Source organism: Thalassophryne amazonica, chromosome 18, assembly GCF_902500255.1.
Source record: "Thalassophryne amazonica chromosome 18, fThaAma1.1, whole genome shotgun sequence".
In the NCBI taxonomy this organism is placed as follows: domain Eukaryota; kingdom Metazoa; phylum Chordata; class Actinopteri; order Batrachoidiformes; family Batrachoididae; genus Thalassophryne; species Thalassophryne amazonica.
The window spans coordinates 13,274,256-13,346,344 of record NC_047120.1 but is presented as its reverse complement, the minus strand read 5'-3'; the positions used below and the strand labels follow the sequence as shown (position 1 = coordinate 13,346,344).

General features: G+C 42.7%; 1 protein-coding gene across 1 annotated transcript; it reads right to left on the bottom strand.

Annotated features, from left to right (window-relative positions):
- Window positions 1-18,577: 18,577 nt before the first annotated feature.
- On the bottom strand, window positions 18,578-37,203 carry LOC117531566 (zinc finger BED domain-containing protein 4-like). Its single transcript, XM_034194688.1, is given in 9 exon segments — window positions 18,578-18,651; window positions 18,785-18,998; window positions 24,336-24,533; window positions 25,160-25,281; window positions 29,604-29,776; window positions 32,542-32,755; window positions 32,758-32,919; window positions 32,985-34,377; window positions 37,033-37,203. Coding segments are annotated over 9 exon segments (2,721 nt in total).
- Between the last annotated feature and the right edge of the window lie 34,886 nt (window positions 37,204-72,089).

Here is a 72,089-nt window from a genome sequence, read left to right as displayed (position 1 = left end):
TGTTATTTATTTTATTATAACTTAGACAGAAACATCCAAAAAAGAACTTTGATATTATAACATAAGTGTAATTTTTTTTGTCTATTATTCTTGCTTTCAATGCATCTAAAACCAGTCAAAATGACTCGCAACGCGCGCCGCCTCGGGTGATAATTGCCAACAGCACCGCTATACTAAAAATTTCTGGAGAAAACCCTGCAACTGATCTGCTGTACAGTATTGTGCGACCAGTGAAATGTCACACAATCTCCTTGCATATTGTTGGTACGAATGGAAAGGAAATCTAATTTGTTGTTAAACTATTTAAGATAAATTTTATTTTAGAGTCATCTTGACATCATTCTCACAATTACAATTTTTCTGCAAAGATTACAATTAAATTATGATTACAATTATCTACTTTGGTTAAAATTACAGATTACATTAGATTACATGAAAAAAAATGTAATGATTATAATTGAGTACGATTACAGATTGTGATTACCCCATGTGTGATCAGATCTGCTGTGGCGATCCTGACCAAAAAAAAAAGAAGCTGAAAGAACTTAGGATGGTTATTTTTCTTATCCAGTCTCCTGCTCTTCATGTCGACTTGTATCTGTTTATCTGTGCAGGTAGAACTTCAGCAGTTTCCTTCAGGATAAATTAAGTCTTCTGATTCTAACTGGTTATCAGGATGCTGCGTTTTGAAGCTCAGTGTTTCTACAACAAACTGAACAAAGTTTGATAGAGGATTATTTTTATGTTCAGAGGTTTGCATCACTACAAACAGTTCCAGATCACTGCTGTAGTTTTTGCGCAAATAAGATAATACTTGGTACCAATGGAAAGACTGATATTTTGTCTACAAACGACCACAAGCTCGACCGGATCCAGCTATCCTTGTGATCAGCAGACAAAACAAAACATCCCGGTGTCTGCGGTGTGCGCGCTTTTTCTCACTCACTCATTCCTGCAAGTTTAAAAGTAATGATCTCTAAGACGGAGCAAAAGTGAGTTAGCTATTCAGTGTCATTGGTTCTAGAGTTGGAAAATACTTACTTAATTGGGTAGAAAATGTCAGTGTGTTATGTCTTGCTGTTTTTAATGTATTCTTATATAATTTTATTGCCGAATAAAATAATAAAATTCTGGGAGCAATGGATTTCTGGTAGCGGCGGATCTCTCTCAGCGCCACGGTGCCGTGAGGCTTCTTCACACCGACGTTGAAGCTTCTGCAATTGTTCGCCAAATGCACGAAGCGTATCACAGCGGCCACCGCGTCGTAAGCCAGAATGGCCGCGGGACAAAAAAATGACGTGACATATACGTCACATGAAAACACTATAATAAGAACTCCAACACAAAGTAACAGCTATCATTTGGATGTGGTGGAGTTGGTCTGAAATAAAGTTTAGTGGACAAACCTGCTCTGGATCAGCGAACTTCAGGCTTGAAAACAGCTTCTAGCACGTTGACTAATTTCTTCTCTTCTTTAAATCCACTAGTTTCTTTTTGCTGCTCCGTGATTTTTTTGTTTCTACCATATCTCAGCATTAGCAGCAGTTAGCCGCTGTTTCAACAACCTTGTCAGCTGTTCCACCTTTTCGTGCTAACTTCGCCTTTTCTTCTTCTTACAGTTTACTGTCGACTTTTGTGCTTCTGGACCATATTCGAAAACATATTCGAGGATCACAGAGTGAAGTCTGATCTGTTCGAAGAAGAGTTTCCAGCGTCTCTAGCTAACTAGCTTTAGCCTCGGACGACAACAGGAAACAGTTCTTCGTTGGATTCTAATAACGGTGACGAATTATCGTTGCATTACCGCCACCTACTGGACTGGAATATGGATAAGATTTTCAGAGACGAGAAAAAGAAAAAAGCTATATTTTCTCCATCAATCCTGTAATTTAAAGGTGTTGAACTCTTGGATACTTGAATGTGCTCTTCACACTTTCTGTCATTGTCAGAGTGCAGCAGATAATCAATAAATGACTGTGACTTTGCTCCTGTGAGCAGTTTTCATGCCAAACAAACTGAAAGTTGTGTGTGAGTTTATTCCTGTGTTATGTTAAGACACAGTATTCCAGTCCTTTTATGACGAGTTTGGAAGCTGCTGGAGCTGATTATGTCTCGATTGAGATGAGAAAAACTATGAATTATGGGAAACTAGGTTTCTCACACACTTGCGTCTGCTCGGTCTAAAGATGACCAAACTGCAAGAGCCAGATGAAGGTGATGAGGCTGCAGATGAAGATGCTGAAAGAAATGAAGAGGTGTTTGTTGAAGTGATTCAAGTGTTGGATGATAAAAGTCTGTCACTTGTGATGAGAGATGCAGCGGACGATGGCAGGAAGGTGCTTCAGATTCTCAGAGACCATGATGCTGGTCAGGTGAAGCCACGTGTGATCAGCCTGTATATGGAGCTGACATCCCTTCAAAAAGCTGTTTATGAGAGCGTCACAGATTATATTATTCATGCAGAGACTGTTTTTCACTGATCTCTATTCAGGAGCTACTTCTGTGTATTTTTTGAAAGCTAAGAGTGACACGTTCATTGCTGATGGAGCATCTGATGGAAAAATCAAGTGCATCAGATCAGATAACAGCACAGAGTTTACATCTCCAGTTTCAGTCACTGCTTTGTCAAAACACTGTTCAGCATGAGACCTCAGCTCCTTATTGTCCCTATCAAAATGGGACAGAGAAGAAGTCTGATCTTTCAAGGATGAAAACATTTGGGTCGGTGTGTTGTGTCCACAAACATAACAAAAAAAGCTGAACTCACAATATGAAAAATGGGGTTTTGTGAGTTATGACAAAAACAGCTCTTCATATCTTGTCTTTTATCCAGACACAGGAAGAGAACTCAAAAACAGGTTGGTGAAGTTCATCACCAAATGTGTAAATGAGGGTCCGAGTCAGACAGATCTGGACATGAGAGAAAAGATTCTGTACAAGGAGACGACTGAAAGCCACCAACCAAAAACTGACATCGTCAAACCAATCAGACAGGAGCCTAAAGCAGAGATTAGTGACATGGATACAACTACAGGGGAGGGTGAGAGTCCACACAATCCACGTTATCCAAGAAGAGAGAGCAGAAGTTATATCTGATATACACCGAACTCTGAAGGAGGCCATGAAGTCATCAAATTCAGATTTGTGGGTCAGAACTATGAAGGAGGAAGCTGATTCTCTTGAGGAAAATGACACCTTCACCCTGACCTCACTGCCAAAGGTGTCAGACTGACTCTGTCGGCCCTTCTGCCCCCCAATTCAGTGGTGGGGCAGATGGGTCGACACAAAGAAAATCCAGATGAGACAAAAACATACAAAGCAGGTATGTGGCCAAAGGTTATACTCAAGTTGCTGGGATTGATTACAGAGACTTTGTCTCCAACTGCAAATGTGACGTCTATACACTGTTAGATAATATCTGTGCTAACTCCTTATTCTATTTTAGTTAAAGTGTTTGTGTTATTTGTTTGGAAGTTTGAGAAATATAAGCGTTACTTTTCTAAACTTTTGGAAACCGATAAACCACAAATTTTTTTTTGCAGAAGTTACAGCTAACCGCTAGCCACCAACTTTTAGTACTGTAGGCTACTGATAAGCCAATTTCGAGTTTAAGCACCGTCAAGGCTTCTGACTAAAATCAAAAGCAATCACAAACCCAAAAACGCACAAGTCAGACGTCTGTCATCCGCTTCGCTCTCTTCTGCTGGGGGAGGACTGAGCTAGGGTTGCCAACTCTCTGAAAAATAAATAAGGGACACCTCACTGCCAGGGCCGACTGGCCGACTGACCATTGCCTTCACCCTTCCCAGCATCTGTGTGAAACGATTTTTAACCATTTGACTGACTTGACGAGCAGAGGTGGTGGACAAGTGGTTAATGCGCTTGGTTTCAGTTCAGAAGGTTCCGGGTTCAAATCCCATCCCTGCCACATTTCTCCATGTAATGTGGAGTTGCGTCAGGAAGGGCATCCGGCGTAAAACTTGTGTAAACCTTGTGCCAATTCACCATGCAGATCCACCTTGGGTTTGCTGTGGCGACCCCAAGTGCAAACAAGGGAGCAGCCAAAGGGACTTACCTACTGTTGACTTGACCCTGAATTTAAGTAGATGCATACATGCATTTGTTCTGATATGAACACGTGGAAAACAAATTATTATTTAGCAATTTATTTTTAGTGCAAAATAAATTTTCAATCACAATTTCAATATGAGCATTCTGTCTTCTTTAAAATAAATCTCTGTAGTGTTATTGCTTAACTTAAATTGTATAAGTAAGTCCCTTCGGCTGCTCCCTTGTTTGCACTCGGGGTCGCCACAGCAAATCCAAGGTGGATCTGCATGTTGATTTGGCACAGGTTTTACGCCAGATGCCCTTCCTGACGCAACTCCACATTACATGGAGAAATGTGGCAGGGGTGGGATTTGAACCCTGAACCTTCCGAACTAAAACCAAGCGCATTAACCACTTGGCCACCACCCCTGCTCTTAACTTAAATTGTATAAATTAAAAAAAAAAAAAAATTAACAAAAAAAAAACAATAGAAAATTTGCATCATCCAAAACAATGTAACAGTGCAAAACAATGTAACAGTGCACATTTACACATTTAGTGTAATAAAAAGTGCAAAAAATAAAGTCTGAAAAGTAAACAATACTGTTGTCGCGCACCTTTTCCACCCAGCCATTTTCCTTTTCTCATTCGCCCCTGTATTTTTTCATTCTTTTTTGTTTGTTGTTTTTTTTTAGGAGGAGTAGTAACGACGTTACAGACATTGCTGCCCGTAGTGTCGGTGTCCGTATAGATATCAGCCATGCTGCTTTGTTATTGTCGTCGAGCGACCGTCGTCGGCTCATGACGTCGGTATCTTCTTGCGAGCAGATGTCCCTCGACCAATGAGATAAGAGTGATTCTGTATTGTCAACTCGTGTCTGTCAGCTCATTGGTGAAAAGCAGGAGAGAGGCTGGGCTCAAATTTACCATAAGTTTCCATATAAAGCGCCAGTCAATTCCATTGACATTTTACAGACTTTTTGATTCTCACAGAAATACGGGACAAACTGCGTCCCGTTTCAGGTCAATACGGAACGCACACTTTTATTTCCAAATAAGGGACGATTCCGTTTTTCAAGGGACGGTTGGCAACCCTAGACTGAGCTCACAGCTGTCTGACTATTGCAAAACACACAACAGTTAGATATTAACATGTATAATTTTGACCGTTAGGTTTCATTCACTATGGCAGCAAAAAAAAAAAAAGTTAGTGGACTGAAAGTTAGCGGAAGCTAAATGTTCCGCTGATGATTTTCAAAATTATCTGAAATGCTAATCCGTTAACAAAAAAGTTAGCTTTGCTAATTAGTGGAACTGTGCCCACCACTGTCTCCCTTAGAGGTAAGATGAGAAGCTCGGTCACTTGTGGGGAGCTCGGAGTAGAGCAGCTACTCCTTAACATTGAAAAGAACCAGCTGAGATGGTTCAGCCAGCCAGCCCGCTCTGCTCTCTTCTGCTGGGGGACGACTGAGCTCACAGCCGTCTGACTACTTAAGACAGAAGCTTCAGCTCGTTCGTTTTTGGATTTGATCACTTTTGATTTTAGTCAGAACCCTCGGCAATGCTTAAACTCGAAAATGGCTTGTCAGTAGCTGACAGAACTAAAAGTGAGCGCTTAGTAAGAACTGTAGAACTGTTCTGCTAATCCGCTAATTATCAAAGATAGCGTTTTCATTAGCTTATTAGCTTTTTTTTTTTAGATAACTTTGAAAACCATCAGCGGATCAATTAGCTTCCGATAAACTTAGTTCGGACTTTTAGACCACTAACATATTTTTGTGGGCATAGGGAATAAACTTTAATAGTTAACATTTGTAAAGTCTGGAATCATAGATTTTAGTGCTTGTCTATTCCATGTTTTGTAGTAGATAGACAGCTATGAGTGGTAGACCTCTATCCTCTGCAGACAGAGGAGAGCTGACTACCAGAGATAAAGGAAGGGAAAGGGGAAAAAAATTTCACACCATATGAAGTTGCAGGCGTATCACAAGTTGTGCACAGGAAAACAGTTTTGACTTATGGTTAAAAAAATTTTAAACAAAGTAATTCCAGAAAAATTGAACGTCACCTCTGTCATTTTACAAAGTGAAAATATCAGCTATATGTTTTAGTTTTAAAGTAATCCACTAATTCTGAAGGTTTTAGCATTTACAGACACACATGCCTCAATGCATTATGGGAAAATTAGTTTCCTGACATCAGTGGTTGGTGGGTATAACAAGTTATTGAAATGTGTGGTGGGTTTTACAAATAAATCTGTATTTGCAAATATGGCATTTTTTTCATTTGTAAAAAAAAAGGCAATTTGAAAACTGAAAATTGTTAAGTGATTCAGCACTTGTAGCAAATGTGTGGCAATTGCTATTCACACTGCCATCTAATGGATGGCCAGTAGATGGCAATTCTCCAATAATGCACTGCGGCATGTGTGTCCGTAAATGCTAAAACGTTCAAAATTAGTGTATTACTTTAAAACTAAAACATATAGCTGATATTTTCTCTTTTCTTCACCTCACCAGGGCCCTTATACATGAAGCAGCTCAACGTCCTCTCAAAGAGCTCCTAATTTAGCCTAAAATTTCCTGGCAAGGAATCTTAGCCTATAAGTGAGCCAGCAGGTGTCTGAGAGTGAGTCTGAATAAGAAGGACACAAACTGAGGAGGCGGGGTTGACCCCGTTGCTAGTTATGCCGTTGTAAGAGATGTGATTGGTTGTCACGGAAAGGGAATGTCAAGGGGTGGTGACCAAGAGCTAAACAGATTCAGGACCCCATAAGCAAGCAGGCTGACTCAGCAGGATGTTTGTCGAAAATCTAGATGATTTATTACAGCTCAAAGTGAAAACTAACAAAACAATGCTAACCACTTGGTGAGGGACACAGGATGCCAAATATTAAAAAATGCAATTCTCAACCAAAGAAACAAACAGAACACAGTACTCACAAACCAGACTGGAAAGAAATGGCAGCACTCTCTAACCCTCAAACAGTAGACAATAGACCCACAAAGAAAAAACAAACAAGGCGTGGTTTAAATAAGCAGACTCAAGAAAAGCAGGTGCAAATAATCAAAGGCAATCAAGACATGTGAAGAACTTAAAATGAACACATGAGGGCAGTAAACCAGGAGATCCTCAAGACTAAATAACATAAGAGCATAACCCACAACCAACTAAGCATTTAAGAGAAAAAAATTTTAACATAGAATAACTAAACACACTAGAAAGAAACCATAATGCATAAGCATAGATCAAAGAAAACAAGAGGCATAAATCAGGACCCAAACATCATATGCAAGAACAAACTCTACCAAACAATAAAAAAACACAAAAGACAAGTGACAGTCAACCTATAATAATCAAAGGAGCCAGAGACACAAGATGCATAATAAAGCAACCAGACATGCAACTCTGATATACCAGAATCTAAGAACCATGAGTATTGCTTCAGAACAGACATGATGGAAGTGCTGCTGAAAGTATAACTCCACAAAATGCAAATGTTATACAACAGCCATGAGAACTTAGCCATACTATTATAAACTGTTCCATCAGTACAACAAAGCAAAACAAAATCCAAACAGACACTAGTGGTACAGAGACCACCCCTTTAAGAGGCACACACACACACACACCTAACCGGGGCACTGCATCATACACACGGGGCCAGGGAGGAAGAAGCATACTCACCTACACATGACAATTGACAAAGACGGGACATACAGACCAAACTCAAACATACCCTAAACTTAGGAGGGCAAACATGAGCAAACCTCGCAACTAGACGACAGCATGACAGAACCCCCCCTCCAAGAGCTGTCCCCTGACAGCTCAAAAAAAGAAAACAGGAGGCAAACAGAAAAATAACGGATGGGAAATGAAAACAGGGACACCAAACAAAAAACCCAGAAACAACCCCGCCCCCCAGAAAACCCACCATGGGGGGGAGGAGGGTGGAGGACAGGCAGGACCTCCCACAAACCAGGGCACACGAGTCCAGAGACCAGGATATATGAACGAACATCAAACCCTGAGCTCATAGGCAGGCCCCTGCAGAAAGCAGAGGCTGGCTGCTGGCTGAAGACCCCTGATGCCGCAGGAGGCTGGCCGAAGATCCCCGACGCTGCAGGGGGCTGGCTGAAGATCCTGGACGCCGCAGGAGGCTGGCTCTTCGGTCGGCAGGAGTCCATCACCACAAACGGAGACCGGCCTGTTGGCTGGGTGAAGCCAGCATTTGGGCCAGATCGGAGTCTGTGCATCCCTCCAGGAACCCCAGTGGAGACCAAGTTGGGGTCATGTGATCTTCCAGGGCCCATGACAGAGGCAGAACTGGAACTGTGCAACCCTCCAGGGTCCACCGTAGGGGCAGAGTTGAGGTTGACTAACCCTTCAGGGTCCACAGTGTCATCAAAAGTCCCAGCAGGTGGGTCTCTGTTTAGGACTAACCTGTTTAATGGCAAATAACAGTGAGCACAAACACCTTGTTCACTAATGTCATCTCCCCCAATTAAACTGACCGACACTGGAACAAGAACACATAGGATCAGAGGACATTATCCCTTTGAGTCCCTCTACTGAGGGTATGCATTAATTCTTCAGAAATTGACCCATAATACAAGAAATAGTTTGATCAGTACAATTAACCGTATCAAAGCGTTGCTCATTATGACTTGGATCAGTTCCTTTACCATCTAGAGTCAAAGGGGTTATATTAGACGTCAGTGCTGAATTTGACAAGTCTGTTTCAGGAAGGGCAGTTAAACTTGGGTGCGAAATACTTTGCTCCAGACCAGATTCAAGGTGAGTAGAATCACTTAAATCCTTGTTATGTGAATCAAAATATTGTATAAAATTCGGGTTGGCAAGAGCTGGATCTAAAGATGTGTCTGTTCTATCTACGTGAGCCTGAAAATTTAAACATGGCTCCGGGTCTATATTCTGCCTAGAACAGAGGTCTGAAGGATTACCATTATTTCCCTCACTGTCATTAGAACTGTTTTGATTTCTGTCACAACTCACATCAGTACCACAGTTATATTGTTGTAAAGATACAAAGTCTGTCCTCTCTGAGGTGCCTCTCTCAGATGTGAAAACTTGATGCTCTAAAGTGATGTTTTCAAGCATGGGTTGAAGTGGCCCCACCTCCACTGTGATGGCGTCAGAGGCAAGATCAGGATTCCCTTTTGTGACGTCAATTGAGCCAGCATAGGTGTTCCCTGCCTCATCGTCTGGGCTGCTGGACTCGCTGACAGACCTGAAAAATAAATCACAGCCGTTACAAGTGTTCCCCACCCCCAAGCCGGATCTGCCCCACAGCTGCCACTGAGGGAGAAAGGACCAGCTCCGCAGCCTGCTGATGAGTTTCATCATAAGCGGAACGGCATTTGCTCCTCTTTTTCCGGGTTCTGCCAGTGCCACTGGTGGTCTCCGGCAGGGGTGGTGATTGAGGAAGACTCGCTGGTTCCATGGGCTGTGACAAATGTTTAATATTCCCGGAGCCTGGTTCAGGAACAAGAGTTCTGGGCTGAGAGCTGGCAGGAGGAAGAGCAATATCCATGCGCAGACTATTGAGGGAGTGCGAGAGAGCTGAAAGAACAATCTGTCTGGAGACCTGATTTTCCAAAATGACTGGTGATTGCAGTTTAGTTAACAGTTTCTTTATCATGGCTGTGTGGGAATGCAAAACAGAGTTAGAGTCAGACTCACTCGGGGCAGAAGACAGGAAATTCCAGCTAATTCCATGTCTGTGAGTGCATCCGTGGGATGATCTTGGCTATGGGGGTTAGCTGTAGAAGGTGTAACAGGGAGACAAGTAGATGACTGAGTGTGTGAGCCTGATAAGGCTGATTCCTGACTTGACAAAAAAGTCCTCAGGGCTCCTCACCCAATCAGGAAGCTTCCCCATTTTAAACAAAGCAATGAACAAAAAATCCGGAAACAAGTCCACTATCCACCTATTGCCCACCACCAAGTCCAGTGCTTGACACACAAATTCTGATTGCTTGCCAGGAATGCTGCAGCAATGATAGCAATCAAATAAAAACTTCAGTTGAGAAAAAAACAGCCTTAAGCTTTGGAATGTCCAGAGTACTGCTTGCGGGGTCCTGATTTGGTGGGTCCATTCTGTCAAGGGGTGGGGACCAAGAGCTAAACAGATTTAGGAACCCAGAAGCAAGCAGACTGACTCAGCAGGATGTCAAAAATCCAGATGATGTATTACAGCTCAAAGAAAAAACAAACAAGGTGTGGTTTAAATAAGCAGACTCAAGAAAAACAGGTGCAAATAATCAAAGGCAATCAAGACGTGAAGAACTTGAAATGAACACATGAGGGCAGTAAACCACGAGATCCTCAAGACTAAATAACATAAGAGCATAACCCATAACCAACTAAGCATTTAAGAGAAAAACATTTAACATAGAATAACCAAAGACACTAGAAAGAAACTATAATGCATAAACATAGATCAAAGAAAACAAGAGGCATAAATCAGGACCCAAACATCATATGCAAGAACAAACTCTACCAAACAATAAAAAAAACACAAAAGACAAGTGACAGTCAACCTATAATAATCAAAGGAGCCAGAGACAAGATGCATAATAAAGCAACCAGACACGCAACTCTGATATACCAGAATCTAAGAACCATGAGTATTGCTTCAGAACAGATGTGATGGAACTGCTGCTGAAAGTGTAACTCCACAAAATGCAAATGTTATACAACAGCCATGAGAACTTAGCCACAGTATTATAAACTGTTACATCAGTACAACAAAGCAAAACAAAATCCAAAGAGACACTAGCGGTACAGAGACCGCCCCTTTAAGAGGCAAACACACACACACCTAACCGGGGCACTGCATCATACACACGGGGCCAGGGAGGAAGAAGCATACTCACCTACACATGACAATTGACAAAGACGGGACATACAGACCAAACTCAAACATACCCTAAACTTAGGAGGGCAAACATGACCAAACCCCGCAACTAGACGACAGCATGACAGGGAAGGGGAAATTTAAAAAAGAATGCGCTCTGCACTGCGACGTATGAATGAACAGTAAAATCAACCAATCATATAACTGCATTGAGAAATGCATAATTGGTTTAGTGAGTTAAGCGGCACCATGTTGTCACCATAAGTGAAAAGTGTATTGTGTCCCTGTGTTGTTTTATCTGAAAAATAAGAGCGCCTCCTAGTGGCAAGTGCCAAAAAGACAAAGGCTCTCGCTTGTCTTTCATTATTTCGTGCAGTTCACCACAAAATGAATTGTTGCACAGCTTGAAGATGTTTGAACATGTCTCATTCACATGCCAATTATCTACATATTAAAAGTGTGCGTGGGTGCATGAGTATTAATAAGTTCAATGTAGTACATAATATAATTGTAAATCAAATGACAAAACGTAAGTAAAAATAAAATAAAATATCAATACTGATAATAGAAATAATGATAATGTGTGAATATGATAACCTAAACAATTTATAAATACATGAAGGCAGTAAATTAACATAAAATAATTACGTAGATCAAGCTGGTAGAGTGTAACTGACTCACTGTCATCCTACAGACAGAGAATATCTCTGCTTCCTCTCTGTGTTGTCCACGAGCTTGTCTGCTTAAGAAGAATCAGAATCAGAAGAATCAGAAGAAGTTTATTGCCATTGCCAGTGAACAGGATTCACAGACTAGGAATTTGCTTCAGTACAATGGTGCAATATTAAGAAGAGATAAAATGCTAAGATAAAATATAACATATGTGTCAAAATACGATAAAATATAAGATAAAAAAAATGAAATATGAAAGGCTGTGTGCAACAGAAAAACAGAAAAAAACAGTGCAGTGGGAGGAGTGCAATTAAAAACCAAAGTACACTGTCTAAAGTGACCCGTGATAAAATGATAAAGTGACAGAGTTAAGCTTAAGGTGACTGAGTTATGAGGAGTACATGAGTCTAACGGCAGAGGGGAAGAAACTGTTCTTATGGCGGGAGGTTCTGGTCCGGATGGACTGTAGCCTCCTGCCCGAGGGGAGTGGTTTGAACAGACCGTGTGCAGGGTGAGAAGGGTCAGCTGTGATCCGACCTGCTCGGCCCAGAGTCCTGGAGACGTGCAGGTCATGGAGAGATGGAAGGCTACAGCCGATCACCTTCTCAGCAGAGGCCACAATGCGCTGCAGTCTGTGTCTGTCCCTGGCTGTGGCCCCGGCGTACCACACTGTGATGGAGGAGCAGAGGATGGACTCAATGATGGCCGTGTAGAACTGCACCATCAGCTGGACAGGCAGCTTGGCCTTCTTCAGCTGCCGCAGGAAGTACATCCTCTGCTGGGCCTTCTTGATGAGGGAGCTGATGGTTGACTCCCACTTGAGGTCCTGGGTGATGGTGGTGCCGAGGAAGCGGTGACAGACCACAGTGGTGATGGGGCTGTTGGTGAGGGCGAGGGGGCTGTGGCTTGCCTGAAGTCCACGATCATTTCTACTGTTTTCTGGGCGTTGAGCTCCAAGTTGTTGCTGCTGCACCAGGTCACCAGCCGGTCCAACTCCCTCCTGTAGGCAGACTCATCCCCATCCGAAATGAGTCCAATGAGGGTGGTGTCGTCCGCAAACTTGATGAGCTTTACAGAGTCGTGGCTGGAGGTGCAGCAGTTAGTGTACAGGGAGAAGAGCAGAGGGGAAAGCCTTGTGGAGATCCTGTGCTGAGAACCCGAGTGTTCGAGACATTTTTTCCCAGCCTCACACGCTGACTCCGGTCCGTCAGGAAGTCTGTGATCCACCTGCAGGTGGAGTTGGGCACGTGGAGCAGAGAAAGCTTGTCCTGGAGCAAAGCTGGAAGGATGGTGTTGAATGCAGAGCTGAAGTCCACAAACAGGATCCTAGCGTAGGTTCCTGGGGAGTCCAGGTGCTGCAGGATGGAGTGCAGGGCCAGGTTTATGGCATCATCTACAGACCTGTTGGCTCTGTAGGCAAACTGCAGGGGGTCCAGGAGGGAGTCGGTGACTTCAGGTGGGATAAAACCAGGCGTTCGAAGGTCTTCATGACTACAGACGTGAGAGCCACAGGCCTATAGTCATTAAGTCCAGTGATGCGTGGTTTCTTGGGGACTGGAACTATGATTGAGGACTTGAAACAGACTGGGACATGGCATGACTCCAGGGAGGTATTGAAGATCCCCGTGAAGACTGGGGCCAGCTCAACAGCGCAGTGTCTCAGGGTGGCAGGAGAGACACAGTCTGGGCCCGGGGCCTTACGTGGATTATGTGGAGACACTCTTAGGCTTCTTAAAAGTCCTCCTCACTACTCTTACCACTTTGGCACCTTAAGAGTTCTCTTAAGGCCTAAGGTGCTTTGTGGACAACTTTCATCTTACCAAGGGAAAATTCTAAGAAATGTGTAAGAATTCGAGAAATTCTAAGATTTTTCTTGCAATAATGTCACTAGGAGCTATTTTTTGTTTGAGGCTGCTTTGTGCATACGAGCCCAGGTCTCTTTTGCTGAGAGAAGGCTGATCTGAGCCTGAAGCACTGGCTCGTTGTTTCAGTAGCTACCAGTGTACTGTAGTCAATACTAAAAGTTATCGGTTTAGCTTTTAGTTGTAACTTCTGCATTATAAAAGTTAACTTTTCAGTTAGCGGATTAGCGGTTATCGAAGTTAACTTTTTGGTTAGCTGTGCCCACCACTGAAGGGAGACACCAACCACCCTCCTAAGGAAGCCCATTTCAGCTGCTTGTACCTGTGATCTAGTTCTTTTGGTCATGACCCAACCCTCATGATCATACGTGAGAGTAGGAACGAAGACTGACCAGTAGACTGAGAGCTTCAGCTTTTATCTCAGCTCCCTTTTCGTCACAACAGTACAGTAGAGCGAATGCAATACCACCCCTGTTGCACCGATTCTCCGGCCAATCTCATGCTCCATCGTCCCCTCACTGGTGAACAAGAGCCCAAGGTACTTGAAATCCTTCACTTGGGGCAAGACTGCATTCCCTACCCAGAATAGGCAATCTATCGGTTTCCTGCTGTCACCTGTAAAACCAGGGACAATAGAATACTGGACCTTTTTTACGCTAATGTGTAGGACACTTACACCTCCGCCCCCCTCCCCTCGCTCGGACGCTCAGATCACAACCTCGTCTACCTGCTCCCCCAATACACACCCAGGGTGAGAGTGAGTGCAGAAAAGGTCGGTGAAACTCTGGACTGAAGAGGCCACTGAGAGGCTGAGGGACTGTTTCAGAACCACAGACTGGAGCATGTTTCAAAACTCTCATGGAGAAGACATCAACGGCCTGACCCCGTGTGTCACTGACTACGTTAACTGCTGTGTGGAGAGCACTGTGCCCACCCGGAGGGTACGGTGCTTTCCCAACAACCACCCCTGGGTGACCCCCGAGCTGAAGGTCCTGATGAACCAGAAGAAGAGGGCTTCCAACTCACGAGACAGAGAGGAGCAGCGTAGAGTCCAACAGGAACTCCAGTGGAGGATCTGGGCCAAGAAGTACGGAAAGAAGATGGAGGAGCAACTGGCCCAGAACAACGTCAGGGACGTGTGGAGAGGCCTCAAGACCACCTCCAGATTTGGGCAGGGTGCCAGCAGGACTACAGATGGAGATTCTCGGTTTGCAGAGGAGCTAAACAGTTACTTTAGCCATTTTGGCTACTCCACACTTACCCCTTGCCTGCTCTCGGCTCTCCACACGTCTCCAGCAGCCAGCCCTCCATTCCCTTGGACCCCCACCTTCTTCCCCCTGGCCACCTCCACTGCATCCCGGACTTTGTTCCTCCTCACTCCGGACTGTATTCAGCACCAGCCCACCTCAGCTCACACCTCACTGTGACTCCGACTGAGGTGAGAGGCCAGCTCCTGCTGCTGAAGCAGAGGAAAGTGGCAGGACCTGATGGGATCTCCCCGAGGCTGCTGAGGACCTGTGCAGATGAGGTCTGTGAGGTCCTCAGCCACATCTTTAACACGAGCCTCAGCCTGGGGGTGGTCCCTACCCTGTGGAAGACCTGTGTGGTCCCGGTTCCCAAAACACAGCACACCAAGGAACCGGCCCACTACAGACCAGTTGCCCTGACCTCCCACCTCATAAAGACCATGAAGCGTCTCGATCTGTCTCACCTCCGCACCATGGTGAGCGATATCCTGGACCCGCTGCAGTTCGCCTACAGGCCCAACATCGGGGTAGATGACATCGTCATCTACCTGCTGCAGTGGGCGCTCACTCACCTGGAGGCCGGCGGGAGCGCTGCAAGAGTCATGTTCTTTGATTTCTCCAGCGCTTTCAACAGCATCAGACCTGCGCTGCTGCAGGGGAAGATGGAGGATGCAGGAGTGGAGTCTGAGGTGGTAAGGTGCAGCACCGGGGCCCCCCAGGGCACCATCCTCTTGCCTTTCCTCTTCACCCTTTACACCTTGGACTTCACCTACAACATGGGCAGCTGCCATCTCCAGAAATTCTCTGATGACTCCACCATTGTGGGTCGTGTGTCTGAGGGGAACGAGCTGGAGTACCGGTCGGTCATCACAGACTTTGTGGACTGGTGTGAGAGCAACCACTTGTGCAACCAGTAAGACGAAGGAGATGGTGATCAACTTCAGGAGGAAACCACCACCTCACTCGCCGGTGAACATCCAGGGGCAGGACATAGAGGCTGTGGACAGTTTCATATACCTGGGTGTTCACCTCAACAACAAATTGGACCAGACTCACAACACTGACGCCCTGTACAAGAAAGGCTAGAGTTGCCTCCACCTCCTGAGGAGACTGAGATCCTTTGGCGTGAGCAGGCCTCTGCTTAAGACTTACTCTGTTGTAGCCTCAGCTCTCCTCCATGTAGTCGTCTGTTGGGCCCCGGGAAGGAGACAGAATAAGCTGGTCAGGAAGTCCAGCTCTGTCCTGGGCTGTCCTCTGGACTCCTTGTGTCATGCTTCTGTCCTATTTGGGTTCCTGTCTTCATTCCCTTTTCTTTCCTTTCAGTTTAGCCATTCTTGACTCCTCCCGCCCTGGTGGTGGGTGGTCTTCCGGCCTGGACCGTCCATCGGATCCTGGATGTGCGTCGCCAGGGTCGGGGTTTCCAGTATCTGGTGGACTGGGAGGGTTATGGCCCTGAGGGGGCACTCCTGGGTATTGCGGGACCTCATTCTGGACCCCTCCCTCATCTGTGCCTTCTATCAGGCCCACCCGGATTGGTCGCCGAGGGGCTCCCATTGAGGGCGAGGTACTGTTGTGCTGCTGCTTCACAGAGCTGATTGGACTCACCTGACTGCAATCAACCACACCTGTATTTATACCTCTACTCTTCACTCAGACGCCGGAAATTCAGTTGCCTTTGGGGTATTCTGGCCTCAGCTCGGTTTAAGCTTCTGCTGTTCCCTGGTTTTTGCCTTCTGACCCTGTTTTCCTGTGCTTTCAGATTTTGGACTCAATCAGCCTGGTCAGCCACCTGGTCCTGCTCTGGCTCAGCTCCATTTACCTCAGTTGGAAGTGTACCCTCACTGCAGTACCCTGGCTCGTCTCTCCCTCCTCCAGTGCTTGGTTCATCTGTGCATTCAGTTCAGTTCTATATTCACTTACTAATAAATTGTTATATTTTTGCTACTCCCGGTCTGTTTTCCTGCATATGAGTTCTAACCTCTGCCTTGGGTGTTTTCACCATAACAAAAGAACTAAGTGACTGAAAAATTAACAGAGAAAAATGAGACGTGCTAAAGGCAGACCATAATAAACGTGAGCAAAACAAAAGGGGAAAACCAGGAGATCAATAATAATAATAAAACAAAACTGGAACAGAACTGACACTGAATAAAATATAGGAATAAATGCAATGACAATACAAATACTAATAAGAAATAAATCACACAGAACATAATCAGATACTAAACACTGAAGGTGAACAACAAGCAAAAACCTGTACCGTAAAAGCTAAACTAATACATACACGACTAATAAAATAAAAGATAAGAATGAAACTAGTGACAAAGAAAAGCAATGAATGACTAAACCAAAAATGCAATAGTAGAGAAGCTTGAATCTTCGACTGCACTGGGTTGCTTGTCGAAGATCGAAGTCGAAGATTCAAGCTTGTCTATTATGGAAACCACCTGGACAACTAACAGACTACACAGAAACAAAAATGCAATACATAAGAACCAAGACCAGGAACACAGAATAATACATAAACATGAATAATCAGAAACAGACAAGAAAGAAAATAATCAAGCAGCCAAACATAAAAATACTGGAAACCCCGACCCCGGCGATGCACATCCAGGATCCGATGGATGGTCCAGGCCGGAAGACCACCCACCACCCGGGCAGAAGGAAGGGGATCGGCCGGAGGACACAAGGCACAGACCCGCACGGGCTTGAGCCGAGACACATGAAACACAGGATGGATCCGGAGGGACCGTGGCAACTTGTCTGACAGACACAGGATTTACAATCTTTTCCACTGTGAAAGGACCCAGGAACCGGGGCGCCAACTTCCGGGTTTCACCCCTGAGAGACACGTCCTTCACTGAGAGCCAGACCTCTTGTCCAGGTTGGTAGTGGGGTGCCGGGGTTCGATGATGATCCGCATGGCGTATAGTCCTGTCTCTCATCCAGAGCAGAGCAGAACGGGCAGTCCTCCACACCGGCAGCCCTGGAGGTGGGCCTGAACAGATGGCACAGCGAGATCCAACTCCTGGTCAGGAAACAATGGGGGCTGGTAGCCCAGAGAACACTCAAAAGGAGACAGTCCAGTGGTGGAGCTCACTTGGGAGGTATGAGCATACTCAATCCAGGGTAGGTGGGTGCTCCAGGAGGATGGATGGGAGGAAGTAACGCACCGGAGGGCGGCCTCGAGCTCCTGGTTGGCCCGTTCTGCTTGGCCATTGGTCTGGGGATGGAACCCGGATGAGAGGCTGACCGTGGCCCCTAACATTGAACAAAAGGTCTTCCACACCTGTGATGTGAACTGGGGACCTCGGTCCGATACGATATCTTGTGGGATGCTATGCAGCCGGAATACATGGTGGACCAGGAGGTCAGCGGCCTCCTGGGCAGAGGGAAACTTAGGCAGGGCCACAAAATGAGCAGACTTTGAAAACCGGTCGAGGATGGTGAGGATGGCAGTGTGTCCGTGGGAGGCGGGCAGGCCGGTTACAAAGTCCAGGCAGATGTGCGACCAAGGACGTCCAGGGACTGGGAGCGGACAAAGGAGACCTGAGATGGGCAAATGGAGAGCCTTGCTCTTGGCACAGGTGGGACAGGCATTCACATACGCTCGCACATCCGCCTGGATGGAGGGCCACCAGTAGTACTGCTGAAGGAGATGGAGAGTACGCTGGATGCCAGGGTGGCAAGCAAATTTGGCAGTGTGAATGAACTGGAGAACAGCTGAATGTGCAGATGGTGGAACAAAAAGACATCCAGGGGGACCTCCCCCAGCATCCGGATGGTGAACCTGTGCCTCCCTGACAACCCTTTCAATGTCCCATGTCAGAGCCCCAACTACCACCTGGTCAGGGAGAATGTGGTCAGAGGTGGTTTTGCTGTTGAGGGGGTGTATTGCCGAGAGAGCGCATCAGGTTTGGTGTTCTTAGGGCTGGGTCTGTAGGTGAGAGAAAAATTAAATTTTCCAAAAAACAAAGACCACCTGGCCTGCCTGGAATTTAACCTTTTGGCAGTTTGAATGTAAGCTAGGTTCTTGTGATCTGTCCATACAATGAAGGGAATGCACGTACCTTCTAACCAGTGTTTCCACTCCTCCAGTGCTTCCTTCACTGCCAGGAGTTCCCGGTTACCCACGTCATAATTGCACTCATCGGGAGACAGACACAGAGAAAAGAAGGCACAAGGGTGGAGCTGCCCATCGCCCTCAGCCCACTGGGAGAGGACGGCCCCGATCCCAATGTCGGAGGCATTGACCTCCACAATGAACTGACGATTCAGATCGGGCTGGACCAGGACGGGGCGGTGGTAAAACGATGTTTGAGAGTGTTAAAGGCCTGATTGGCTTCAGGGGACCAGAGAAAATGAGTTTTAGAGGATGTGAGCTGATGGAGAGGGGCAGCTATCTGACTGAAATTACGAATAAACCTACGGTAGAAGTTGGCAAATCCAAGGAATTGCTGAAGTTGTTTAACATTGGAGGGAGTGGGCCATTCAGAAACTGCGGTAATCTTAGGTGAGTCAGGCTTGATTTGATTATGCTCGAAAACAAAACCTAAGAAGGAGACGGCGGGCTGGTGGAAAGTGCACTTCTCCGCCTTAACAAACAAACGGTTCTCAAGAAGTCTATTAAGGACCAAACAGACATGTTGGGTGTGTTCTTGGAAGTTTCTGGGAAATATTAGGATATCATCTAGGTACACAAATACAAACCGACTGAGAAAATCACGTAGTACATCATTAATGAGATTTTGAAAGACGGTGGGAGCATTAGTGAGACCAAACAGCATCACAAGATATTCAAAATGGCCCAGGGGGGTATTGAACGCAGTCTTCCACTCGTCCCCCTCCTTAATGCAGATGAGGTGGTAAGCGTTTCTAAGGTCTACTTTGGTGAAAACGGACGCCCCCTGCAGCGAATCAAATGCCGAATCAAGCAGTGGAAGAGGATACCTGTTATGGACAGTAATGGCATTCAATCCGTGGTAATCAATGCAGGGGCGTAAAGACCCATCCTTCTTCCCCACAAAAAAAAAAAAAAAACCTGCCCCTAAGGGCGATGAGGAAGGACGAATGAGGCCGGCTGCCAAGGAGTCTTGAATATACTGCTCCATTGATTCCCTCTCTGGGCACAACAGATTATATAGCTGGCTGAAGGGAAAAGAAGCGCCCGGAAGCAAATCGATGGAGCAGTCGTACGGTCGATGAGGTGGTACGGAAAGTGCGCGATGTTTGCTAAATACGTCTTTGAGATCGTGATATTGCTCCGGAACGTTGGAGAGATCTATCGTTAACGGAAGTGGTGTCCTTAGACCCCTTGGCGAGGGGACTGGAGGAACGAAGACAACGGAGGTAGCAAGCCTCACCCCACCGGGAGATCGTTCCGGTCGGCCAGTCTATCGTGGGATTGTGAAGATTAAGCCAAGGATGTCCTTGACTATCCAGGGTTGGGTCCAGGAAGCAGAGTTGTAGTCTTACACACCTCTCTGCAGCTTCTCTCCCCCTGCCATCCCCTCATTACCCCATCCCCGTAGAGACGGTGCCTGCTCCCAGACCACCAATAACCAGCAAAAATCTATTTAAGCATAAAAATTCAAAAAGAAAAAATAATATAGCACCTTCAACTGCACCACAGACTAAAACAGTTAAATGTGGTCTATTAAACATTAGGTCTCTCTCTTCTAAGTCCCTGTTGGTAAATGATATAATAATTGATCAACATATTGATTTATTCTGCCTAACAGAAACCTGGTTACAGCAGGATGAATATGTTAGTTTAAATGAGTCAACACCCCAGAGTCACACTAACTGTCAGAATGCTCGTAGCACGGGCCGGGGCGGAGGATTAGCAGCAATCTTCCATTCCAGCTTATTAATTAATCAAAAACCCAGACAGAGCTTTAATTCATTTGAAAGCTTGTCTCTTAGTCTTGTCCATCCAAATTGGAAGTCCCAAAAACCAGTTTTATTTGTTATTATCTATCGTCCACCTGGTCGTTACTGTGAGTTTCTCTGTGAATTTTCAGACCTTTTGTCTGACTTAGTGCTTAGCTCAGATAAGATAATTATAGTGGGCGATTTTAACATCCACACAGATGCTGAGAATGACAGCCTCAACACTGCATTTAATCTATTATTAGACTCTATTGGCTTTGCTCAAAAAGTAAATGAGTCCACCCACCACTTTAATCATATCTTAGATCTTGTTCTGACTTATGGTATGGAAATAGAAGACTTAACAGTATTCCCTGAAAACTCCCTTCTGTCTGATCATTTCTTAATAACATTTACATTTACTCTGATGGACTACCCAGCAGTGGGGAATAAGTTTCATTACACTAGAAGTCTTTCAGAAAACGCTGTAACTAGGTTTAAGGATATGATTCCTTCTTTATGTTCTCTAATGCCATATACCAATACAGTGCAGAGTAGCTACCTAAACTCTGTAAGGGAGATAGAGTATCTCGTCAATAGTTTTACATCCTCATTGAAGACAACTTTGGATGCTGTAGCTCCTCTGAAAAAGAGAGCTTTAAATCAGAAGTGTCTGACTCCGTGGTATAACTCACAAACTCGTAGCTTAAAGCAGATAACCCGTAAGTTGGAGAGGAAATGGCGTCTCACTAATTTAGAAGATCTTCACTTAGCCTGGAAAAAGAGTCTGTTGCTCTATAAAAAAGCCCTCCGTAAAGCTAGGACATCTTGCTACTCATCACTAATTGAAGAAAATAAGAACCCCAGGTTTCTTTTCAGCACTGTAGCCAGGCTGACAAAGAGTCAGAGCTCTATTGAGCTGAATATTCCATTAACTTTAACTAGTAATGACTTCATGACTTTCTTTGCTAACAAAATTTTAACTATTAGAGAAAAAATTACTCATAACCATCCCAAAGACGTATCGTTATCTTTGGCTGCTTTCAGTGATGCCGGTATTTGGTTAGACTCTTTCTCTCCGATTGTTCTGTCTGAGTTATTTTCATTAGTTACTTCATCCAAACCATCAACATGTTTATTAGACCCCATTCCTACCAGGCTGCTCAAGGAAGCCCTACCATTATTTAATGCTTCGATCTTAAATATGATCAATCTATCTTTGTTAGTTGGCTATGTACCACAGGCTTTTAAGGTGGCAGTAATAAAACCATTACTTAAAAAGCCATCACTTGACCCAGCTATCTTAGCTAATTATAGGCCAATCTCCAACCTTCCTTTTCTCTCAAAAATTCTTGAAAGGGTAGTTGTAAAACAGCTAACTGATGATCTGCAGAGGAATGGTCTATTTGAAGAGTTTCAGTCAGGTTTTAGAATTCATCATAGTACAGAAACAGCATTAGTGAAGGTTACAAATGATCTTCTTATGGCCTCGGACAGTGGACTCATCTCTGTGCTTGTTCTGTTAGACCTCAGTGCTGCTTTTGATACTGTTGACCATAAAATTTTATTACAGAGATTAGAGCATGCCATAGGTATTAAAGGCACTGCGCTGCGGTGGTTTGAATCATATTTGTCTAATAGATTACAATTTGTTGATGTAAATGGGGAATCTTCTTCACAGACTAAAGTTAATTATGGAGTTCCACAAGGTTCTGTGCTAGGACCAATTTTATTCACTTTATACATGCTTCCCTTAGGCAGTATTATTAGACGGTATTGCTTAAATTTTCATTGTTACGCAGATGATACCCAGCTTTATCTATCCATGAAGCCAGAGGACACACACCAATTAGCTAAACTGCAGGATTGTCTTACAGACATAAAGACATGGATGACCTCTAATTTCCTGCTTTTAAACTCAGATAAATCTGAAGTTATTGTACTTGGCCCCACAAATCTTAGAAACATGGTGTCTAACCAGATCCTTACTCTGGATGGCATTACCCTGACCTCTAGTAATACTGTGAGAAATCTTGGAGTCATTTTTGATCAGGATATGTCATTCAAAGCGCATATTAAACAAATATGTAGGACTGCTTTTTTGCATTTACGCAATATCTCTAAAATCAGAAAGGTCTTGTCTCAGAGTGATGCTGAAAAACTAATTCATGCATTTATTTCCTCTAGGCTGGACTATTGTAATTCATTATTATCAGGTTGTCCTAAAAGTTCCCTAAAAAGCCTTCAGTTAATTCAAAATGCTGCAGCTAGAGTACTGATGGGGACTAGAAGGAGAGAGCATATCTCACCCATATTGGCCTCTCTTCATTGGCTTCCTGTTAATTCTAGAATAGAATTTAAAATTCTTCTTCTTACCTATAAGGTTTGAATAATCAGGTCCCATCTTATCTTAGGGACCTCGTAGTACCATATCACCCCAATAGAGCGCTTCGCTCTCAGACTGCAGGCTTACTTGTAGTTCCTAGGGTTTGTAAGAGTAGAATGGGAGGCAGAGCCTTCAGCTTTCAGGCTCCTCTCCTGTGGAACCAGCTCCCAATTCAGATCAGGGAGACAGACACCCTCTCTACTTTTGAGATTAGGCTTAAAACTTTCCTTTTTGCTAAAGCTTATAGTTAGGGCTGGATCAGGTGACCCTAAACCATCCCTTAGTTATGCTGCTATAGACGTAGACTGCTGGGGGGTTCCCATGATGCACTGTTTCTTTCTCTTTTTGCTCTGTATGCACCACTCTGCATTTAATCATTAGTGATCGATCTCTGCTCCCCTCCACAGCATGTCTTTTTCCTGGTTCTCTCCCTCAGCCCCAACCAGTCCCAGCAGAAGACTGCCCCTCCCTGAGCCTGGTTCTGCTGGAGGTTTCTTCCTGTTAAAAGGGAGTTTTTCCTTCCCACTGTAGCCAAGTGCTTGCTCACAGGGGGTCGTTTTGACCGTTGGGGTTTTACGTAATTATTGTATGGCCTTGCCTTACAATATAAAGCGCCTTGGGGCAACTGTTTGTTGTGATTTGGCGCTATATAAAAAAAATTGATTGATTGATTGATTGATGCCCAACACCACTGAAGGAGAGGAACGAGAAACAAAAAAACTGAAGAGTCTCCCGGTGATTCCCAGAAATTAAGAGCGTGACAGGTACTGTTTGGTGAGTGATCGAAGGAAGAGAAGTGCCGTCTAGCACCGAAACCTGGATGGGAGTGTGAAGTTCTACCACCGGAATGTGAGCCTGGGCTATAATACTAGGATCTAAAAAATTAGCATCTGCGTCGGAATCAACAAGAGCCTGGAGTTGAAGAGACATATTATCAGAAAAGAGAGTGGCCGGGACTTGAGTGTGTGAGGAACGTTCACCCATGAATTGAGTATGGCTCACTAATAGCCTGTGTTCTATTGGCGAGCGTTGTCTTTTGGCCAAACCCGACATTCACGAATTATGTGCCCCCAAGTAACGCAGTATAAACACTCCCCAGTCATCAGCCGCCGAGCACGCTCCTCTGGAGTTAATCGAGCCCTGCCGAGCTGCATTGGCTCCTCTGCAGGGGGCGCTGCAGGCACGGGGAGTGTGCTCCCAGTGGGGCGTGAAGAAGAAGGAATGGGGTCCGCGCCCGGAAAGAAACGAGGTGAAGACGCGCGCTCGACTCTTCAGGTTTTCTCTCACCGTCTTTCCCTCAGCCTATTGTCTATCTTAATTGCCAGAGAAATGAGTTGATCCAGGGAAGTAGGTGGATCACGGACCGCCAGTTCATCCTTAAGCGTCTCAGACAGGCCATTTACAAACGCGTTCCGAAGCGCAGCTGCATTCCAGCCAGACTCCACAGCAAGAATACGGAATTCGATGGAATAAGCCGCCACGCTACGGGCATCCTGCCTGATGGATAAGCGCTGGGAGTTCGCTTGCTCCCGCATCGGGTGATCGAACACCGTCCGGAATTCCTGTTTAAATGTTTGATAAGACGCAAGAACCGGAGACTGGTGCTCCCATAAGGCTGCGGCCAAATCCAGGGCTTCGCCCCTAAGCAGATTTACAAGGTAAGCTATTTTATCGGCATCAGATGAATACATTGACGGGCGCTGGGAAAATACTAAAGAACATTGGAGGAAAAAGGAGGCACATTTGTCTACTGCTCCAGCATACGGTTCAGGGTGGTAGATAAATGGTTCTAGAGATGGAGAAGCTAAAGCTGCTGGGGGTACAGAGGCTAATGGTGAAGCTAACAGAGCTGCTGTAACTAAAGAGGATGTGGGAATAGTTGACAATCTATCATTAAATGCAGTGAGCTGAGTGCAGAGTTTAGAAACCTGAGAGGCTAAAGCCTGTGGTTGGTCAGAGAGAGCAGCTAGCTGTTGTTGTTGGCTAAGGAGTGCTCCCTGCGAGCCAAGAGCCTTGCAGATCTGGGCTTCTCCTGCCGAGTCCATGTTGTGGCCGGAAACTCTTGTTATGGTGAAAACACCCAAGGCAGAGGTTAGAACTCATATGGAGGAAAAGAGACCGGGAGTAGCAAAAATATAACAATTTATTAGTAAGTGAATATAGAACCGAATTGAATGCACAGATGAACCAAGCACTGGAGGAGGTAGAGACGAGCCAGGGTACTGCAGTGAGGGTACACTTCCAACTGAGGTAAATGGAGCTGAGCCAGAGCAGGACCAGGTGGCTGACCAGGCTGATTGAGTCCAAAATCTGAAAGCACAGGAAAACAGGGTCAGAAGGCAAAAACCAGAGAACAGCAGAAGCTTAAGAAACTGAGCTGAGGCCAGAATACCCCAAAGGCAACTGAGTTTCTGGCATCTGAGTGAATGAAGAGTAGAGGTATAAATACAGGTGTGGTTGGTTGATTGCAGTCAGGTGAGTCCAGTCAGCTCCATGAGTCAGCCAGAAAAAAAGACAGGAAGGGAGGGGGAGTGAAGCAGCAGCACAACATATTTTGGTTTGTCTGCATTGCGTTTTCCTCCCTCACTCTCTTGCACCTGTTCCTCATCTGCCAGCCACACCCTCCTTTCCAGATCCTTCGTTCTCACATGCACGTTGTTTTCCTGTCACCGCCTTCGTTATTTAAACTGCGTCTGTTCACTCCCTCACTGCTCGTTTGTTGATGATGTTCATCACTTACCAGCGCTTTGTCTTGTTCTGTTTTTGCTCTAGCCGTGTTTTGATTGTGCTCTGTTTACCAGACCCTGTTTCTGCCTCAGCTCTGAAAACCCAGTGTCTAGTCTTTAACCACGTCCTCTGTCTCATCCTTTTCTGGTATTTCTGCTCCGCGGAGTGTCTACCTGTTACTGAACTCCTGCCTGTAATAAAGACCATCCTTTTACTCATACATCCTGTTTGAGAGCCTGCATTTGTGTCCAGCCTCCGTCTGTGCCTCGCCTCCGCTCAGCCCTGTCACCTTGGAGGAGGTGGCTGAGAGGAGGGTGTTAGCCAAGTTCACATCCATCATGGACAACTCCTCTCACCCTCTGCACTGGACTGTAGTGAAGCTGAGTAGCTCCTTCAGTGACAGACTGAGGCACCCTCAGTGCAAGAAGGAACGAATCCGCAGGTCATTCATCCCTGCTGCTGTCAGACTGTACAATAACAATGTGAAATAACCATATGCAATAATATGTCCACAGTATGTGCAATATTAATCTGTCTACAAATCATGTGCAGTAACAACTTGTTTATAAATTCCAGCACTAGTGTCACCTTATCACATCTAAACTTTACTTCACATACTGTAAATAAGATGCTCCTATTTTTATTTCCAATCATATATATATATATATATATATATATATACAAGGTCTGTTAGAAAAGTATCGGACCTTTTCATTTTTTGCAAAAACCTGATGGATTTGAATCACGTGTGCTTGCATGAGCAAACCTTGAACCTTGAACTTTTTCACGCCTGTCGATTGCATCATTTTCTGGTAAGTAGCCTTTGTGTGAGGACATGTGTTGTGCTGTCGGCGGATTTTCATTTCAAGGAAAAAGACGGAACGACTGGAGCAGCGCCGCATCAAATTTTGCCAGAAACTGGGCGACAGCCAGGTGGAAACCATTCGGATGATTCAGGCGGCTTTTGGTGACTTTTCAGTCGTGTGACTATCCGAGAAATTGTGGAAGAGGTGGGCATGTCACAGCATGTCCTGTGAGACTTCAACACGGAGGCACTTTTGCTCCGCCGTTAGCAGCAGCATGAATTTCACCGCCACACTTTTCATGGCCAAATCTTCTGTCACAGTGGAATGTACCGAAAAAGTGCTGATGTCCACCTCTTCCGCAATTTCCCGGATAGTCACACGACGGTCCCGCATCACCACAGCGTTCACTTTGGAATGATCCAGTCATTTCAGCATGTTGATGGCCAACCGGAGCGTGGCTCGCTCTCCACCGTTGTGTGGACGTCTTTAAACCGGTTGTACCTCTCCTTAATCTGTGTGATGCCCAAAGCATCGTCACCGAAAGCCGTCTGGATCTTCCGAATGGTTTCCACCTGGCTGTCGCCCAGTTTCTGGCAAAATTTGATGCGGCGCTGCTCCAGTCGTTCCGTCTTTTTCCTTGAAATGAAAATCTGCCGCGTGCACTACACATATAAAATTTCTACTTCATTTTCTTATTTTATTGTATTGTTACAGGTATTATTATTGCTTTATCTTTGCACATTTTCTTCTACGCACACTCATCTTGTGTGTTTATTAAGAGCTGACATAACATGAATTTCTCCATTGTGAGATCATTATATATATATATATATATATATATATATATATATATATATATAAATGGCTGAGTGGATCCTTTTCATTTGATTGGTGGGTTGTATGTCATGTGACATGGATTATTCATACCTTTTGCCATTGTTTCATTGACTGTGCAATAATTCTTTTTTAGTGTTTAATTTTGGTGCTATATGAAATTTGCTGTTGCACGTCCCGACCACTGCTTGTACTCACGCTACCAGGGGCAGCATTTAGCTAAAAATCGCAGTTTGTTTTTTGTTGACAGACGATGATTTGAAGGAGCTAACTGGCGGTGCTAATTCTTCTAACAGTAAAAAAAAAACAAAAAAACAAATCCACTCCGCTGTAAGCCTTCTGGAGCCATGAAGAGCTGTTAGGATGAAAAGCTGGACAAATTTATGATGTGATTTTTTGCTGGACTGTGGAACTACAAGTCTTTGCGGGGGGTACACGAAGTCAGTGCACGGCATCACAGACGACACTGTTACAATTCTGAACTCCAGTTTAAAGTTTGTGTTGGACTTTTAAGCACCAGTGGAACATGAAAATGTACTGTAAATACCTTTTCTGTTGTTTATAAGTTAATAAAATATAAAATGACAAGGATCTATTTTAACCGTTATATGAGACAAATAATGAATGTTTTTCATTCTTATAATGGAATGAGTATTTAATTAGGTGAAAGCTGGAATGTACCATACAACTCAGTTTTGCCTATTGAATGGTACATTCCACCGTTCACCTCATGAAATAAACGTACCAATGAACTCGTAAACATTCATTCTGGGTTACTCAAACAGGTAACTCAGCTAGTTCTTTCTATGACATCATAAACAATGAAAACTCTCATAATTCAATTCGTAATTTATTTTATTGTGTAAAAAAGATGTATACAAAAATGTATATAAAGACACATCATAACAATAAATACTGCATCTTCAGTTCACCCTGGACTTTTGTACTTCAAAGCTTAATTCATGGCCTCTCAGAAATCTGCGAAATTTCCATTTTCAAAACCATGCATACTTTTATAAATCTCGATTAGGTACATCTAGTATGTCTCTACAGTTAAACCTAATTCTAAAAGTCTCTCTTCATAAGACGTGCTGCAATTCTGGAACCAACTTTGTGGCCCTTCTCTGCACTTTTTCTAAAATATTTGTATCTTTCTCAAGGTATGGTGTCCAAACTTGAACACAATATTCAAGATGGGGACGAACAAAGATCTTATCCAAAAGAAGAAATGACTCTGTCGGTACATGAAAATGCTCTTTTTATCATGCCTGTCATCCATGGTTCTAAAAACAACATCAGGGTTAAACATGGTCTAAAGACCCACATTTAATCAACGTCTACAAATAGACAGTGAAAAATAAAAAACACTTTGGGGTATTTTCTTCTTTCCAACAGAAAAATGTTGACCGTGTTTGACTCCTCCAAGAAGCGACTATCTGATTGGCTGATGTGTCTGAGCCAATCACTGTGCTGCTTGGACGGAGGTGACAGTCTGCTCGCTGACCTTCTCTGTTCTTCTCCAACATTTCAAATTCATCTTTTATTCTCCTCATTTGTCCGAGTCCGTGGACCGGAGCATTTCAACAGGTAACACACTTTATTTGCACATAAGCCAAATGGCGCTAATGGATGCTTTGGACTCATTAACAGACTAGTTTAGCAGGAAGTTAGCAGCGGAGCTAGTTTGGAGCTGGTTACTATAGCAGCTAAACAGATCAAAGTTAACTTTATTTCTGTTTTCTAAACTTATAAACTGTTTCTAATGTGTTCACTGTAGTGGCTCATGGCTGTAAAGTCAGCAGCAAAACGCGCTTTAAAGAAAACGGTCATTTATAAGCCACTTCAGCATTTCGGGCGCGCGGGGGCTGATGGGAAGGCATCGGGACAAACAAATGTACGTTCTTGACGGCGGACGCGTATTTAACGTAATATCGCTCACTACTGCGTGCGGTAAATGGCATTTCTCATCAAAAGTAAGCATAATAAATGTTTCCCAGTACATTGAACTGTGTTGTTACGGAAGCGTATTGCATTCACTGGATTAAACAAAATTGACCGCCGATCTCATAATTACGACATCAGGATCTCGTGTCTAAATTGTTTTATGTATATTCTTCCGTACTTCCAGTCCCTCAGTAAAGACGCGGGCTGAGCTCAGCCGTTGATAACACACTGTAATCAAACACAAAGTGTAGATTTTCCCCTGAAGTGCTCCCGGATGAATGTCCAGGGAGGAGCACGGGGCGTCTTTCAGCTTTCACTCACACAGCCCCACCAACCACTGAGGGACAGAGCTGGGCACATGCCAGTCTGTGGGCCCCGTGCCCCGCCTCGCTGGCTGAGATTCATTCATCCAGGAACAGTTTAGGGGGAAATCCACACTTTGAGTGCGCCGTGGTGTGCGATCTGGAATTCTCACGCTTGTCTTTACCGATGGACTGGAAGTATGGAAGCACATTGTACGGAAGTGATTACACACACGCACACAATAAATAGCTTGATCTCGTAATTACTAGATCCTGATGTCGTAATTATGAAATCAGCGGTCAGTTTTTTTTTAATACGGTGAATGCAATACGCTTCCGTAACTGACAGCTGCGCACTAGAGCCCGACCATATGGATTTTTTTGAGGCGGATGCCGATAATGAAATTTGGATGAAAAAAATGCCGATTTTTTTTAATGAATAAAATGTTCTTTTTTGGACCCTTAACAAAAAAGGTATGAGCTAAAAGCTGAAGCTTTGTCCTCATATTGATTAACTTTATAACAGAGAAGAATTTTCAAGTTCAAAAAATGCAATCAAGAATTAAACCTTTGTGAAATTAGCAAATACATATCCTTAAAAAGAGTTGTGAAATACATCTGATCTTGTACCTCTTGTTGCTGCAACTTAGATATAGGTTATATTACAGGTAGCAAAACTTTTTCAGTTGCAGACAAGTAATTGTGAGAGGAAAGAAACACTAACACTAAGGAAACATTATTTTCACAAGACTCCTTTATTTTTCTATTCTGAAACTTTCAAGAACAAAAAACTTTCAAACAACCTTAGTGCAAGCAGAGGTTGGTTTTAGTGCTGGTAGAACATTTTAACAAGAAAACACCCGGATATAACATGTGAGGAAACTATCATATAACAGTACAATAAGATTCTTTTCACAAGACCCTGTAGTATGTTTGTGCACTTTTCAAGAACAGTAACAAAGAACTGTCTAGTACAAAAAAAAATCTGCAAAGTTGCATTAATCTCTAAGGAAAAGATAAATAACATTACAAAAAAAACCCTCAACTCTACAAAAGTTATTAAACAAATCTTGAAACATTTGCCCTTCATTCTTGGTCCCTTTGGGTGGAAATCAGACGATAGGACTGGCAGGATATTTTTCATTATGTACGAGGTCTATTAGAAAAGTATCCGACCTTATTATTTTTTTCAAAAACCATATGGATTTGAATCACATGTGATTGCGTCAGACAAGCTTGAACCCTCGTGCGCATGCGTGAGTTTTTCCACGCCTATCGGTTGCGTCATTCGCCTGTGAGCAGGCTTTGAGTGAGGAGTGGTCCAGCCCCCTCTGCGGATTTTCATTGTCAGGAAATGGCGGAATGATTTGGGCTTTTTTTCCATCAGAATTTTTTCAGAAACTGTTAGAAACTGGCAGCTGGAAACCATTCGAAACATTTATCTGGCTTTCGGTGAAAATTTTATGGGCTTCACAGAGAATAAGGACTGTTACTACAGCTTTAAGGATGGCTTTAAGGACGCTCGGCGCGCCGCGCTCCGTGCCGCCATCGAGAGCCACAAACCACCGGATCATTTCTAAACAGATGGCTCTGTGGATCCGAGGCCGTCGTGTGCACTTTCTCTGGTTATCACAAGAGCTGGACAGCAGCCATTTTCCGGCAGATTTCACTTTTAACAAGAGATTTTCTGATGGAAAGCCGAGCGGAGGCTTCGCGCGTCATGACCGATTTGCTGATGGAGCGAGACAAAGGAACACCTCCTTTTTGGTCTCACAGGACGGCTTTGAGATGCCGTTCAGACAGCTGTTGGTGGTTTTTCCATCGAGTGATTATCCGAGAAATTGTGGCTGTGCCTGGACGTGCCAGAACATGTCCCGTGAGGCTTCATCACGGCGTTGCTTTGCGCCATGCAGCACCGCCGCGATGCGCGGAATTCCTCCGCACGTCTGTCTCAATGTGCCGAAAAAGTGCTGATATCCACGTCTTTTCACAATTCCTGTGCTAGTCAGACGACGTCCCGGATAAAACACAGCGTCCAGTTTGGAAATGAACGGCGCATTCCACTGTTAAGGAGTTTTTGTTATGGAAAGAAGAGCGGAGGCTTGGCTCGTCGCGGCGGTGCCGCATGGCGCACAGCAACGCCGTGATGAAGCCTCACGGGACATGTTCTGGCATGTCCAGGCACATCCACAATTTCTCGGATAATCACTTGATGGAAAAACCACCAACAGCTGTCTGAACGCCATCTCAAAGCCGTCCTGTGAGACCAAAACGGTGTTCCTTTGTCTCGCTCCATCAGCAAATCGGTCATGACGCGCAAAGCCTCCGCTCGGCTTTCCATGAGAAAATCTCTTGTTAAAAGTGAAATCTGCCGGAAAATGGCTGCTGTCCAGCTCTTGTGATAACCAGAGAAAGTCCACACGACGGTCTCGGATCCACAGAGCCATCCGTTTAGAAATGATCCGGTGGTTTGTGGCTCTTGATGGCGGCACGGAGCTCGGCGCGCCGAGCGGCCTTAAAGCCATCCTTAAAGCTGTAGTAACAGTCCTTATTCTCTGTGAAACCTGTAAAATTTTCACTGAAAGCCAGATAAATTTTTCAAATGGTTTCCAGCTGCCAGTCTCTCACAGTTTCTAAAAAAATTCTGATTGGGAAAAAAGCCTAAATCATTCGGCCATTTCCTGACAATGAAAATCCGCAGAGGGGGTGGACCACTCCTCACTCAAAGCCTGCTCACAGGCGAATGACGCAACCGACAGGTGTGGAAAAACTCACGCATGCGCACGAGGGTTCAAGCTTGTCTGACGCAATCACACGTGATTCAAATCCATATGGTTTTTGAAAAAAATAATAAGGTCGGATACTTTTCTAATAGACCTCGTAAACATTATGTTAACATAATAACATTAACTTTTTCACAAGCTCCCTTTAGTTTCAGGTACTCTTAATATTGCTACTTTAACAGAGGTAGGTTGTAGTATAGGAAGCACAGTTTCTCTGCATTTTCTCCTTTGAGGGAGCTGCGTCTCTCCTCATAAATGTTGCCAATGACTCCAAACACCCTCTCACTTGGCACAGAAGAAGGTGGACAGCAGAGATACTTCCTGGCCAAGGCTGACATTCTAGTGAAGCGGTAACTGTTACTGTTCCACCACTCCAGGGGGTTCCCTTTTTTCTTTCTATCATTGGCTCCCTCAAGTACCGCTCCAGCTCTTCAAGGATCCCCTCAGGTTCTTGTTCTTCATTTGTTGAAGCAAGCATGGTGTCATAAAGGCTGTCCAGTACACTGGGATTTTGACCCTCTTCCAGCCTTTTTTTTTTTTTTTTGGTTCTCCCTTGCCATCATCATCACTACCAGTTTCTGCTGGGATTGTGACTGCTTGCGTTTCTGCAGGTATACTTTCGACCTCTTCCTTGAGCCAGGCTTTAGCTTTGGCCAGTGTCTCTGGTGAGAAGGGCCACTCCTTGTAACGTGGATCCAAGAGACACGCCAGCACCACCTCTTTTGTGTCTTGCAGATGAGAGAATCTTTTCTCCAAACTCTCTTGCATGGTCTTCCTAAGTGTTTTGATTCCTCTGCTGCTAGGTTCTTCTGACTCAAGCAGACGGCGGAGCACTGCTACACATGGTATGATGCAGGAGGCCGAGGAATCTTCTTTACTCATTTCACACGTTATTTCTTCTAGTGGTGTCAATGTGTCAACCAGGTTGGCTGCCACGTCCCACTGTTCAGCAGTTGGACATAGAAAATGGCCATGGTCACAAGAGTAGGTTGTGACAGCTCTCTTTTGCTCCAACATCCTGGCAAGCATGTGGAGGGTTGAATTCCACCTGGTAGGAACTCCCTGGAGAATTGAATGTTTATGAACACCAACCTCCTCCTGAATGACCGACAGTCGCTGCTGTGCTACAACAGAGTGGTTAAAGTGTGTGGCTATTCTCTTCAATTTGGCCAGTATGTCCCCCACCATCCTCTGGGAAGCGAGGTCATCATTGATAACCACTTGAAGGGTATGCGCAGTACAACTCAGGCCAGGCATCTCTGCAAGTTTTAATCCTTTGACCATGTTTGCACCACTGTCCCTCAGCACCAGATGAACACGCTGTGCATCAATGTCCCATTCTTTTAGTAAAGTCAAGAAAGTCTCGCTGATGCATTGCCCTGTGTGGGACCCAAACATGGCTTTTACATTCAACACAATTTGGACTCTCTCCCAGTGTTTGTCAATGAAGTGGGCAGTTAAGCTCATGAGAGACTCAGTTGATCCAGACCAATAGTCTGTGGTAAAGGCAATGCTATTTCCAGCATTTTCCACAGAGAGAAGTTCCTTTACCCTTCTCGCAACTTTTGAGTGTATTTCCTGCATCAGCTGTATACAGAAATACTTTTCACTTTTTGGAGTATATCGGGGTTCTGCCTTGGCCAGTAGTCTTTTAAACCCTTCACCCTCCACAACCGCATAGGGCATGACATCAGAAGCAATCATCTCCATTATAACTTTGTCCATTTCTTTTGATCGTGGATCATTTGTGGACCACTTTGTTGTTTTATCCAACACTTGTGAGAGTGTAGGCTGAGTGCTCCTTGGCACGTGTTGTGCTGCTTTTTCTTGTGCTTTCTCATAAGCATTTTTATGTTTACTTTTAAGGTGGCACCAAAGATTTGTGGTGTTTTTTAATTTTAGCTTACTTGATCCTTGGCTTACTTCAGCTGTGCAAATATTACACACAACATTACCGCAAGTGTCCTCAGTGTAGTAGTCCCACTCCTTGCTTTTTCTGCTTTGTGCCATCTAAAAAAATAAAGAGAAGATACATAGTGTGCATCAGTGAAAAAAGTTTTGAACAAATATTGCAATTAGGGGTATCTTATTTAAAAATTCCTGTGGAGCATGCATGAATATAGATACCAATGGTACTGATGAAATCATCATCAGATGAGGGCCATGGATGTATGCAGCACGATGAGTTACCAGAAAATTTATGTAGCCCTCTGGTGTCTTGTACACCTGATTTTCTTTACCTTGTTATTTAATAATGTGCTTTGCCACGAATTAACGACTCATATGAGTCAACAGGGTTCTAGCTACAATAAAATTTTAGAGTAGTGGTAATGTCGAGGGAGAAGTGATGGGGGGCAGGGGTAGGGGAGGCAGCTTTTGAAAATTTAAGATAAAAATTAGCCAATCTAGGGATACCCAAAGGGCAAAAGCCAGGTACGACAGCCCAAGTCCCTTCATCATGTCCAGAAGGTTGGGGAAGTTTGTTGAGCGGGCAATCTCATTCTGGATTTGCCAGTACATGGCCCTCAGTGAGGCAGTCGGAGTCCATGGACATTTTTAAGTCAAGGCTTAAAACATATTTATTCACTTTTCTTATGAGTAGTTTAATGGGCCGTAACGGCTGTTTCAACCTCTTAGCAGTAAACAAATGTTTTTCATGCTAGAAATAAGGTCTACACAACGTGGGCTTAATAAAAAGTGTGACCGATGCAATGAAGCACATTTGACGCATTACTACATAAACTGAGGTAATCAAACTGAGTTGAACTGAAATGGGAGAAATGTGGGGTGAATGTAATCGCAAAGTTATTACAGACAACATCCTTATAAACTTACTTTTGTGAAGCCGATCAGTGCAGTGTGACGGCGAACTACGGGGGCGGTGATGAACACATTTAAGCAGGGGTGTAAGCAGCTCTCAGTTGAATGGAGTCAGAGCTTCATCTACTGGACAAACGGTTCAAGGACATCTTACATTGCCGACACAAACATTATTTCAGTAACTGTTCTGTTTATGAGAAATTATCGGCGTTTTATCGGCAAAATTTCGGCCGATGGTGAGTACTTTGAAAAGGGCTTATATCGGCCGATAATATCGGTCGGGCTCTACTGCACACATGGCTTTGTTTGTCCCGATAGCCGCCGACCACCGTGCATGCGTACTTGTAATGCTGAAGTGGCTTATTCAGTAAAAATATTTTTCAAAGGGACAAAAGGAAGCGTGTTCACAGAAACATGCGCCCCCGACAGACTGTGCGCGTATGGCGCGTGAAGAAGCCTCGGATATTTAGAAGACCCGGGAAAAAAATACAGACTTAAGTGGGGGGAAAAGGCTGCAGGGGTGGTGTCCAAGTGGTTTCAGTGCGGAAGGGTCCCGGTTTGATACCCGCCGCTGGCACATTTCTCCATCGTAATGTGGAGTTGGGTCAGGACGGACATCCGGTGAAAAAAACTTATGCCAAATCAACATGCAGATTCACCTCTGATTTGCTGTGGTGACCCCGAGTGCAAACTAGGGAACAGCCGAAGGGTCTTACTTACTTTTTACTGTACTTCAGGAGAAAAAAATCAAAGTGAGCAAGTATAAATCTATGAACAAAGTTAGGGCTGAAACAATTAGTCGAGTAACTCGAATAATTTTATTACAAAAAATGTTCAAGGAAAATTCTGTGCCTTGAAGCCTCGTTTAACGTTGTAGTACATATGCCAGGCCTGTGTGTGGTGCTGCAGCGTCCGCAGAAAAAAACCCCAGAAGAAGACTGGAGCATAACAGCTAATCAAATTAGCAACGATAGCTACAGCTTTTCAGCGTGACACATAGAGTAACATAAAGCCTTTTAAGAGAAAGATGGTCCACACTGATAATCCGAAATAGACTTACTGTGCATTTAAAGCAAAACAGTGTGTTTGTCTATTTTAAAAAAAACACACGGTCTGCTCTACGTGGGGAGGGACTATTGACCCGGTGGCCGGCTGCTGTCTCTCTCTGCCCAGTGTGAGGGGCTCTCAGACCGTGCGAGTCACGGCTCTGTCACCGGCCACTCTTTCGTCTGTGTTTCCCTCAGACTCACACTGAGTGTTTGACTTTTAAATTTTTGCTTTTTTGGGCAACACACAACACTTCACAAACACGGTAACTTAAATAAAATAATAATATTAAAACTAACTGCGAGGTTTGCATGTTCAACCTCCAGCTGAAATGCATCTGCTGAATTGCAGAGAAAGAGGGATAAAAAATCACGCAGGGACCCAGTCCATCAACCTTTATATATAAAAAAAAAAAAAAAAAACTTAAAAATGGTTAGATTTTACAAGTTGGAGAAAATGAGACAGAAAGCCACATCTCATTGCAATTTCAGCAAAATGCCAACACTTTGGCACAGGGACATTGTGCCATTGCTTAGGGAGAGCCCTGGACTATTGATGTTGTTTAAAAACGCAAAATTACTTTTTATCCAGTTACTCGATTAATCGCCAGAATAATCGATAGAATACTCGATTACGAAAATAATTGATAGCTGCAGCCCTAGTTAACATTTATTTGTAAAACACTTGCACAACTGTTTCTTTGGCTTAAAGAATCCATGTGGAAGAAAATGAAAATTCTGTGTAAATGAAATTGCTCAGAAATTGCTCTTTCCCCCACAACAAGGTGACATTCCACACCCCCAGAGCTAGCCTCTGCCGCCTGGGTGGTCCACCAAGGCCCTCGACTTTCACTGCCACCTGTGGGACAGCACATCCGACACCAGTGGTTCCCCCTGTGGGTGGGGAGCCAACAGGGTGGAGATGGAAGGTCCACATTGCCTTTTTGGGCTGTGCTTGACCGGGCTCCATGGCAAACCCAGCCACCAGAAGCTCGCTGACGTGCCCTCCATCCAGGCCTGGCTTCAGGGCTTTTTCCGGGCCGGGTCACGTTTCCTCTGCCTCGTTCTCTCATGGTGTCTTGCCAACCATTCTTGGTCTGGCCTCTTGCTTGAGACCAATTTGCCATGGGAGACTCTACCAGGAGCACAAAGGCTCCAGACAACATAGCTCTCAGGTTCATAGCGGCACACAAACCTCCCCACCACAATGGTGATGGTTCCCGGAGAGGTTGTTGATGATGCATTTAAAAATTTATGGCTTGCTTTTTTTTTTTTTTTTTTTGCAGTTGAAAGGCTTTGTGTTTCCAAAAAGTTCCAAGTTTGCTCAGCAGGAAAACAGAGAGCGAAAGAGAAAACAAGAAAGAGAGAGTGAGTGAACGAGAGGGAGAAAGAGGACTTGATTTTTAATTTTCACTCTTAACACCTGCTTTGACAATGTAAACATATGTCTCCCATGTCAATAAAACTCCATTTTAGAGAGAGTGAGAGAGTGAGTGAGTGTGTGTGAGTTCTTTCACCAAAACATCAAATCTAGGCTTGCATCTTTGATACACCTGCTGGAAAATTGTAGCTGAACTTTCAGGTTTTCTTTTTAAGAAAATCTTCATATAAAATCAACAGTAATGATCGTAATCGTATTAAAGCAAACAGAGCACTGGTATCGGAATAGTATCAGCATCGACAGATATCCAAATTCAGGTATCTGGAAGTGAAAAAGTGTAGTTCGTGCATCCCTACGTACACCAAAACGTGACATACAGCAAGTGAGTGAGATTTGTTGGAACTGTTAGCTACTGCTTGAACTGTTCAAGATGTATTGTGAGTACCAAACAACAGTGCACTCTAACTCATGGCATAGTTTCAGATTGGTTCTGTAACAACTGGAATGCTATAGAGCGTGACGTACACAAATCTTGACATACCACGTCTGTGTATCATGAATGGCCCTAGTGTCAAATACATTCAAAGAAATAGCTGACAAAATAGTAACTAAATCTTTACCTTAACATTCCATAAAAGGCTTCCCTGCATCATTGGTATGTCATCTCTGGGGTGCAAGTTTTGTGATGTACAGAAATGTGATGCACTTTGTAACAGTAACAATAAATGAGTGTACATGTTCCTATGCAAGAAGCTTGGACTGGCTTGACGCAGTCCACCAAAATGTGTTTGGCTTTACCGCCTTTGTCGACCACAAAATTTTTTTTACCATCTCCATCCTACTTTCATTGTAAAACAATGCCTTATTCATTCTACAAATTTTTAGTGTTCGTACCTTTGATTACTACAGAGAAAGTAAATTCCAAATTCCGCAGTGAACAGCACACCGTGCAGGAAGCTGATGCATTGGATGTCTTGAACCACAAGTATCTCTCCAGCCACTTCATCAGAGCTGAGTCGCTTCGATTTCCATCCAATCACGGCTCGTGTAACAGGTTTGTCTGCTTTGGTTTGAGTCAGGAAATTGCACTCGTATTGAGAAAAATCGCCACATGGAATTCTTTGGTTTTGACCCATTTGACCCCACAGTCCTCCCCCCACCCCCCGCTTGGCAGAGCGGACTATAACCTGGTGTAATTAGAGCCACTCTACATTCCTGCAGTTCTGCAGCAACCTGTAATCACCAGATGGTACGGAGGTGGTCACAGGAGGCTGAAGACGGTCTCCATGGATGTTTTGAGGTGACTGACTGGGGTGTGCTTTGTGATGTGCAGGGGGAGGACATCGAAAGCATTAAAGACTGCATAACAGATTATATCAACTTCAGACAAGATCATCCCAACCAGGGTTCTTGTCACGTGGGCGGCGCCATGCTGCCCTGCCCAGTACTGCAAATTTCTGCCCGGGTCTCGAGTTCAAATTGGCTGTGCCACCCAGCACAGAATTTCTGAAAAATTAACTGAGATGTTGCTGAAAATGTACCAATTCGATCGTATTTCAAGCTTATGGAGTCATTGTTTTGCCATTTTAAGTTAGTAATTAAAGTAATAAGAAATACATTTCTCATTTTCTTCATATCAACTCGCAAACAGCAGAGATAAGAGAGTCAGCATGTTCTATGGCCGTAGCGGTGTGCTGTGAAGAGCAGCAACTGAAAACAGCGTCTGCTCCGCTCTGAGCTAAATTAAAAAAAAAAAAAAACAGGACAGGAGAGAGAGAGAGGAGAGACAGACAGGAGAGAGAGAGACGGAGAGACAGGAGAGAGAGAGGAGAGACAGACAGGAAGGGGGAGCGCACAACATCAGTGAAAGAGAAAAGTGGAACTGATTCACAAAGTTTTTCATTTAAAACAGCAGGTTTGACAAATCAGTCCAGGTTCAGCTCTTGTTCAGACAAGGCAGTTCTGTGTTAATTGTTTAAAAAGAAAAAGTAATGCAATCCCACTAAAATTGTTGGGAAAAAAAAACTGTCAGGATGACAGAAAAACTGCCTGCTTCACTGGATTAAAAGCTACTGTGTGTCATTTTGGAAGAAGAGCGTAAATGCTGTGTCCATTAAATATTAATGTGTTTTGAACATTTTCAATGTTATTTAATTTATTAACTTAGACTTTGACAGAAACATGCAAAAAGAACTTTGATCTTACAAATATTACAACATAAATATAATTTTTTGTTTATTGTTCATGCGTTCAATGCATCTAAAACCACCCAAAATTAGTTAAATAAGGCTTGCCAATAATGTTGTAGTGATGTAAATCCTTAGCGATTCGGGGGGCTGCAGATCAGGGGGGCTGCGGATCCGGGGGCCCACGGCCCCTCGAAGCTATAAGCCATGATCACATCATTTACCCGGCACTAAAATGGTCCTAGCTAGAATCCTGATCCCAACCAAGACTGTGCCATTTCTCCAGTAATAAACCATGGGTGACCAAGGACATCAAGGCGACACTAAACAGGAAAAAGGCTGCTTTGAAGAGTGGAGACAGGGAGGAGCTGAAGAGGGTGCAGCAGGAACTGAGGAAAAAGATTGCAGAGGGGAAGGACAGTTACACGAAAAAGCTGGATAGCAAGCTCCAGCAGAACAACTTGAGGGAGGTGCGGAAGGGGATGAGAACCATCACTGGTCATGGTAAGAAGGTGGACCAGATGATGGAAGGAGACCTACATGAGGCCAGTGAGCTTAACCTGTTCTTCAATTGGTTTGACAACATGGACTCTGCCCAACTTTTCCCCAGCTCCTCTCAGTGCTCTCCCTTCTCTGTGCACTCACCTCACACCCCTGTTATTACCACCCCCTCCTCCCACTGACCTACCCTCACTCCCTTCCCTCCCCTACACCTTTATTGTCCTTGAAACCCCCACTTGCTCCTGCACCCCTTCTCAACCGGGGCTTTCTCCATCCTTTCCCATCACCATCACTGCTGACGATGTGAGAAGAAAATTTAGTTACCTGTGTCCAGGAGAGGCTGGGGGGGGGGGGGGGGGGGGGTCCTGATGGCTTCAGCCCCACAGTGCTGAAGGTATGTGCTATTCAGCTGTGTGGGACTTTCCAGCACATCTTCAACTTGAGCCAGATGGTTGTTCCTGAGCAGTGGAAAAACCCCTTGTCTGGTTCCTGTGACCAAGAAGAAGAGCCCCAACAGGCTTTGTGACTACAGACCCGTGGCCCTAACATCACATTTCCTGAGGCAGCTCTGCACAGTCAATGAATCATCACTGGACCCCCTGCAGTTTGTGTACCAGCCCAGCAGGGGAGGGGAGGATGCCATAATCTCCTTGCTGCACACTCTCACCTGGAGAAAGCAGGCAGCACTGTGAGAGTCATGTTCTTTGACTTCTCCAGTGTGTTCAACACCATCCAGTCTGACCTGCTCAGCATTGAGCCTAGTGACATGAAGATGGAGGCTCCACTGGTGGCGTGGGTCACCAGTTACCTCAGAGGTCGCCCACAGTATGTGAGGCTTCGAGCCATTATGTCCAACACCATCATGAGCAGCACAGGGCATGACGGGACAGTCCTGTCTTCCTTCCTGTTCCCACTCTACACCTCAGAATTCAGGTTCTGGTTACAGTCCTGCCACCTGCATATGTTTGTGGACGACTCTGCCGTTGTGGGCTGCATCGGCAGTGACTAGGAGGCTAAGTAAAAGGGTGTAGTGGACAGGTTCGTGGAGTGGTGTGGACTCAGCCACCTGCAGCTCAACGTATCTAAGACAATGGAGCTGCTGGTAGACTTCAGAAGATGAAAGAGTCATACAAACCCATTACCATTAATGGAACAAAGGTGGATATTGTGGACTACTATAAGTACCTGCGTGTCCACATAGACAACAAACTGGACTGGAATCTAAATGCAGAAGCTGTATACAACCCCTGGCAAAAATTATGGAATCACCGGCCTCGGAGGAAGTTCATTCAGTTGTTTAATTTTGTAGAAAAAAAGCAGATCACAGACATGACACAAAACTAAAGTTATTTCACATGGCAACTTTCTGGCTTTAAGAAACACTATAAGAAATCAGGAAAAAAAATTGTGGCAGTCACTAACGGTTACTTTTTTAGACCAAGCAGAGGGAAAAAAAATATGGACTCACTCAATTCTGAGGAATAAATTATGGAATCACCCTGTAAATTTTCATCCCCAAAACTAACACCTGCATCAAATCAGATCTGCTCGTTAGTCTGCATCTAAAAAGGAGTGATCACACCTTGGAGAGATGTCAATTGAAACAAAGGAGACGATTATCAAACTCTTAAAAGAGGGTAAATCATCACACAATGTTGCAAAAGATGTTGGTTGTTCACAGTCAGCTGTGTCTAAACTCTGGACCAAATACAAACAACATGAGAAGGTTGTTAAAGGCAAACATACTGGTAGACCAAGGAAGACATCAAAGCGTCAAGACAGAAAACTTAAGCAATATGTCTCAAAAATCTAAAATGCACAACAAAACAAATGAGGAACGAATGGGAGGAAACTGGAGTCCACGTCTGTGACCGAACTGTAAGAAACCGCCTAAAGGAAATGGGATTTACATACAGAAAAGCTAAATGAAAGCCATCATTAACACCTAAACAGAAAAAACAAGGTTACAATGGGCTAAGGAAAAGCAATCGTGGACTGTGGATGACTGGATGAAAGTCATATTCAGTGATGAATCTCGAATCTGCATTGGGGCAAGGTGATGATGCTGGAACTTTTGTTTGGTGCCGTTCCAATGAGATTTATAAAGATGACTGCCTGAAGAGAACATGTAAATTTCCACAGTCATTGATGATATGGGGCTGCATGTCAGGTAAAGGCACTGGGGAGATGGCTGTCATTACATCATCAATAAATGCACAAGTTTATGTTGATATTTTGGACACTTTTCTTATCCCATCATTTGAAAGGATGTTTGGGGATGATGAAATCATTTTTCAAGATGATAATGTAAGGATTCTGGGAAAACATGCCTCTGCTAAACACTGATTGGTTCAGTCATTCATTATGTAAACCAACACGTTAATGTGACGTCTGTTGTGTGTTGGTGTTTAAATGTGCTTTTGTAAAATATTCAATTTTTTTATTTGTAAAAACAGGCATTTTTACGGAGCCCTGGAAAATTTTTTGCATGTGGAGAGAATGTGCGCATGTTTGCGCACATTCTCTCCACATTCTCTCTTTACAACATTCATTTGATGTTGTAAAATGTGCTTTACAGTGTGCGAGATGATTTTTCATGCAGGAATTTTTTGGACCAAGTTTTAGGTTAATCGTGCGTCCTGCATCGTGTCAACATCTGACGACCACCTCCTGATCGCCGATCGTATGGTCGAATGAGAATCAAACCTGTTTAATATATTATTGTGGTTGGCCGTCGTAAGGTTATCCTGTAAGCTGTCTTGTATTAATATTATTATTATTTTGCAGTTGTTTTGTTTTTAAACTTCATTTGTAAAAAAAAAAAAAAAGCCATTTGCAAAGCAAAAACGTTGATTTGACAATCATCTGACATAACCGGGGTCAAAATAAATAGAACACTGCCATCTACTGGTTCCCAGACACTGCCATGAACACTACTGGCCAGTAAATGCTAGATGGCAGTAGAGGCTTTCAAAACAAATTCTAGATAATCCCTGTCTGCTCACATTTATAATGCGTGGAATTTAACAAACGCAATTAAAAAAAATCAACGTCTATAAACGCAGAGAATATATTCAAGAGAGTTTTAGGCACTAGAGTTTAATGCTGTTGTCTGTGGAGCCTGAACAGTGTGTCTGAAATGCATTTGTCCTGTCGTTACGTACTGAGATTACATCATCCTACCCAAAATGCACTGCGGGGCAGAGCATGTGCTCACAAAACCTTAAAAATTAGCACATTACTTTAAAAGTAAAACATATATCTGATATTTTTACTTTATGGAACTTCAGACATTACAGTAATTTTAAATAACTTGTCCAAAATTAGTTTGGTTAAAATTTAAACCATAAGTTAAAAATGTATGCCTCTGGATGACTTAGGTCATATTGCCAGCATATCGGTATGGTGTTAAAGGAAATGTTTTTTCTTTTTCCTTTTGGGGCTGTTTTCCTTTGTTTATAGAGGATTGAGATGCTTTTTATACAAGCAGTTCTCTTCTGTTTGCAAAGGTTATAACTATGCGTCTGTTACAAAACTTTTAACAGGTGGGTGTTGAACTAATTTTAAAAATGCTTGTCGCTGTTCAGCTTTGTTTATTTTATCGGTTTAAAAGTTATCGGACACTGCCCATAACACACCCTAACGTCAGTTGCTGAATAATTCAGATCGCTCCAGTTTGCTCCTCAAAATACACAGCAGAAGAACTTTGTGACTGCATGCTTTGTTGAGCTCTGTGCCATGGAGTGGTGCAGAGAGGAGGAGAAGGAGGAGACGGAGAGAGACAGAGGTGTGGCTTCACGCGGCTCTCATCTCACTTGTTTTTCCAAACATCAGGCACATGCAGCAAGTGGAACACCTGCAGGAGTGCGCTGATGAGCATTGGAACAAGACTTTTAGCCGACTTTGCGTCACTGTCCTTCTTCAGCATACTGCAGCAATGAAACTGAATGCGTTGCAACAGGGTTTAATTGTGCGCACATTGTCACGCTCTGTTAAGGATCAACACTAATCAAGATGGTTCAACACGCTCAGTTCTGACCTCCACGACATGAGGCGAAATGACGGTGGTGTGTGACATTCGTGGAAGATTTTTTGACAGCCAAAAACATGCTCCACGAATATCAAGCACCAACATGCACAATTAAGAAACCTATTCACATGCGTTAAGTCATGTTAAGAATGTCAGGAATGTGCCAAGAATGATGCAAATATGACATTCATAATGCCTCTTGCCTATGTGTAAATGCACCATAACAGCAGCCTTGGTAAATGAAATCGGCTTATGGGCCGATTATCCTCAGTGACTCTATTTCTGTCTGGAAGGTGCTTTGATAGATCACGAACTACAGACCTAACTTTCCTCGCGCTCTCAACGTCTCTCGTCTGGCCAACCGGCTTAATGAGTTCTACTGCAGATTTGAAAGACAATGGAACAGTCCTCATTCCATCAGCCATCATCCATCAGCACCTCCTCCCCCACCCCAACTGGGGTCTGCTCCTCCAAACAACTGCTTACAGCAGGGAGCCCTACCACGCCTCTCTCTATTCATGAGAGGGATGTCAACAGGCTCTTCAAAAGAAAAGACCCACGCAAAGCAGCTGGACCTGACACTGTCAGACCAACTGTCGCTGGTTTTCAGACATCTTCAGCACCTCACTGGAGACATGCAAGGTGCCAGGTGCTTCAAGACCTCCACCTTCACCTCCACCATCTTAATGGTGACAGACCTGTCACCCTGAACTCTGTGGTGATGAAGACCTTCAAGTGCCTTGTCCTCACACTCCTCAAGTCCATCTCTGACCCCCCCACCTGGATACCCTGCAGTTCGCCTGCAGAGCCAACAACAGGTCTGTAGATGATGCTGTCAACAGGCCCCTCCACTTCATCCTCCAGCATCTGGACTTCTCAGGAACCTATGCCAGGATTCTGTTTGTGGACTTCAGCTCTGCTTTCAGTACCATCTTCGTGCCCTGCTGAGGGCAAGCTCTCTCAGCTTGGCATACCTGACTCCACTTGCAGGTGGATTACTGGCTTCCTGTCTAACAGGAGGCAGCTGGGGGGGGGGGTACATCTCTGACACATGGTCTATCACCACTGATACCCCCAAGGGCTGCTTTCTTTCCCCTCTACTCTTCTACCTGTACACCAACAGCTGCACCTCCAGTCACCAGTCTGTGAAGCTCCTGAAGTTCGCAGACGATACAAGCCTCATTGGACTCATCTCTGATGGGGACAAGTCTGCCTATAGACAGGAGCTCGATCACCTGATGTTCCGGTGCAGACAGAACAATCTGGAGCTCAGTGCCCTCAAGACAGTGGAGATGGTTGTTGACTTCAGAAAGAACCTAGTCCTGGCCAACCCCATCACCCTGTGTGACTCCCCAGACACCATTGTGGAGTCCTTCTGCTACCTGGAGATCACCATCACCTAGGACCTCAAGTGGGAGCTGAACATCAGCTCTCTCATCAAGAGAGCAAAGCAGAGAATCTACCTTCTGTGGCAGCTGAGGAAGTTCAACCTGCCAAAAACAGTGATGGTGATCATTTACACTGCCCTCATTAAGTCCATCCTCTCCTCCACAGTCGGGTACGCTGCTGCCACTGCTAAGGACAGGAGCAGACTGCAGTGTATCATCCATGTAGCAGAGGCTGATTGACTGCAGTCTGCCATCCCTACAGGACCTGTACACCAAAACCTCAACACAAAAACTTTCTTTCCATCTGCAGCTGGCCTCATTAATGATGCCAGAGACCCCACTTACTCTGCCCCCCCACCCCACTACCATTAAGTACAGATTGGTCATCACTACACTGAAAGGTGCTGTACATCTGTACTCTAATCACCTGTTTTTGAACAGTCCCCATTCCATTATGTTTTATTTATTTAACAGTAGTTTCTGTTTGACTCTTTTTTTTCTTCTTCTTCTTATAGAAATGTTTTTGCTTTCCTTTTGCTTATGTACCAAGAACATCAGATCAGATTCCTTATATCTGTGAACCTATTTGGCAATAAATTTGATTTTGATTTGCCAGTAAATCCTCACATTCCGTGAGTAAACGCTCGCCTCTGATTGCACCATTTGCAAGGTCCTCTAACAGCGCTAATGCAGCCATTGTTAGTGCCAATTTTGTCATCAGTTTGCGCATGCTTTTATCTCCATATAACTGCAAACATGTGAGTGTGTTAATTGTTCATAAGTGTGTGTCTCGTGTGCACGTCACTGTGATGACTTCTTACTTTCACGCTATTAACAGTTTCCCAGCATCACCTCTATGTGTGGGCAGTGCACAATAGCTGTAGAAAGGTGCATATGCCAGCCAGGATTTTTGTGTGATGCCCCGCACATTTCCACGGCATTTCACTTTTGATACATCTGGAAGCAAGCGTGAAGATGGACGTGCTCCACATTTTTGTGCATTCGCACGCTTTGTACATGAGGCAAGAAAACAACAACCGGGGGTTGTTTTTTTTTATTTATTATTTATTTTTGCCAGCACATGACAATTTTATTATTATTTTTTGAATCCCCTGGTATGAAATGACTTAGACTTAGACAACTTTATTCATCCCACCAGGGGCAATTGGTTTCGGCAGCCTGCATACCGGCACATTAGCATACAACAACAACAACAAAAACAAAAAACAGAATAGATAAAAAAATATATATATATATATACAACATCCATACATCCTCATACCTATACATCTACACCTCACAAAGAATTTAAAAGACGGATAACAGAAGGGATAAAGGATTTTAACAATCGATTCGTCCTGCAGACAGGTGAAACATAACGTCGACCCGAAGGCAACAGAGAAAATTCACCTGCTAGCACATGTCCGGAAGAAGACAAAATACATCTTGCCATCTTGCCAAATACATCATTTGTTGTTCACAAAAACTAGCTAGGTCTCTAGTTTCCATTCCAATGATCTTTGAACATATCCTTGTAATACTATACAACCTATTTTTATCCTTCAGAGCCAAGCTGGGAAACCAGCAGATAAAAGAAAAACAAGGCTTTCAATAAAAGACTGATAAAAGCGGCCCATGATAACAGGCCTAACAGAGAAGGAATTCAGTTTGCGCAGAAGGTACACTCTCTGTTGCCCTCGTTTCACAATATCTGCCGTATTTACATCAAATTTCAACTTCTCATCAAAGAAAGTGCCTAAATATTTATATGCAGAGACTTTTTCCACGGGTTTACCATGAATAACAGTGTCCACAGCTGACCCTTTATTTTGTCTGAAATCAATTATTAACTCCTTCGTTTTGGATACATTTAAATCCAAGTGATTTGCATCACACCATGAGACAAAATCAGTGAGGGCCTCACGGTGTTCTAACTCATCTCCCTGAAGGAGCGACAGCAGAGCAGTATCATCAGAAAACTTAACCAAGTAACTGTCCTGCCTAACACTTCTGCATTCATCTGTATATAAAATAAAAAGTAAGGGGGAGAGGACACAGCCCTGTGGTGAGCCAGTGGACAAAACCACGGAGTCTGAAACACGTCCATTTACCAAGACTCTCTGCCTCCTATTAGTCAAAAAGTCTAACAACCATACAACAATCTGGTGGGGCAATTTAAAATCATACCTCAACCTCTTAACTAAAAGGTGTGGTTGCATCAGATTAAAAGCTGAGGAGAAGTCAGCAAATAAAAGCCGAGCATGAGCTCGAGGCTTCTCTAAATGCCTATAAAGACAGTTAGAATGAAAAGCTTAGCATCCTCCACTCCTTTTCCCGCCTGATACGCAAATTGGAGTGGATCTATATTCCCCTCCATATTTGCTATTATATTCTTCATGATTTTCTCAAAGACCTTCATGCACAATGATGTAAGCGCTATGGGTCTGAAGTCATTAATTGCTTAGGGAATGAATTTTCGGGACAGGAATTATGAGTGATGATTTCCATAAGTCCGGTACTTGACCACAAATAAGTGACCTCCGAAAGATATAAAGGAGGACACTACTAAGTTGGTCAGCACAATACTTTAGTGTGCGTCCACAAATTCCATCTGGACCGCAAGACTTCCTTACATTAACCTTCTCCAGAAGTTTTTTCACACCATCCTCACTAATGGCTATCCCATCATCAGTAGCAGAGGGAGTACTTTCCAGGGGGAGTTTCTCTGCAACCTCATGGTTCTCAAACCGGGAATAAAAGCAGTTGATGCATTTGGCAGATCCTCCTCGCAACTCCCCCTATTTTAATTGGTGCTTTGTTATTATCCTGTTGAACGTTAGTAACTGAAGCCATAGATTTAATGCCTCTCCAGGCCGCCCGCAGGTCACCACTGCTATACATATATTCTACTTAATGCAGGGTATATCGCAATCAGCATGTCTGTTCATCTGGTTTTGCTTGTTAGCGTGATATCTAAAGAACCAGTTGACCAGTTTCATTCATATTTAGCATAAGGGTGTACTTGGGTGATCTCCTAATACTTTGAATTTCTGATATATGGGGGGGATATAATCTCCTGGTGACTTTTGTTTGTGTTTACTTTTTCTTTCACGTCTGCTGACATGGAGGAGCATGACGGTTTCAGGAATATGACGGTCCCACAGCTGAAATATTTCTTGCAATAAGTAGAAAGTTTGTCATTTTTATGTTCATATAATGGCTAAATTATGTTCCACACATCCACCAATAGTATAGCAATGCACAATAAAACAAGTGCTCTGATGATAATGTTTGCAGGAATCAGTTAAAATGTGGCAGAATTAAAAATGACAGTTTATAGAAAAACCATAAATAGATCAAAGAGTCTGTTTAATAAGAGTTCATTTAGTTCACTTCCTCTGATTCAGACGTCTGATCACTGTGGTGGAAAAAGCTGTTTAACAGGAGAGTCGTCCTTATTCTCCTGCACCTGAATCTTCTGCCCGATGACACGAGAGTTAACATGCATGAGAAGGATGAGTTGGAGTCCTTTTGGATACCATCTGCTCTGCACACACAGCGTTCTGTGCGGACGTCCTGCAGATGTGGCAGTGTGACAAAGACTTTTTTTCAGCTGTTCTCTGACAGTCGTGTCGTTCAACAAATAAAATTAATTTATTCTTCAAAATCGCTCAATTATCTTGCTTATTTCCAACATATAAGCAAGAAAGTTATAATAGTAAAATGAAAAACTTAGAAGCCAACAACTGGCTCCAAGATGTTCCAAAATCGTGCCTGTGGTGGCACGCCGTCAGCCCTCTCTCCTCGTTGCCGGGTATTTTGTTTGAAGTTAATTTTTCTGCTGTGTGTCTTGCCAGGATGTCTCTGCCCTGGTTGTTTATAACTGCCAGACTCTTTTGGACATTAATGCTCTTTGTGAGCCGCTGCTGTCATCTGTGTTCGGTCTGGGAAAACCTCACTCTGATCTGCCACCTGTGCTCGCGGAGGTCCTGGCACACCTGCTCTGTTTCCCCTGCACTCATTTTTTTTTTTTTTTTCACGTGTGCGTGCGAACTAATTAATGACACAGATGTATAATAAAAGAAATGGTGACTGGTTTACCATGGACAGAGCTTGAGGGAAGAGAGAGCGAGGAACTGCAGCGGCAGCCAGTTGTTTTTTTTTTTTCTTTTCTTTGTTTACATGTGCGAGCGAGAACGGGACAGGAGGTCCTCAAACTGGAAATCCTGCAGCTCAAGTTATTTGCTGCAGCTCCTGCAGTAAATAAATAATGAAACTCAAATTGGGAATGCCTCATGAGGATGTTGTGAACCCAGGGACGGCACTGCTGGCGACGTTTGTCAGCTTTCCACAACAAATAGAGCACAGCAACTCGCTCCATGTGTGAGAGTCATAAAACTCAGGGAAGACGAAGACAACACAGTGGAAATTGTTTTTTTCCTTATTTATTCCTTTATTGGTTAATTCTACTGGTGCTTATAGTTGATAAAACTTGGATAAAGTTACTTGCACCAGTGCTAGTACAGTATAAAATAATGTGCACTGCTTGAATAATATGTGCACAAACTAGCACATGCACATACTATTTCGACCACTGATTTATGGAAATTGTGGATGCATTTGGATTCCAGCAATGCATTCAGGACTCGGCACACATTAGTGGAAATACCCTGGATTTGGTTCTCGTACGTGGCTTTGCTGTCATGAATATCGACATCTTGCCTCTTGCATCGGTGGTCTCTGATCACTCACTTATTAGGTTCACAGTTTCGCTGCTGTGTTTAGTGGAGCAACAACCTTATTTATCACTACAGCGATGCATCAACCCCTCAACTACAACTGAACTCGGAGCTAGACTGCCTGATATCTTAGCTTCACATTTGGCAAATGGCCAATTAGTAGACAGTCTTGTGGATAGTTTAAACTCAGTGCTCAAAGCTACATTCGACGTGATTGCGCCACCTTTGTTAAAACCACGCCCCCCCAAAACAGTCACCTTGGTTCAGTGATTACTTGCGTGACCTCAAGCATAAGGCTAGAGGTCTAGAACAGAAATGGCGTAGCTCAAAATTCGAAGTATTCCACCTTGTGTGGCGTGATGCTAACTTATAAGCATGCACTTTTGGCTACAAAGCGGGCCTATTATTCTGATTTTATTAATAAAAAAACAAGCATAATTCAAAGTTTTTGTTTGACATGGTAGCATTTCTCATTCATGGACAGAATTCATGGTTAGACTCTTTCTCTCAGATTGTTCTGTCTGAGTTATTTTCATTAGTTACTTCCTCCAAACCAGCAACATGTCTATTAGACCCCATTCCTGCCAGGCTGTTCAAGGAAGCCCTACCATTATTTAATGCTTCGATCTTAAATATGATCAATCTATCTTTATTAGTTGGCTATGTACCACAGGCTTTTAAGGTGGCAGTAATTAAACCATTACTTAAAAAGCCATCACTTGACCCAGCTATCTTAGCTAATTATAGGCCAATCTCCAACCTTCTTTTCTCTCAAAAATTCTTGAAAGGGTAGTTGTAAAACAGCTAACTGATCATCTGCAGAGGAATGGTCTATTTGAAGAGTTTCAGTCAGGTTTTAGAATTCATCATAGTACAGAAACAGCATTAGTGAAGGTTACAAATGATCTTCTTATGGCCTCAGACAGTGGACTCATCTCTGTGCTTGTTCTGTTAGACCTCAGTGCTGCTTTTGATACTGTTGACCATAAAATTTTATTACAGAGATTAGAGCATGCCATAGGTATTAAAGGCACTGCGCTGCGGTGGTTTGAATCATATTTATCTAATAGATTACAATTTGTTCATGTAAATGGGGAATCTTCTTCACAGACTAAGGTTAATTATTGAGTTCCACAAGGTTCTGTGCTAGGACCAATTTTATTCACTTTATACATGCTTCCCTTAGGCAGTATTATTAGACGGCATTGCTTAAATTTTCATTGTTACGCAGATGATACCCAGCTTTATCTATCCATGAAGCCAGAGGACACACACCAATTAGCTAAACTGCAGGATTGTCTTACAGACATAAAGACATGGATGACCTCTAATTTCCTGCTTTTAAACTCAAATAAAACTGAAGTTATTGTACTTGGCCCCACAAATCTTAGAAACATGGTGTCTAACCAGATCCTTACTCTCGATGGCATTGCCCTGACCTCTAGTAATACTGTGAGAAATCTTGGAGTCATTTTTGATCAGGATATGTCATTCAAAGTGCATATTAAACAAATATGTAGGACTGCTTTTTTGCATTTACGCAAAATCTCTAAAATTAGAAAGGTCTTGTCTCAGAGTGATGCTGAAAAACTAATTCATGCATTTATTTCCTCTAGGCTGGACTATTGTAATTCATTATTATCAGGTTGTCCTAAAAGTTCCCTGAAAAGCCTTCAGTTAATTCAAAATGCTGCAGCTAGAGTACTAACGGGGACTAGAAGGAGAGAGCATATCTCACCCATATTGGCCTCTCTTCATTGGCTACCTGTTAATTCTAGAATAGAATTTAAAATTCTTCTTCTTACTTATAAGGTTTTGAATAATCAGGTCCCATCTTATCTTAGGGACCTCATAGTACCATATCACCCCAATAGAGCGCTTCGCTCTCAGACTGCAGGCTTACTTGTAGTTCCTAGGGTTTGTAAGAGTAGAATGGGAGGCAGAGCCTTCAGCTTTCAGGCTCCGCTCCTGTGGAACCAGCTCCCAATTCGGATCAGGGAGACAGACACCCTCTGTTGTGAAAGTGTAGGAACACGGACCCACAACAGGGGGCGCAAATGAACGGACAATGGAGAAGGTAAATAACAAGTTTTACTGTTGTGAAACGAGCACAACCAATACAACAATCAACAATTTGGGATTAAGTCGAATTCTGCTGGTGTCGTGTGGGCAGGCTCGAAGGTAGGAGACGTCCGTGCCGAGTCGAACCGGAACCACCCAGATCTCCTTCTGCCACCGAACCCTGGAAATACTGGAACCGCCAAGTCCCGAAGTCCCAGGTGGCCACTGCCTCCGCTCGTCGGATCCGGTACTGCTGGCAAGAGAGAGCAACAAACACACAGGTGTGGATGCGGCTGCACCCAGTAACACGGAGAGGGAAGAAGCCGCCTCCACCTCTCGTCACGTTAAAACAGGAAGGTGAGTACTTATCCAAGCAATTGGCTTTCGGTAGTCAGCTGTCCTGAAAGGTTTAACACGTATTATCAAATATACAGAATATGCTGCAGAGTAGTTTACCTCTATCTCAAGGCGATATCTCGGCACTGAGGTGGAGACGCCGTCCTCCTGATATACCTCGGTGCTGAGTCGATCAGCTGTGTCTGGTGATGGGTGACAGCTGTCACCCAGGCTACTCCCATGATGCGGCAGCGCCCTCTGGTGCCTGGAGCCCGCACTCCAGGCAGGGCGCCCTCTGTTGGTGGTGGGCCAGCAGTACCTCCTCTTCAGCGGCCCACACAACACCCTCTCTACTTTTAAGATTAGGCTTAAAACTTTCCTTTTTGCTAAAGCTTATAGTTAGGGCTGGATCAGGTGACCCTGAACCATCCCTTAGTTATGCTGCTATAGACTTAAACTGCTGGGGGTTCCCATGATGCACTGAGTGTTTCTTTCTCTTTTGCTCTGTATGCACCACTCTGCATTTAATCATTAGTGATTGATCTCTGCTCCCCTCCACTGCATGTCTTTTTCCTGGTTCTCTCCCTCAGCCCCAACCAGTACCAGCAGAAGACTGCCCCTCCCTGAGCCTGGTTCTGCTGGAGGTTTCTTCCTGTTAAAAGGGAGTTTTTCCTTCCCACTGTCGCCAAGTGCTTGCACACGGGGTCGTTTTGACCGTTGGGGTTTTTACGTAATTATTGTATGGCCTTGCCTTGCAATATAAAGCGCCTTGGGGCAACTGTTTGTTGTGATTTGGCGCTATATAAATAAAATTGATTGATTGATTGATTGATTGATGGACAGCCACCTCCTTTTTCAGCACAGGACGTCCTGGACTATTTTGAGAAGATAATAGGTTGAGCATATCTCAGCACACCTTGGTTCAGCCACTGCAGCCTGCTGTTGAAGTAGGTGCTACCATTGAGGTGTTGCCTCGATTAACTGAATTTAATAGTATCTCAGTAGGCGAACTGACGAAACTCTGTTTACAAAAAGTACAACCTGCTTATTTGATCCCATACCAACAAAACTGTTTAAGGACCTATGGCCCATTCTTGGGCTGACTGTGCTGAAAATTGTTTATCTCTTGCTAACTTCTGGATCTTTTCCTAAATGCTTTAAATCTGCAGTGATTAAACTGTTACTTAAGAAATCTAATCTTGACCCTAGTGTATTGAAAAATTATAAGCAAAGATCAAATTTTGTCATTCTAAAATTCTGGAAAAAGTGATTTCATGGCAGCTTGTGGACCGCCTCACTGAGAATATTCTTTTTGAGCCACTGCAGTCTGCTTTTAGAAAATATCACTCCACAGAGACAGCAGTCACTAAAGTAGTGAATGATTTTTTGCGATCAGTGGACTCGGACACCACCACAGTTTTGGTGTGGTTAGATCTTAGTGCTGCTTTTGATACTGTGGATCATTATATTATACACGATCAGTGGTGGGCACAGATAACCAAAAAATTAACTTCGATTACAGATAATAAGATAACTGAAGAGTTATCTTTGATAAAGATAAATCGATAAACCACCCAAAAATGTATCGGAAGTTACAGATAATCGATAACCGATAAATTCCGCTGTTGTCTATGGGACATTTGCAGTTACTAAAGAGCTGAAATTGATTTTTAACACGATCGCTTTTGAAAGCATCAAAAGCGGTAAAAAACCTAGAGAATAAGCAAGAATGTTTGACCATGCTGCCCCCTGCAGGAAGCAGCACAGACAAATCCTGAGAGCACCCATGAAATCAACTCTTTACTAATCATAATCATTTTTCTTTCAACATTCTGCTCCTGCTGGAAGGTCTTGTTTACAACAGCGCTCCCACCACAGAGACACACTGAGAGCAGCCATAAGGCCAGCTCCCTATCAATTTCAACACTCCGGTCAGGCGGAGGTCTTGAAAAATAAAGTCATACTAACTTATGGTTTTTTGAAAATACTGATAGAATAACTCCATTAATGTCAATTCTGTCATTTGTACAAAGTTAAACTATAACATATATCTTTTAATGTTGAATAAGACACTAATTCTGGGGTTTTGTAACAAACACAGACCGCAAAGCATTCTGGGTAAAAGTGCTAAACGGTTCAGTAATCCATTATGTAAACCAACACGTTAATGTGACGTGTGTTGGTTTAAAGATAAATGTGCTTTTGTAAAATATTCCATTTTTTAAAAACAGGCATTTTTACGAAGCCCTGGAAGTGTCATCGCAATTGCATGTTTTAAAACTTATATGATGTTGTAAAACATGCACTCAATATTAGTAAGTAAGTAAATTTATTTATATAGTGCCTTTCACAGACATAAGGCCATGTACACACGTTGTCGGGTATTTGTAAAACCGAATATCTTATCCTTTCAGTTTGGGGAAAAAACGTCATCCACACTACGTCGTTTAAAAAAAAAAAATCCATCCACATTGAACCGTATAAATGTGTTGTAATTAGTCTGCCAAACCTTTGAGTGGCGGTACTGATTAAAATTCTATCCAATCAGGAGCCTTATTCTCTTGTCGTCACTTCCACAAAAACTAAAAACATGGCACCAACCTCGTTCGTGTGGACCGATAAGGAGTCTGAATTAATTCTAACTGTAGTTTTAGAATACAAAGTTAACATATATGCACACAAAAAGCACCTGGACAATGGACAATACCAACACTGTGAGCAGCCATGTACCCAGACGTTTAATACTGCCATGAACACTCCTGGCCAGTAGATGGCAGTAGCGGCCTTGAAAAAATGTCAAACAAAATTCCAGATAATCCGTGTCTGCTACATTTAAGATGCGTGGAATTTAACAAATGCAAATACACTAACGTCTATAAACCCAGAGAATATATTCACAAGAGTTTTAGGCACTAGAGTTTAATGCTGTTATCTGTGGACCCTGAACAGAGTGTCTGAAATGCATTTGTACTGTCGTGAACGTCTGAGATTACCTTATGCTACCCATAATGCATTGCTGCCTGGCACAGCATGTGCTCACAAAACCTTAAAAAATTAGCACATTACTTTAAAATGAAAACATATATCTGATATTTTCACTTTATAAACTTCAGACATGACAATAATTTTAAATAACTTGTCTAAAATGAGTGGTTAAAATTTGAACCATAAGTTAAACATGTATGCCTCTGGATGACTTGATGACATTGTGATTATATTAGTATGGTGTTAAAGGAAATGACTTTTTTTTTTTTTTTTTTTTTTTTTGGTCAGCAGTTCTCCTTTGCTTACAGACGATAGAGTGGTTTCTGTTTGTAGAGGGTAGAACAACATGCTTATTAGGAAACTTTTAACAGGTAGGTCTCAACAGCTTTAACAGTTTTAAAAATGTTTTTCACTGTTCAGCTTAGTTATCGGTCTAAAAGTTATCGGACGTTAATTCATCGGAAGATAAATAGTCTGATGATGGTTTTTAAATTTATCTAAAAAGATAATCCGATAATGAAAACATTATCTTCGATAATTATCTGTTATTGGATTATCGGAAGTGTGCCCACCCCTGTACACGATAGGCTGGAGAATTATTTTGGGATTACTGGAAATGCCCTTGCATGGTTCACATCATACTTGTCCAGTCATTCTCATTGTGTTTTGTACAATAACACTACTTGTAGTCTTAGTGATATGAAGTTCTGGGTTCCACAGGGATTCATGGATGCTTATTCGCCGTCTTTGGATGGATTTCCGTCTTTTTGCAAAATCTCGCCGTCTAAAAGAACTAGCAAAACAATTTTTATTTCCTCATATCCATACATGTCAACTAACTTCCTACTTTTAATCTCTGAAATGATGGTTCTTGGTCCAGCGAGGCATCAGCATCAGTTTGACCGGCTAGTGCTTATCTTAGGTTCGTGTGTTATACATCATACATCATGAGGAATCTTGGGGTAATTTTTGATCCTACGTTGTCTTTTGGCCTCCACATTAGGGACATCATGAGGACTGCTTTCTTCCATCTACGAAATGTAGCTAAGAGTCATCCCATCCTGTCTATGGCTGATGCTGGACCCTGATTCATGCTTTTGTTTCTTCTCGATTGGATTCTTGCAATGTACTCTTTTCAGGGTTACCGCAGTCCAGCATTAAGGGTCTCCAACTGGTTCAGAATGCTGCTGCCAGACTTTTGACACGAAGCAGAAAGTTTGACCACATTACACCCATTCTGGCATCTCTTCACAGGCTACGTGTCTCTGTGAGAGCAGACTTTAAGGTTCTCTTACTAGCTTATGAAATTGTTCACGGATTGGCACCTTCCTACCTGGCTGACTTGGTAAAACCCTACGTTCCGGCCTGGGCCTTGGGTTTGCAGGGTGCAGGACTACTTTGTAGGCCTGTGCGATAAGGCCTAAAACTAAAATCTCCATTTCCCCCCCCCCCAGAAAAAAAATGACTTGCAATTTTTTTTTTTTCCGATTCCCCCCGTAAAAAATTGACTTTTGATTTTTTTTTTCCTTTTTTTTTCTTTTCTTTTAGCCTACTTTTTTAAGAATACATTTAGTACAAATGACAGGAGCTGCAGAGAGGTGTGTAAGACCTCTCTGCAGCTTCTCTCTCCCCCTGCCATCCCCTCATTACCCCATCTCCGTAGAGACGGTGTCTGCTCCCAGACCACCAATAACCAGCAAAAATCTATTTAAGCATAAAAATTCAAAAAGAAAAAATAATATAGCACCTTCAACTGCACCACAGACTAAAACAGTTTAAATGTGGTCTATTAAACATTAGGTCTCTCTCTTCTAAGTCCCTGTTGGTAAATGATATAATAATTGATCAACATATTGATTTATTCTGCCTTACAGAAACCTGGTTACAGCAGGATGAATATGTTAGTTTAAATGAGTCAACACCCCCGAGTCACACTAACTGCCAGAATGCTCGTAGCACGGGCCGGGGCCGAGGATTAGCAGCAATCTTCCATTCCAGCTTATTAATTAATCAAAAACCCAGACAGAGCTTTAATTCATTTGAAAGCTTGACTCTTAGTCTTGTCCATCCAAATTGGAAGTCCCAAAAAACAGTTTTATTTGTTATTATCTATCGTCCACCTGGTCGTTACTGTGAGTTTCTCTGTGAATTTTCAGACCTTTTGTCTGACTTAGTGCTTAGCTCAGATAAGATAATTATAGTGGGCGATTTTAACATCCACACAGATGCTGAGAATGACAGCCTCAACACTGCATTTAATTTGTCTTTTTCCTGGTTCTCTCCCTCAGCCCCAACCAGTCCCAGCAGAGGACTGCCCCTCCCTGAGCCTGGTTCTGCTGGAGGTTTCTTCCTGTTAAAAGGGAGTTTTTCCTTCCCACTGTAGCCAAGTGCTTGCTCACAGGGGGTCATTTTGACCGTTGGGGTTTTACATAATTATTGTATGGCCATGCCTTACAATATAAAGCGCCTTGGGGCAACTGTTTGTTGTGATTTGGCGCTATATAAAAAAAAAATTGATTGATTGATTGATAACTCAAAACAAGTTATGCTTTTATTTTATCAAAAACTTAAAAGTAACCCCTACGTATTCCTGGAATTGAAGCTCCACCTGTCTTTTGTTTTTAAAAAATACACTTGGGTAAATGATTCCACCACAGTAAGCTGCTTTTTAGCGAGAGTTTATTTGTTGTAGCCACAGCTCTCTTGTTCCCCTCTTAAAGTGTGGCATTTCTGTCATGCAGCTGGATGCCTCCGTTTTAGATGCTGGAATAAGTTTGTTGTGTGGCTGCGTTTTGTTACAATGGGTTTTAGACTAATTTTGCAGCGTGGAGTCACTTGTTCCACATCTGTCGCAGCAATCCCAAACCACTGACTAAACTCGCTCTTCTTTAGCAGTAGCCTGTTCCTTGTTGTGTGAGGAAATGGTACAGGGAGGGGGTAGCTACGGAAGGTCCTGGGGACAAAAAGGTGTGCCGTAGCAAGAGGAGAAAAAACTCAATTTTTTTATTTTTTAAATCGTCTGTGTGTGGAGAAAAGATTATGTTGTTTTGCCCCTGTCTTAAAGTACCCTAATGATGTACTTGTTATTATTACACTGATTGCACAACTTTGTTTTTGTAGGCCACTAACGACTGGGAGTGAAGCATGCTGGGGTCATTCTGAACTGGGGAGTGAAGAGCTGGGGTTATTATGTTTTGCAAGAGGAAATACCTTTTTGATGCCTGTTGATTAAAGGAATTATGTGCGCCAGAGAGTTTGAGATGGCCACTCACCCTCCTTCGCGCACAACACTAGAAAAGAGGGGGCAGAGCCATGCTCCGATAGAGTCTGCTGCGGTTTCGTACGAACCCCAGCCGGTTGACAAGCGCACTCTACCGACGCTGTCGTGTGTTGGTGCTCTACAAATTGATCTCAGGTCTGTCAAGGAGCGGCATTATCTGTGCCTGCATGGGTGCCTCTGGCGTGGTCTCAGAAACATTGAACAGTGCAGCAGAGTCTGCCGTGCCATTGACTGCAGTGTGGTGGTGTTTATTCTCTACATTGAACACAAATGTGAGTTCTTGGTCGTTCTTATGGCACAGCAACTTTTACAGTCTTTAGGGAACTTAACCCAACTGACGGTCTTCATCCACAGATTTTTTTGGGGCGGGATTTTACTCTTCGCACCATGTGACCAACACAGAGAAACCACACAAAGGTAAACTGTGATGAAAACTCACGAGTAAAAATAATTGACCTGTCGTCTTCAGTGCAAAAATAAAGGAACACAGCATGTTTCAATATGTTAGCACTAGCTTTTTCTTCACTCTGCCGGTTACAAAGGAGACAGACGCATGTCTGCTGACCTGAAACCGTTTGGAATGTGGTCTGTGTGTAAGTGCAGTACCGTGACTGGCCACTTGAGGCTGGCTCCAAAACAGAAGACATTCACACAGGACTCCGTGTTAAAATGTCCAATTGTACAGCAGGAATAAGCACATTTACAACCTGGTACAAAAAACGGTTTTGGTGTCTACAGTTCTATATTGCCTGAAAGGTTGCATGCAGAAGCAAAAACTTATAAACGCCCATCTCTTAATCAAACAAAGTAAATGTATACAGTAGTGTTCAGAATAATAGTAGTGCTATGTGACTAAAAAGATTAATCCAGGTTTTGCATATATTTCTTATTGTTACATGGGAAACAAGGTACCAGTAGATTCTCACAAATCCAACAAGACCAAGCATTCATGATATGCACACTCTTAAGGCTATGAAATTGGGCTATTAGTTAAAAAAAAAAAAAGTAGAAAAGGAGGTGTTCACAATAATAGTAGCATCTGCTGTTGACTCTACAAACTCAAAACTGTTATGTTCAAACTGCTTTTTTAGCAATCCTGTGAATCACTAAACTAGTATTTAGTTGTATAACCACAGTTTTCATGATTTCTTCACATCTGCGAGGCATTAATTTTGTTGGTTTGGAACCAACATTTTGCTCATTTACTAGTGTGCTTGGGGTCATTGTCTTGTTGAAACACCCATTTCAAGGGCATGTCCTCTTCAGCATAAGGCAACATGACCTCTTCAAGTATTTTGACACATCCAAACTGATCCATGATACCTGGTATGCGATATATATAGGCCCAACACCATAGTAGGAGAAACATGCCCATATCATGATGCTTACACCACCATGCTTCACTGTCTTCAATGTGAACTGTGGCTTGAATTCAGAGTTTGGGGGTCATCTCACAAACTGTCTGCAGCCCTTGGACCCAAAAGAACAGTTTTACTCTCATCAGTCCACAAAATATTCCTCCATTTCTCTTTAGGCCAGTTGATGTGTTCTTTGGCAAATTGTAACCTCTTCTGCACGTCTTTTATTTAACAGAGGGACTTTGCAGGGGATTCTTGCAAATAAATTAGCTTCACACAGGCGTCTTCTAACTGTCACAGCACATACAGGTAACTCCAGATTGTCTTTGATCATCCTGGAGCTGATCAATGGGTGAGCCATTGCCATTCTGGTTATTCTTCTATCCATTTTGATGGTTGTTTTCCGTTTTCTTCCACGCGTCTCTTTTTTTTTTTTTTTTTTTTTTTTGTCCATTTTAAAGCGTTGGAGATCACTGTAGATGAACAGCCTATAATTTTTTGCACCTGCGTCTAAGTTTTCCCGTTTCCAATCAACTTTTTAATCAAACTACACTGTTCTTCTGAACAATGTCTTGAACGTCCCATTTTCCTCAGGCTTTCAAAGAGAAAAGCACGTTCAACAGGTGCTGGCTTCATCTTTAAATAGGGGACACCTGATTCACACCTGTTTGTTCCACAAACTTGACGAACTCACTGACTGAATGCCACACTACTATTATTGTGAACACCCCCTTTTCTACTTTTTTTTACTAATAGCCCAATTTCATAGCCTTAAGAGTGTGCATATCATGAATGCTTGGTCTTGTTGGATTTGTGAGAATCTACAAAATCTGCTGGTACCTTGTTTCCCATGTAACAATAAGAAATATACTCAAAACCTGGATTAATCTTTTTAGTCACATAGCACGACTATTATTCTGAACACTACTGTACATATGTATATAATAATATACATATAGTACCCGTGATAACTAATACAAAATAAAAATTACTCACTGAACTGAAATTTCAAAACACAAACATGGAAACAGCAGTGCACCCAAAAACAAAACAAAATTTATAAACTTAATTCATCACACCATAACAAGTAATTAAATGATTTTTTAGAGCCTTTTAAAGCCAACCAAGTTACAGACTGATTTTATGTTTTCCGGGCACAAATTTCAAATATTAACCCGTTTAACAGAAACACAAGGACCTTTTACAGTAGTTCGAATCTTTATTGGAATAAAAATGTTCCTCACAAAGTGCAGTCCCTCATCTTGAAAGGTCCTGGACATGTGGTAAAAGTTTATTTTTACTTCCAACATAATTGTATTATGCTATAATCAGTCAGGTCCCAAAATTTTAAAATGTGTTATCAAACAAACAATGGTTTTTGGCTCACGATATCGTTTATTACTAATAATTTTTTATGGCTCTCTTTTGTAGTAAAAATGTTGAATTTGTATTTGGTTTGTAGGTGGTTCCCCAAACTTCAGTTCAATAGGTCATGTACGGAACAAGTAATGAAGAATATAAGGTAACAAATGAGTGTCAGGAGAGGAAGTCTTGTGCTTTATACAAAATGCCAATGGCTTTTGACATTCTTGATTTAACATAATTTGTGTTTTTCAACTCAATTTGTCAGTGAAAACCTCAAGAACTTTTGTTTTATTTGCAAGTTCAGTTTCAATATCAATATCGTGTACTTGTAAATTTCTACACAAATTCCTGGGTTTATTTCCAAATATGATACCTTTTGTTTTACCAAAATGAAGCGATAATTTATTTACATCAAACCATTCTTTGAACTTCTGTAGTTCTCTCTCCATCGTGTCCAGAACCTGTCCCAAATGATCCCCACTACAAAACAGTCATGTCATCAGCAAATAACATGCATGGAAGGAGAGACTTGCTGTGGGAGCGGGTGTTCCAGGATTGGAGATGTTCACGTATGCTGAGGTTTAACAGTGATATCGCTTATGCCCACCTACAGTCCTCTTCATTGTAGACATAATAGCTCCAGCCTGGTGTAGTGGACTGAGCCATGGTTGTAGCAGATGACCAACCTGGAAATAAATAAAACTCTCATGCATTAGAGGTGTTTCATGGCAATTGCACTTGCGAGGTTGTTTATGCCCGTGAAAATTGTTCACTAATGTTAGACGGCTAATCTACAAGTTTAGTCGTCTATGTGAAACTGAGATGAGACAGCTAATGTTGGGTGACTAACCATTGGGCCTGGTCACACAGCGATAGCTGAACGAAGGAAATAAGTACAGTCACAAATGATTCTGCACCTTTCCCATCACCGAAAAGCCTGCAAATCAAGAGTGCGATAAGGAACAAAACAAAACTGAAACTAATGAAAGAAAAACAAAGCGAACATCGACCTTGACACTTTAAACAAAATCAAAATGAAACATTCGGGATGATGTGACTGACAGTGGGTATGAGACCGAGTGCAGCCAGCCTGTGCTCATGTCCGTAGCACTTGCAGGGCAAGATTTGGTTGTCTTGACACCAGGAGAGAGATGTTGTTTGTCTTCACAACAACAACATGTGTGCACACGCAGTTAGAACATGTGTAAATGGTTAAAGTAGTTGGTAAAAACGTTCTTACCGCTATTGTTTCTGTATGACAACATTGCTTTTCGTTCCACACATGGACGAGTCATCAGCCATACAAGGATGTTACGTGCAGCTCATCAGAACTTTAGTTATTGCTCCACTCAAATATAATCAATGTTGACACAAGACATTGGACTTGGGAGGTTGGACGACAGTCAGATGGAACGCTGACATTACAGAAATTACACAAATGATGAGGAACTGTTAAGACAGACAGCAAAACTGAATACAGAAGAACTGAGGTTGTCGTCAGGATTCGTTGACATTTTTCAACAATTTGAAAATTGTAATGAAACACCAGCTGCAGGAAGGAAGCTAGGTGTCGGTTAAACAATGCCTCCGAAAGTAAATGCAAGTCCAGATTTCTTGTTTCGTTTGTGCTTCAGTGTCCTAAGTTAGTGTCGTGTGACCGGGGCTTTAGTCAACTAAGAAAGTTTAGTAGACTAAAAGATTAGACTTTTTTTATGAAACCAGGTCCTGACGTACATTTCCACTTTATCAGTTCCATCAGTTTAATAACTTTTTTTTTAATAGATATGCAGCCGTTGTTGGTGATTAAAGAAGAAACTCTCCCTGAACACCAGGAATGGAATCTGAGTGTTGACCAAGAGGACATTAAAGAAGAAGAGAAGCTGTGGATAAGTCAGCAGGGAGAGCAGCTTCAGCAGCTGGAGGAGACAGATCTCACCAAGTTTGGTTTCACTCCCATCCCTGTGAAGAGTGAAAATGATGATGAAAAACCAGAGTCATCACAGCTTCATCAAAGACGAAGTGATGAGAGCATAGAGGCTGAGCCTGTAGCCAGCAGCTCATCTGTACACAGAACACTGACAGCAGAAGCTGATGGAGAGGACGATGGAGGACCACAACCAGCCAGCAACTCAGGTCCAAACAGTCATTTACAACCAGACACCAGTGGCAGGAGTTCAGACAGTTCAGGAACTGAGACTGATGACAGTGATGACGCGCAACAAACCAGAGAACTTCAGTCGCATTTTACCTGTCTAAAAAATATCAGTATTGTTAGTTCAAGCAAATGCGGCATTGCTGAGACACAATTTATGTATTCTCAAGCATCTGGACCCTTTAATAATTCAGAGCAATACAAGGGGAGGCAAGCAAGTGTGAAACCATTTAGCTGTTCTGATTGGAGTAAAACACAGAAACAGAAGACAATTCAGACAGGAAAGAAATCATTTGACTGTTCTGAATGTGGTCGAAGATTTGGAGAAAAGGGCCACCTGAAAACACACATGATAATTCATACGGGACACAAACAATTTAGCTGCTCTGAATGTGGTCGAAGATTTGGAAGAAAGAGCGCCATGAAAAGACATATGATAATTCATACAGGACACAAACAGTTTGGCTGTTCTGAATGTGGTCAAAGATTTGGACAAAAGAGTGCCCTGAAAAGACACATGATAATTCATACAGGGCACAAACAATTTGGCTGTTCTGAATGTGGTCAAAGATTTGGACGAAAGAGCGCCCTGAAAACACACATGATAATTCATACAGGACACAAACAATTTGACTGCTCTGAATGTGGTCGAAGATTTGGACGAAAGAGCGCCCTGAAAACACACATGATAATTCATACAGGGCACAAACAACTTGGCTGTTCTGAATGTGGTCAAAGATTTGGACGAAAGTGCGACCTGAAAACACACATGATAATTCATACAGGACAAAAACAATTTAGCTGTTCTGAATGTGGTCGAAGATTTGTGCATAAGAGCCACCTGAACAGACACATGATAATTCATACAGGACAAAAACAGTTTGGCTGTTCTGAATGTGGTCGCAGATTTGGACATAAGTGCAGTCTGGACAGACACATGATAATTCATACAGGACAAAAACAGTTTGGCTGTTCTGAATGTGGTCGAATATTTGTCCATAAGTGCAGCCTGAACAGACACATGATAATTCATACAGCTCCAAAAGACCAAGGAAACACAGTTACCTAACAAGTACAGACACATCTGTTGCCTGACGACAACAACATATAAATGACTGACAGGAATTATAGCTGATGCAATTTATAAACATCTTGACACTGGTGGCGACCTGGAAAATAAAGCGAAAGGTTGTTTCAGAAAAAGATTAGGAGCTAAAGACCAATTATTGATAAATAAAGTTATCCTGGAGGACTGCAAAAAAGGAGGAGAAACGTCAGCATGGCTTGCATTGATTACAAAAAGGCATTTGACAGTGCCGCATGCCTGGATCATGAGGTGCTTAGAACTCTACAATATCAATGAGGAAATAAGAACTTTCCTGAAGGGACAAATGAACAAGTGGAACACCACCATCACCCTAAATCACACAGAGGCACAAATATTACTCAGACATACAAGTTCAGAAAGGGATATTTGAGGGAGACAGCCTCTCGCCACTATTATTCTGCTTACCATAGACCCGCTCAGCAAGATTCTGAAGGAGCATGACCTCGGGTATGACTTAAGTAGAGGCAGAGGAAGGAAAAATTAAAAACTTGTGAACCATCTCTTATTTATGGACGGCTTGAACATCTTTACCGACTCAGAGCAGGGACTCAGTCAGGTCGCGGAGGAAGTTCGTAACTTCACCGTGGACATTGGTATGGAATTTGGACTGGATAAATGTTCTAAATGTACAATCAGAGGAGGAAAAAAGAAAACGGCAGAAAACCTACAGTTGGGTGAAGGGAGCTGCATTGAAGATTTGGCTGAAGACTAAACACTTGGGAACTGAAGAAAATGAGAGAGAGAGAGAGACACAAGAACACTTAAACCAGGGGTGCCCAAATTCAGTCCTCGAGATCTACCTTCCTGACACTCTTAGTTGTCTCCCTGTTCCAACACACTTGAATCCAATGAAAGATGCGTTAGCAGGCTTTTAATGAGCCTTTCCTTGGATTCAGGTATGTTGGAGCATGGAAACGACTAACAGTGTCAGGAAGGTACATCTCACCATTTAAAAAGTGCCTTTAATACCTAGTGCCATAGGTATTAAAGGCACTGCGCTGCGGTGGTTTGAATCATATTTGTCTAATAGATTACAATTTGTTCATGTACATGGGGAATCTTCTTCACAGACTAGGGTTAATTATGGAGTTCCACAAGGTTCTGTGCTAGGACCAATTTTATTCACTTTATACATGCTTCCCTTAGGTATTAGACAGTATTGCTTAAATTTTCATTGTTACGCAGATGATACCCAGCTTTATCTATCCATGAAGCCAGAGGACACACACCAATTAGCTAAACTGCAGGATTGTCTTACAGACATAAAGACATGGATGACCTCTAATTTCCTGCTTTTAAACTCAGATAAAACTGAAGTTATTGTACTTGGCCCCACAAATCTTAGAAACATGGTGTCTAACCAGATCCTTACTCTGGATGGCATTGCCCTGGCCTCTAGTAATACTGTGAGAAATCTTGGAGTCATTTTTGATCAGGATATGTCATTCAAAGCGCATATTAAACAAATATGTAGGACTGCTTTTTTGCATTTACGCAATATCTCTAAAATCAGAAAGGTCTTGTCTCAGAGTGATGCTGAAAAACTAATTCATGCATTTATTTCCTCTAGGCTGGACTATTGTAATTCATTATTATCAGGTTGTCCTAAAAGTTCCCTAAAAAGCCTTCAGTTAATTCAAAATGCTGCAGCTAGAGTACTGACGTGGACTAGAAGGAGAGAGCATATCTCACCCATATTGGCCTCTCTTCATTGGCTACCTGTTAATTCTAGAATAGAATTTAAAATTCTTCTTCTTACTTATAAGGTTTTGAATAATCAGGTCCCATCTTATCTTAGGGACCTCGTAGTACCATATCACCCCAATAGAGCGCTTCGCTCTCAGACTGCAGGCTTACTTGTAGTTCCTAGGGTTTGTAAGAGTAGAATGGGAGGCAGAGCCTTCAGCTTTCAGGCTCCTCTCCTGTGGAACCAGCTCCCAATTCAGATCAGGGAGACAGACACCCTCTCTACTTTTAAGATTAGGCTTAAAACTTTCCTTTTTGCTAAAGCTTATAGTTAGGGCTGGATCGGGTGACCCTGAACCATCCCTTAGTTATGCTGCTATAGACGTAGACTGCTGGGGGGTTCCCATGATGCACTGTTTTTTCTCTTTTTGCTCTGTATGCACCACTCTGCATTTAATCATTAGTGATCGATCTCTGCTCCCCTCCACAGCATGTCTTTTTCCTGGTTCTCTCCCTCAGCCCCAACCAGTCCCAGCAGAAGACTGCCCCTCCCTGAGCCTGGAGGTTTCTTCCTGTTAAAAGGGAGTTTTTCCTTCCCACTGTAGCCAAGTGCTTGCTCACAGGGGGTCGTTTGACCGTTGGGGTTTTACATAATTATTGTATGGCCTTGCCTTACAATATAAAGTGCCTTGGGGCAACTGTTTGTTGTGATTTGGCGCTATATAAAAAAAAATTGATTGATTGATTGATTGAAAAAAGATCTGCAAAGAGTGATGTGCACAGTTCCGCTAATCCGCTAACTGCTAATTATCGAAGTGAATGTTTTCATTATCGGTTTAGCTTTTCAGATAACTTTGAAAACCATCATCAGACCACTTATCTTAATTATTTTTTAGATCGCTAACATGTTTTTGTAGGTGAAGTGAATAATGCTTAATCAGTTAAAAAAAATATCAAAGATTTTACCACTTACCTGGTAAATGTTTTGTAGCAGATAAACAGCCCTGTTCTCAGCTGGTTTCAGGAGAAACTGTTTTATCCTCTGCAGTCAGAGAAGAGCTGGTCACAAAATAATTGCTCTTGATACCATACTGTCTCACGGCAATATCACCCAAGTCATCCAGAGGCATACAGTTTTAACTTATGGTTATAAATTTAACCAAACTAATTTCAGACAAGTTATTTAAATTAGCGTCACATCTGAAGTTTTCTAAAGTGAAAATATCAGATATATGTTTTAGTTTTAAAGTATTGCACTAATTTTGAAGGTTTTAGTGTGGACATGCTGTCTCCAGGTGCATTATGGGTACTGTCAGTACATTCACAACAGAAGAAATGCATTTGAGATGCTCTGATCAGGCTCCACACGGACAACAGCATAAAACACTGTTTATTGTGCCTAAAACTCTCCTGAATATATTTTCTGGGTTTATAGATGTTGTTATTGTGTTTGTTTTATGTAAAAATGCCAGATGAAGCTCAGGTTGCTTCTCCACGCAGATTACACATAGCACACGGAATATTTGTTTTGGCAAGTTTTCATGGTCTCTACTGCCATCTACTGGCCAGTAGTGTTCATGGCAGTATTTGCCATGTATTGAGATATCCCATAATCCTTTGCGCAACTAAGAGTTGTTACAGCAGCTAAAGAAATAAAAATGTATATTTTGGTTGTATAATGTTCATTTACAATTGTCATGGATTCTGTTGTTTAAACAGTAGCAACTCTGGTGCGTGGAAAAAAAAACTGGTACTCAAATGATTATGGGTAAGGGTCTGAGCATCTGGGCACCAGTAGATGGCAGTGTTCTATGCATTTTGACCCCGATTGAAAAATCACAATTTTTGGCTTTTATATATATATATATATATATATATATATATATATATATATATATATATATATATATATATATATATATATATATAAATGGCATATTTTACAAAAGCACATTTACATGTAAATACCAACACACACGTCATGTCACATTAACGTGTTGGTTTTTATATACAACCCCTGGCAAAAATTATGGAATCACCGGCCTCGGAGGATGTTCATTCAGTTGTTTAATTTTGTAGAAAAATAGCAGATCACAGACATGACACAAAACTAAAGTCATTTCAAATGGCAACTTTCTGGCTTTAAGAAACACTATAAGAAATCAAGAAAAAAATATTATGGCAGTCAGTAACGGTTACTTTTTTAGACCAAGCAGAGGAAAAAAATATGGAATCACTCAATTCTGAGGAAAAAATTATGGAATCACCCTGTAAATTTTCATCCTCAAAACTAACACCTGCATCAAATCAGATCTGCTCGTTGACATTGACCCTGTGCCATGACATTGACCCTACGTGTCTTCTTGCAAGGAATGTTTTCACAGTTTTTGCTCTATGGCAAGATGCATTATCATCTTAAAAAATTATTTCATCATCCCCAAACATCCTTTCAATTGTCCAAAATATCAACGTAAACTTGTGCATTTATTGATGATGTAATGACAGCCATCTCCCCATTGCCTTTACCTGACATGCAACCCCATATTATCAATGACTGTGGAAATTTACATGTTCTCTTCAGGCAGTCATCTTTATAAATCTCATTGGAACAGCACCAAACAAAAGTTCCAGCATCATCACCTTGCCCAATGCAGATTCGAGATTCATCACTGAATATGACTTTCATCCAGTCATCCACAGTCCACGATTGCTTTTCCTTAGCCCATTGTAACCTTGTTTTTTCTGTTTAGGTGTTAATGATGGCTTTCGTTTAGGTTTTCTGTATGTAAATCCCATTTCCATTAGGCGGTTTCTTACAGTTCGGTCACAGACGTTGACTCCAGTTTCCTCCCATTCGTTCCTCATTTGTTTTGTTGTGCATTTTTCGATTTTTGAGAAATATTGCTTTAAGTTTTCTGTCTTGACGCTTTGACGTCTTCCTTGGTCTACCAGTATGTTTGCCTTTAACAACCTTCTCATGTTGTTTGTATTTGGTCCAGAGTTTAGACACAGCTGACTGTGAACAACCAACATCTTTTGCAGCATTGCATGATGATTTACTCTCTTTTAAGAGTTTGATAATCCTCTCCTTTGTTTCAATTGACATATCTCGTGTTGGAGCCATGATTCATGTCAGTCCACAGCTCTCCAAGGTGTGTTCACTCCTTTTTAGATGCAGACTAACGAGCAGATCTGATATGATGCAGCTGTTAGTTTTGGGGATGAAAATTTACAGGGTGATTCCATAATTTTTTCCTCAGAATTGAGTGATTCCATATTTTTTTCCTCTGCTTGGTCTAAAAAAGTAACCATTACTGACTGCCACAATCTTTTTTCTTGATTTCTTATAGTGTTTCTTAAAGCCAGAAAGTTGCTATTTGAAATGACTTTAGTTTTGTGTCATGTCTGTGATCTGCTTTTTTTCTACAAAATTAAACAACTGAATGAACATCCTCCGAGGCCGGTGATTCCATAATTTTTGCCAGGGGTTGTAGAATGAATGAGTCAACCAATCAGTGTTAGCGGCTTTATCCATAATCATTTATCCATAATCCCTTTGGCATCTGTCTGTGTTTGTTACAAAACCTCAGAATTAGTGCATTATTTAAAATTAAAAGATATGTCTTATATTTTAACTTTGTACAAATGACACAGTTGACATTAATGGAATTTTTTTTTTTTTCCAATTACAAAACCATATGTCAAAACTGCTTTATTTTCCAAGACCTCTGCCTCATGGTGGCACAGCTGTATCCTGTTAAGGAATAGTGGCTTGTTTTATGTGTGTAGAGTTGAGCTTAGCTCCTCTCAGCTGCTTCACTGCTGCAAAATATGGAGTAAATAGGCGCTTCTAGCAGTGGGCAGGGCACACAAAGACAGAAGTTGTTGCAAGTGTACCAGAGACGATACTGAAAGTTATCGGTTAACTGTAGCTTCCGATAAATTTTTGGGTGGTTTATCGGTTTAGCTTTATAAAATAACTTTTCAGTTTGCTGATTAGCTGTTATTGAAGCTAACTTTTTAGTTAGCTGTGCACACCACTGTTTGCAAATCGGAATTAACACCAAAGAACAATTTATCAACATCTGACCTGTGTTTGAGGGCGGGGATTCCATCAGGCTCCAGCAGGTCATGTGACAAGGTGACATCTTCAGTTTCAGCAGCAGCACATAGATGGTTCAATCTGTTCATTGAAGCTTAAAACCAAAGTCCTGGTGTCTTTCTTGAGGACAGACGACTCGTCTTCTTCTACCTCTGTCCTGCAGAAGGTGCATCAAAATGTGCCTGTGGGGGAACGGGATGGGAGGGGGACTTCAAGTTCCTGCTGGATTCTCTGATCAGATAAACTCCCCCAAAAGAAACACTGATGTAAAATCTGAGCCCAGTTGAGTGTGTGAGTGCTGGAAAGGTGTGCACATGCAGCATGTGCTCAGCGGATTGTGCAAAGGTGAGTCAGGTCACATTTTTGGCAAAGTGAATGATGACTGGATGGTTTGTCATTAAAATTGTTCTTGTCTTCATAATTAAAGGTTTTGACACTTTCAGTTTTCCACAAAAAGTGATTACATTGACTTTGGGCTGAAAGTGGGATTGCAGGGAAATTATAGCTGGTTTGTTCTGTGACATCTTGGGGACAACATGAAGGTGGACACATAAACACAAGGTTCAAAATTCATGCTGCAGTCAGTGGAAAGCTGGAATTTGGGATTTCTAACTTCCATCTTGAAAATCTACATATTTTAACAGGAGTTTAGAATCAGTGTAACAAGTTGGACTTTAAACATCCGGTTCTGTTCTGGTCCAGTGTGTGTTGAATCAGAATAGTTTTGGGTTTTGACAGTCAGACAGAGAATTTTATTAACATTCATGAACTAATGTTGCATTTAATATTTCTTTCAACAATTTCATGAGGGTGAGAAGTTTTACATTTAGAACATTGATACTGAATAAATGTTTTTAAACAAATTTCTGATTTTGATTCCATCGCCTTTTAAAAAATTGTTTTTAAGTACTTAATTTTGATCAAGTTTTCGATTTTTAACATTCAAATTATTTTAGTGATTTTTAAAATACTTTGTGCAAGTGCAGCAGATAACTGAAACAATCATGCAAATGGCGATAAAAGCATCAAATGTGGCAGAAATACTCCTGATGCTTTTATCACCATTTGCAGGATTCCCCTCTAAATATTCTCTTATCTTCTGCGCTGTTTTGCTGTTTTCTAATTTGAGTCATTTTCATGTTTTTTTTTTTTAAATGGATGTTCATAATTTTTACAGATTTTAGGTCTTTTCCTTAAT